Consider the following 53,914-nt stretch of genomic DNA (forward strand, 5'->3'; position numbering starts at 1 on the left):
CTGGTAAAGAGGAAGTGACAGCGGAGTTCGGTGGGGGCACAGAAGGAAAATCACATCTGGTGGAATATAGGATGGAAAAATTCCCACGTGACAACCTTTAACTCCTTAAAATGGCAGTGGTTCTCACCTAGGAGATATTGGACTGGCATGGCTTACATGGGTATTTGTTTTCCAAAGGGAGATGTTCTTAAAACTTAGAGAGTTGTCAGCAGTGCCGCTTTGTGAAGTTGGGATGAGCCTGTGACTCACCTTCTCTTAGACTGGCTTTTGAGATTGGCCTGGTTTAACTTGTTTAAAGAGTTTTATTTATTCTTCTCACAAAACAAGTCATCAGGGAAATTCGGGTGCTCTTTTCTCCTACAGTATCCATTCACTTACAAATTTTTCTAAGTTTCTGTTCTGCTAGGGCTTTTCCAGGCAAGCTAAAGAATTTGCAGAGCAGCAGTTTGGGTTCCCTTGCTCTTATGTGCAAGTGTAGCATAGCCTTTTTGTCCAGAGACTTGAGTTCTGCATGCGTCCGATGAGTTGCTGCCTGTGACATCATCAGGACTGTATGATGGAGGGAGCTAGGTCCCCCCAGTTTGTTTGGAGGGGGTACAAGATTGTCTCAAATAGAGTCCTGCCGTCATTACACCTTGTCTTGTTGCAGGTTGGCCTTCAGCAAGAATGGTGGTGTGGAAGAGGTGGAAGGGGAAAACCTTCACAGAAAAATTCTTCAGCTGTGTTGGCACTCTTAAAAAAATCTAACCTGCTTTTTTAGAGGGGTGGAACTAGTTTCTTGGGCTGCTAGGAAAGGCAGATGTCACTGCTAGGAACACAGCAGGACTTTGCGTGTCCCTTGGGTGGCTGGGGGGCTTTCCCAGTGTGGGAGACTGGGTGACTGCGAGCTGCCTGCTAAGCTGTAGCTGTGGTACCATCGGCCCCTCTGGAAATTTTCTTACAGCCTAGAGGTTGCACCTGATTTCTGTTGACAGGATTTTAGATATGGGCTGGATTAATTATAACAACTATATGCAATAACATTAAACTGCTTCTTTCAAATCATCATCTGGTTGTTTCTGTAGTGTTGTAATTACCCAGGCTAGAATTTAACGGTGTGTTGGGTTTTAGCCAATGTGCTTGCCAAGGTAACCCCATCACACACCTGAGGTTGGGTTTGTATGCTCACATGCACCATGGAAGGGGTCTGTTGACCTAGATGCTGCCAAAGAGCATTCCACGCGAGGCACCGCTCTTGTAAAACTGAACAGCTAATGCTTTCAAGCAGCTGGTTAAAGAAAAATATTGGTATTGCCTTTAAGGGCTTTGGATACAATTAGATGCTTGTTAATTAATTTTCTGCTGCACTTGCTTGTGCTCTTTCTGAAAGCATACTGGCTTTGGGCTAGACCTTTCTCTGCGCCTTCTTCAGGCTTATCTAACAAGGATCCTCTTGACTTTGGGAAGGGAGAAGAGTTGTTCAAGCTCTAGATCATTCTAGGCAGAAGAAGAGGTTGTGAACACTTCTAAGCTGGAGATTCAAGGAAGGTTACTGAACACCAGAGCAGTAAGGGCTGTTAGGATGGCAACCCCCTCTCCCTCCTTCAGGTGGAGCGTGTTCAGAAGGACACTGTCCCTTGATTCTGATATTGATCCTACAATACTAAGCATGTTTGTCTTGGGTCTGGAAAGATTGGCTATGACTGGTACAAAACCTGGCAGTGAAGATGACTGGAAGTGTCTATGGTTTTATTTGATTTTAGGAAGCAAGCTGGAAGTAGTACAAAAAGTTCTCAGGGTAAATGGTTGCTAATTATTTCTAACTTGACACTGTCGCTGTGAGCCCTGTACTGCTACTGTCTGCCTGACTGGAAGAAGCCAGTTTTCCACTGGCTGTGTTCGATGTTTGAATGTATGCACTGTGGTGTTAGCCTGACACACAGGCAGTTTCCTGGCTGCTCAGAGGTTACCCCTGAAAGGCTGGAAGGTGTGGTGAGGGAGTATTACCTGAGGCTACCCAACTGCTGGAGTCTCACGCAGCACCGGGGGCTGTCCATCACCTTTTGTGTTCTTTCCCTCCAAGTCACTGGTTTAAGTAGATCTTGACTTACTGTGAGTGTCTGGGGAAGCTGCTGCGGCTCTGGTCACTTGCCGTCCATGGTCAGCGTCTGTTTGAAGGATGCGGGTTTGCGTTCTGGAGCAAATACACCACCTGACAAGAAGGGCGTGTTGTGTGAGGAAATAAATGCAAAATACAGGTATTCTGACTGTAATTTAAGCAGTATGTCAGCCTGCCTGTGGAAAGGAACACGGTTACTCTACCAAGTCGTACCAAGTGCCAGCACCTTGTTGAGTCACAGCTGGTTGCAAATGCAGTGATGAATATTCAGTTCTCGTTTATTGACTTTTGATGTGGTTATTGCTGGGTCAGTCACGTGCTCTGTGGAGGACTGAGCATGTTGTTGTGGAATCCACCTTGGTCCCTGCGAGCCAGAGTCCCTAATGAGGCATCCACAGATCATCTAGCAGCTTTGTTGCAACTGTTATGCAGTTTTGTAGTTAAAAATCCTCTGAAAATACCCTGCTTATTCCTCCAAGGCTCTGAGTGTGGATCTTCTGCATTTCCCCTCCTGCATCTGGGGTGCTGAGGCCACTGAAATGCAGTAAGATGACACCCGATTCCCTTCTCTAATCCCTCTTCACTGGTACCTTTTAACCTTCCTTGCTTGCTTTATGGAGACTGTGCTGGCATTGCAGATGCCTGACCAGTTGGAAAGGGGTTGGAGAAGGGCTCAGTTTGTACAGAAGAATTGGCGCCCTCATGAAACGGGCTAAAAATGGGTAATTGCAAGGAACAGTCAAGATCTTCGCTGTGCATCTGTGCTTGAAGCAGTAAAATGATCCGTGTTTTTGCACGCAGTCTCATGATGCCCCTATTGCTTTAGCAACCAGTGAGCAATGCACCAGTGTTCTCTGCAGCTCCTTCGTCAGCTCATCTCTTGTTCCAGTGAGCTCATCTGCAGTGTGGAGCAGGGCAGGGAGCATGTGCCCTTGAGATGGCTTTTCTCCTTTGGAGTAGGCTCTTGAAAGAGAATTCCATGGACATTTTTGGGAGGAAAAAGAATGAACTGCTTTGTTGTTTGGGAATGATGCTTTAATCAAAGAAAGAGCAATTTTAAATAGGAGAAGGGTACCCAGAGTTATATCCAGTCAATCACCTTGTTCTCGGCTCATGAGCCACGTGTACTGTGACCATGTCAAGACAGAAATATGTTCCTGTATTTCACACCTAGCTTTCGTTCCTCACCATCTTCGCAAAGCATAGCAGAGCGGTTGTATCCATTACTCCTGCTGTAGTTTTGTAGGGATTTCAGCCCAACCCTGCTGGTGACAGCTACCACTACCTGCCATTGGCTGGAGCATTCCCTTCCTGCCTTCCCAGCTACTCAGGAGCACCAGACATGGGTCAAAAGCAGTTGCTTTTGCTACTTGTTTGTTGCTGAATTATTTTTAACCCAGCTCAGAGCCATGTTCCTGTTTGGTATGTGATTGCTTTTGTTGGCCCAACAGGAACGGACAATGAGGAAGGCAGGATGGCCTCATCCAGCCGCGGTGCTCGTTCAGGCTTAGGCTGTGTCTAGCACTGTGCTGTCAGTCCATCCCTTGGCATGCTGTGCTGGTGAGTGTCTGGCTGAATAATTAAAACGGATTCAATTTCTGTCACTTCACTGTTAATTCTAATAATGGTGAGAAGCCTAAATGGTCATCTGATTGCTTTCTGTTAATGAACGTTGTACGATACAGCCCTTGTTTTGATGGGGCTACAATTGTGCTGTCGACTGTGCTCCCGGCTGTTGGAGGGTGTTGTGTCCCCTGCCAGCGTGTCACTTGTGCATCACATCTGTGTGTTGAGTTTGCATGGTCATGGGATTAGGACACTGGGTTAGGGAGAAGTAATTATGACTGGAGCAGTCTGGTGCTTAATGCTGATGCATTTATGATAGTAAAACCCCACCACCGTATTGCAGTAAATGTTAAGTAGTTTGGTGTCATTTGATGCCGTGGAGAAGCCTTGAGTTCCAGTTTGGTTTTGCCTGGGACAAACTAATGAGTCAGACTTGGCCATTCTGGGTGTCCCAGTGGTGTTTTTCCAGCCACTGTAAAGTTTTCCACCACAACAATTTCTCTTACAACCACTGCTTGTACTTCACCTACTTTAGCAGTGTCACCCGCTCGTGTTCTCTTCTACCTAATGGTCTCCTATGTTTTGTGCTGATTTAGTCTGGGGAAGTAAAGTCAAAGCTGCAGTTTTTCTTTGCTCTGGCATTTTTCTCATATCCCCTCCTTAGTTATTTGTGTATGATTCTTTCCTTGTAAGTGTGTTGCTCGGTTTTCCTGGAGGATTTATCTTTGTAGCAGTTCTGTGGAGGGTTAATCCAAAGATTTTTTGCTTTTCTTTTTTTCCTGCCAAAGAGTGTGGTGCTTAGCATCCCCTTTGTGTCCATAGCTACAGAGCTTTGTGTAAAGCTGGCCTTGCAACACCTGCGTAAGGTAGGTCAAGGTTTTTTTATAGGCTGGGGGGACATGTGGGAAGAGGGTTCAAGAGGCATGGTAGTTTGGCTAAAATCCTAAAGCTGTCTTTGTAACGGAGTTGGAAATAGAACCTAGAGCTGCAGCAGGATTTTAATGCATAGAAAATATGTGCAAGAGCTCTAGAGACACTAAAAATCCTATCAGTCTTGTGCTAGATGTGCAGACATCACAGTGATTGGAAAAGAGCATACCTCATTTTTTCCTTCCTGAAGTTTCTTTGTCCTTTTAGTCCTTGGTGTGATATTTACAGAAGCGCTTTCCTAAAGCATTTTGTCTCCAAATTGGGCAAACTCCAAGTTGCTTGTGACAGTAGTTCAGAGGAATAATGCGTAACTTTGGTCTTACCTTCAGAACTCTGAACTTAATGTGGTGTTGCAGCAACTGGTTTCTGAAAGCTTGCAATAGAATATCTTTTTTTAGCTGCTAAAAACTGTGTTATAAATTTGTGAAGACAGTTTGCTGCCATCCTTGTTTGTTAGTTTTGCTGTTGAGACCTTGTGTACGTGATGGCTTTTGTATCTGTAGCAGCGCTGGCAGAGCCCTGGGGTGTTCTCCTCGCCAGTGTCTCTGAGCTCCCTAAAGTGATTTTCCTCTTGCTCTTTGTGACTGGCACTGCCTGTGTTTCTTGTTTGCTCATGAAGGAGGCACCTCTGGGGAAAAAAAAAAAAACTTCACGTTGCAGGAGGTGACTTAGCAGGAAGATAAAGGGAGCCTTCAGTCTGAACGTGGAATTGAAGCTGTGGTTTTCAGTTAGGTGCTGCTGTGTTGTGGGGGGTAGCGTGTATTTGTGAGAAATCCTAACAATTTGTTAGAGATCCCAGAAATAGTTCTTAGTGGAGCAAAGACAGTGTGGCTGGTGCCTTCAGCATGCTAGTTGTGCGTCTCTGTGTCATTCCAGTCGTACGAGAGAGACCTTTTCATCCCAGGGTGCTGGAGAGACTCTCTGGCGATGCTCCCCTAGACAGCTGGCTCCCTGCAGGCGTGGGGTTTCAGGAGTGGCGAGCAGTCCTTGCCTGTGGGACCTCTGCATCCTCTGCACGTGGGATGCAGAATTTCTTGCCCGAAAAAGCTCTGCTCTGAATTTGTGGAATACAGGTTTATGGAGGCGAGTCAAGCCCCAGGATGTCTTGTTCACGGGATGCGAGGGAGCTGTCGGACTCTGATCCCAGGAAATCAGCTGCTGCGGTACTGCGATGTCCTGCACAAGTGTTGTCTTCACAGATAAAATGCTCCAAAAGTCAATGCTACTTGACCCACAAAAAATGTGAAATCTATTCTTAAACCCCAGTGTTCATCATGCTTTTCTGAATGTTAGTATAAGCGTAAACCACCACAGTGTATCTCAGGTGGAGAGGCTGTGTCAAGCTAGCTGTGCTTGGAGATTATATGCAGATTAGCATTTTAATTTGTTGCTTCTGGGAGGGGTAGGACAAGGTTACTTGTTGTTTGGCACACCTACATTTTGTTAGGCTGATTCTGTAGGACAGATTGTAGGTAGATTCTGGACCTGTGCTGAAGCCGATTGTTGTATCTGGAAAGAAGGACGTGTTTCTATAATATAAACATCTGGATGCTTGTAAGCTGAGCTCAGCAATAGCTGAGCGCTACGATCGTCATTAAAGCACTACCATCTGTGCAGAGTAAGAAGAGCCTTTCTTGGAGCATAAAGGAAAAAAACCTTAATGGAAAAAACAGAGCCATTCATGAAAGCCCTTCCATTTCAGAGTAAATCATGCTTGCTCTTAGCTAGAGGAATTGCAAATCCTGCCATAATTCCTCCATAACCATTCAGTTGATTAGTTGCTGCTTCTGTAATAACTCGTTTTAAAACAAATTTTATGCTCTCTATGCATTGCACCGAGGGAAGTGAATGTACATTTGGCCCAGTCCTTTCATCACATGCATCAAAACCCCCCCACTCTGAAACTTCAAGGGAAATGGCTTGGGTGGAGCCTTTTACTTTAGTTCTCTCCTGATGCTTACTTCTCTGAAATTGTAACTGCGTGAAGTTCATAGTTGAGGGTGTTTTCCTGAAGTCTTTCTAGGAGGAAGCTACGTTTGTGGTGCTCTCATACATCTGAATTGATTCAGTTGACTTTGCAGTTAATCCAGTGCTCCAGAATCCCAGTGACCTTGCACATGCTTCGTCTCCTGAAATTTGCCCTGTGGTGTATCACCTTAAAGATGAATTAAACAGATCTGTGGTGAAGCATTCAGAGATGAAGTTCAGTTTAGTCAGTCCCAGGGTTTATCTCTTCCGGACATCCATGTTTCTGCATTTAGAACTGTCAATGTTATTTATTAAATTCAGCATCAAGGCATATAGTCTCTAGCACTCACAGTAGAGGCTTTGTGTGGTTCTCACCCTGGGATATGGGAGTGAAAGAGGGGAGGGAAGGCAGACTTTGCCCAACAGGAGCCCCTCTGGCTGTGCAGGGGAGGAAGCCTCATCCTTTTCTGAGCAGGTTGATGGTGTTTGTGGGACTGGACTTCACACCAAGAAGGTCTCCTCCTTCTCTTCCTCCAGAGGAAGAATTCATCAAAATTGAGAAATACTGGAAAGAGACAACTGTTACGGCTTCATGTCCCTTCTCTGGAAAACAAGTTAAAATGGAATTATCCCTACTGTAACGCTTTATTCTAGTTGGTTCCCCCCACGCGTTGGTACCGTGGCCATCAGTGGTACAGGGAAGGAGTGAACTAGCAAGTATTTTCTATGTCTTGTGCTCTTTTACACTTGTGAATTAAAAACTGCACAGACCAGCTCATTTAGAGGTTTTTTTTTTTTTAATTCCCTTGTGTTTTGTTTTTTTCTAGGAAACTACTTTGCAAGTCACTTCTTTATGGGAGGCGAGAAGTTTGACACCCCTCACCCTGAGGGCTACCTTTTTGGAGAGAACATGGATCTAAACTTCCTCGGGAATAGACCTGTTCAGGCAAGTTCATATATGCTGTCTATTTTACCCGTTTGTCTTCTGCCTGTTTTGGAAAAATCTTGTGTAGGGCTTGTAGAGGAGGATAGCACAGACCTAAAAGACCCTTGCTACTTGGCAAGTGTTATTCCAGTGTGAGGTGCAAGAGCGTTTCCCCACCCCACGTCCCAGCTTGCCAGCTGCCATAGCTGTTCAGATGCAAGCAGAGCTTTTCTAAGAAGCAGTATTCACCTTCTAGGCTTATTTTCACTTAGGGCAGAAGGCAGAAGTAGTGGGGGAAGAAGGTCAGGGACTCAGGAGCACAGATTTTGTGACTAATTCTGATTGCCTGCCTGAGCGAGTGTAAAACATGCTGCTGAGGGAAGAAGGCTGGGAAGCAGATCTGCTCTCAGAGCCTGAACTTTACAGGGCTCCTGGGCACGTTGGATGGATTCCAGCCAGTGTTTAACGCGTGCAGTTTTCTGCATAAATGAGTGGCCTGACTGGGTGTAGGGCAGTGTTAAGACAGATTTTGGTATTTGGTGATTGTTTGTTTGTTTGTTTGTTTGCTTTGTAACTTAGGTGGGCTGCTCAGGAAGTCTCTCCTTTAGTTTTCCCAGTTGGAACATGGAGGTATTTCTGGGCTCACAGGTGTCTTATGAAACACTGAAAAGCTACCTGCTCAAGTGATTGACTTGTTCTTTTGTTGTGGACAGAGAATAGCACTGTTGTGAGGGACAGAGGAATTTTATGCAAGTGTTACGTTTTGGATTTCTCTTGTATCTCAGAACGGCTTAAAAAGAACCAAAAGGTAACAGAGTAGGAGCCATTTGGAGATGTTTTTCGAGTGCTGGAGAGGAAAGGGAAAAGAGCTGCTTGCTTTGCCAGCTATTTTCCTAATTGTTTCTGCAGCTTCAAAACCTGAAAATGAAAAACTGATGTCATGGTTCTTGTCTTGGACTTGATGATTTGAAGGTCCTTTCCAACCTTAGTGATTCTGTGGTTCTGTCTTCAGAAAAGCTGTGACTATTAGTTAAATCGTGCTTGTAGTGCTTGGAGGCAGTTCAGTATTACTCCTGTTTTACAGAAGGAGAAAACTGAGGCAAGATGACCTGATGTTTGAATTGGACCAGTCACAAGCATGTTCTGCTTTCTGAGTTGTCCTTGGGCTGTGCCATTGGTCTCCTCAGCACCACAGTTAGTTAACAGGACTCTGCAGGGTAGGACAAGGGAGAATCCGGGAAGCCCTTGTTCAAGCAGAAAGTGCAGATGGGCAACAGAATTAGGAAGGAGGGACTTTATCTGGAAATTGTTCTGGATATAACAGTGCTACGCTGGCACGGGGATGCTCACCACGTACTCTCTGCCATGCCTGCATACGGGGCCCATGCAGGGAGTGCTTAAAAGCTGACTGCTTCTCGTTTGCTCTGTGACTAGCAGCTGCACAGCGCAGCAACAAAAGCAGAAGACGCAGCTGTTAGCTAAATATCCCATGTGCCTATGGCTGTAGGGACTAATCTTGCAGAGTTAAATTGCCTGCATGTCTCAGCCTGGGTTTCCTTGCACACATCCTGGCACTGAATTTCATCATGTCTTCAGAGGGGAGTGGGTGAGAATGTTATTAACACAGTGGGACGTTTGCCAGATAGGTTTAAGAGAGGGAGGCTGTCGTGGTATATAGTTTGCCTATGTAAAGTTAATGCCCTTTGGCAGCTCTGATTAGTCTTCAAGGAAAAAAACACTTGAACACAGAGCAGCGAAACTGCTTTCTGGATGTGGGCCAAGTTCTTGCTTTGGAGTGACTGAAGTCTTGACTGCTCTGTCTCGAGCAGTGCTACCAACCACAGTACCGAGCAGTCGGGGTGCAAGGCAAGTAGTTGCTGCTGTCCTGTGAATTCATGGATCTTCTGTGGTGTTTTTGTGTTGGTCAGGAAACAGCACATTTTCCTACAGGCTCTGGCTGTTGCCCCATCAATGCATTTCTGTGGCATGAGGGGACAACACTGAAGGGCTGTGTCCTGGAGCTGCCCTGAAGTTCGGTTGCAGCAGCATTTGGGTGCCTGTTTAGCAGACTCCTCGCTTCTAAGGAAACATGTATATTGGTGGTGCCTGGTACTTCTGCTCCATGTCAGTCAGCCTCTCTACACCACTGCAGGGCACCTAGTAGATGTGTGTTTGAAAGACCCCAACTCTGATGAGTCTGCGTGCTGGCACTGTTGCTGGATACGTTCAGAGTAACCATCTGGCTGAAAGCCTGTCCCATAGCTCTGGACCTCTGTGTCCTGCCGTTGCCCTGACTTGGAACATGGCTGTGTCGCCAGTCCAAGCACCTATCGAGCTTGGCAGTTGTGTGAGTGGAAGTTTCAACTTCAGACTTTGCCAAGCAGATGGGAGATCCTGCAGGCAGGTTTGCAGCTGTACAGGTTGCGGTCGCCACAGTGAGCGATTTTGTTTGCATTTCTTACTGGAGATTCTGTGACCAGTAACGAGAATTACAGTCTGAAGTATTGTCATCCTTTATTTAAAGGACAATCTGTGAGAGAAGGTCTCTTGACTGTAGAATAGAATGAGGCTCCCTATCCCTGTCTCTTTTCTTTTCCAGAACATTTGCCCCATTGTTTCAGAATAAAAAGTTTCCCTCAGTAATCAGGGCTTCAGCATGCTGATTAGCAGTCAAGTCACTGTTTGCATGTTGTAACACACATGAAAGAGCTGCATTTCTTCTGCTTAAGCTGGAGGTGGTTTCTTTAGTGGAAATAAAAGCTTGTGAGAGCAAGGCTTTCCAAACTGAGAATTCAGAGTTCAGCAAAAGAGCTTGTGAAAGTGCCCTTTCTTAAAATGCGTACTCCCAATATGAGCTATTGCTGGGCCAGAGCGGGATTTTCACCCTGAAACAAGCTTGATTAACCTGTCAATAGAATTCTCTATTACTGTTCCTTGTGGCTGTTGTACTGAGTATCCTTAAAGGCAGATGTTTCTTGGTTTAGGTAAATTGTATGCCAAGTACCATGCTGCTACCTTTTATAGTATAATAATAGGAGAATTATTTGCCTTTTTGTTCCAGTTTCCCTATGTAACTCCAGCTCCGCATGAGCCAGTGAAGACACTGAGAAGTTTGGTGAACATCCGCAAAGACTCTCTCCGACTTGTGAGGTATTGTTATTGCCTGACTCTTTCATTTTATTCAACCCTGCAATCTGTCATCCAGAGCCAAACTGTATTTGGTAAGGTTTTTGAGGAATAGCTGAATTCCAGATCCTTGTTGCTAGATATGTCCAGAGGTTTCTGTGTTCCCTTGTGATCGGAGCTTTCAGGTGGTTTATACACTCCTTATCCCTAGACTTGAGCGATCTGTGTTTCGAAACAGGACCAGCAACGTATCTGTCTCTACAGGACAGGCTAGAGTGGTAAACAAAACCATGGAATCATTAGCATGAATGGAAGATATTAGTCAGGTCAATAAACCCTACAGACAGATTCCTTTCTGCATTCTTGTGCAAGGAGAAGCCAGAAAGTAGCTGATGCCGGTGCAAGTCACTGGCCAGGAAGACTGATTGCTCTGGACTGAAACTTCCTCAGGTTTCTCCTGCTGCCAAGATAAAGTTTGGTCCTAGTGTTATGCATTCATTTGGGCTTGTGTCCCATGCATAGGGGAAGGAGGTCTGGATAATCATGGAGATCCGTAACCTTTCGCTGCTCTGCACCGAGATGTAAAAGGGCGCTAGTTGGATGAAACACGATGGCTAACACTTTGACCTGCGGCCGCCATCTTTCAAACAGGGGCCCAGTGTACAGTGCTTTGTTTTGGTGTGAGCAACTGGGCAGATGTCCAGGCAGAGCATTTCTCAAAGATACTTGAGTCGCTCTGAATTCTGCGTTTCGGGCGCAGGGCTGGAGTACTGGCAGGGGGCCAGCTTCAACTCTCGGCCAAGGTGGTTCTGAGAGTATGGCGTAACGTGAGTAATTTGAGTCATAACCACACATAAACCCTCAGTTTGTTTTTATGTGAAAGCTGAAGGTTGGGGTTTTTTGTTTTGTTTTTTGAAATGAGCAATACCTGTGGTTTCAAAGCTGACTGAACAGGAAAAGAGGGAAGAACTTCTGAAAAAGTAACCATTGGTAAACTGCTCTGAATGCTGACTGTTTTTTTCAGCTAAAGAGTGAAGTACTTCTCTAGGAAAAAGTCATGCATTCCTCCCACACTTGCTGTGGAAAGGGTATTTTGTTCTCCTCGCAGGCATCTGCGTAAACAGTGTAACATCTCTCGGAAGCCAAATGGGAAGTGGCTTTTTCACCGGGAGAGGCTTTGCTGTGAATGGAGGAGTTAGTGGGGTTTAGTATGTACAGTTCTGTCTTTCTGCTTTCTGTGGTTGCATGTCTTGTCCCCCCAACCAGAGTGGCAGCTCTGGACTATTTTAAATGTAGTGTCCATGCACGGTTTGCATCCGTCTAATTCCTGGTACTATCAGTTCTTTCTCTGCCTCATGAGCTCCCACAGGCTCTTGTGCTGCTGCTGCTGTGTTAGTCCTGACAACAACACTGCCAATGTTATTTAATTTTGTACTGATGTAGACCCAAAATGAGATTTTAATTGCCACTCCCCAAGGGCACGTTCTGTCTCGAGCTTTTCTACCATTCTGGACTAGAGGCTTTTCCTTTCTCTCTCTGTACACATAAAGATGCTTTGTGCACTCTCCAGTTTGGCTTATTCTCAGCCAGTGATTGAGGCTTGCACATTCTTTCCAGAACTAGTTACATTACATTTAATTTACCATGTCCTCCACCAAATAAACTGATACTGAGCTGAGTGTCTAGGTGTAAAGTAGGTTCTGATGGTAAAGCCCTCAAATGCTTTTTGTTTTCCTTTGTGTTTAGTTGAAAATTCATTTTTCACCTGTGAAGAAGGTGAATTGATCCATAATTTGGAGTGTAGGACTTTATGGAGGAATATGAGGAAATGTCCACTCTGGACTTCCTGCTGGGCTCTGACTAGACAAAATTCTGAGCTTTGCCAAATCCTGAATATTTACAGCCGCTTTGGAGAGAAGCAATAAACTTGTAGGTATTGATGTTGAAGTTCTGAGTCTTTGATACCTCGTGTGAGTGCTTGATTTCTAGCAGGAGATTTCCTCTCTTTCACAGGAGACTCTGTGAACCTCAGAGGAAGGTAGCATGAGTTTTGCTGTTAACCACTAACAGAAAAAGACGGCCTCATGTCTGTCTTGTATCTCTCTTTTGGCCCTGGATTGGAAGCTTTATTTCACAGCTGCAGTGGGCTGGTACTGGCTGTTTACTCTTACCTTGAAAGCACTTCCAGCTGCAGGTGGAAGATCAAGTCATGAGGCAATGTGTTTCAGTTGCATCCTGGGACATCTTCTTTGCTTCAGTGTGGGCTTTGGGCTTTGGATAGCATCATGGAACAAAACTTCTGAAGGAATCAGCAACTGTAGTGGTTTGTGAATGTGTCTGAAGCGGCAGCAGTTATCATGGAGAGTAGTGAGACCACCAAGCACTTTGGATAAGGGCCTGAGAGGGAGGTGGATGATAGGGACTGAGGAGAGACCAGTGAGTCGTCGTGAGAGAGAGAAGGGAAATCCCTTCTTTTCCCTCTCCAGCACAGCGGCGCTTGGAGGTGTTCATCCCGCGGTGGAGGTGGTGGTGGTGAGGGTGCTGAGACTGCCTGCTCTGCAGCTCTGGATAGCGTTAAACTGTGTACAGATCTCTGCAGAACCCCCAAACAGGAAAAGCCTCCATTTGATGATGATGTCCCCTCGTGAAAGTCAATGCTGATAGAGATGTCAGCTAGTTCTTACTTCATTTAATGCCTGCTCTAACACTGTTGTAATACATATCTCACAATGCTAAGTCAAGCAATTCTAAGTTGGTCAAACTTTTTAACCTCCTCAACGGGTGAAATTGGGTTCGACTCGACCTATTTCTAGAAAATTGTCATGGCTGCTGTTAATTATATTTTTTATCTTTTAGTTCTTTAACAGACAAACAAAAAGTTCCAGCATTTCCATTGCTTTATCCAGAAGTGATGTCAGACCAGGTGGCCTCAGCTCCCTTGGTCTTCCTGCTTTGCCTTTTTCATCATAACGCTGGATCAGCCATTTGTTCTCAAAGGTGGTCAGTCTCTTCTGCTCTATACACGTGATTGTGAAGGCTGTGTGATTAACTTGTGTGCATGACCGAAAGGCACACCTAGCAAAGTCACTGGTTTCTAAATTTGTGCATGCATCTGTGGCCACCTCACATCAACACTGTCTGTAGGGCTTGACTAAATGTGCACTGTAAACTTCAAGTGCAGGTGGAGACAGAAGAGCTCTTGGACCACCTGAACCACTCCTGAGCCACTTCCTTGTCTGCCATGTCTGTTGCAAAGAAAGAAGGAATGCAAAATGTGTGACTCTGTCTTGTTACTCCCCTGAAGTTACATCCCACCATTTCTGTACCTTAAGGTGGAACAGGAGATGCCTTTGCTTCTCAAAGTATGCACCGAAGTAGTGCATACTTCCTCACCTGAACTCCTTGCTATGTGGCAGACGATTTTCTTAACCTCCAGCACCAGGCATATCGCAAGAGGAAGATGCATACACAGCCTTGCTGTCACTGTCACCATTTAGGCACGTATACCTTGCCCCCTGCTCGAGTGATGCTGTTCCAGGCAGACGGGGCTCTGATTCTCCTGCTTCCCAGCAGATGCATACTCCAGAAACCTTCTCTCCAGGCCCTGCAGTTGGTAGTGGCTCCTCAGTGGTTTCCCAGGGCAACAGCTCTATTCTAGTCTAGGTTTAAACTTCTTGAAAGGATGGAAGCATATTCTGAGTGCTGACAGGGAGGTGCAGAGGTGAAGTTGGGAGCAGGAGGATGATCTGGGAACCCATGTGTTTTTCGTGACTTCACTGAGAAGACAAAACAGGCAATGGTTTTGCTAATGACATGTTGCTTTTGTGTGATCTGCCCCCATCCCCAGATCTCCCACCTTGTCACTTGGGGCTATTAGAGGTATCTAGATCTGTGTTGTCAATCTGCAACTCATGCATGTGCCAGGCACCTCTATTTTAATACCTACCTATATATGCAGTGAGTATAGGTCTATGAAGTAGTCTTCACTGGTGCTTGCCTGGCAAGGGTGCTGGCTCTCCCCCAACATATTTCTTCCGGAAGAAGTGGCAAGTGTATCTCAGCCTGGATCCTTTGCTGCCAACCTCTGATCAATGGAGGACAGCGTACCAAGAGGTAGTTTGCAGAAGCTTGTGATGCTGCTTTCTTGGGGACACACAACACTTGTGAGCGGATTGTTGCCATCTGTGTTCTTGGGTCAGTCCAGCACAAAATGTCGATGCTACCCCGTGTTTTCTAGGCAAACCTGCCCTGATGGCTAGAGTTGTTTCTTGTTTACAGCCTTCAAGTGCCATGATTTTATTCTTTGAATGCAAGTGTGTGAAAATACTATCTTGCTGTATTGTATCCAGGCTGTTGCAGATATTCAGACTCTCAGTTCTTGGGATTTGTCTTTTTATACTAGTATGTTGGGTGTATTCTAGCTTGATTTGCTGTTCTGACCTAGGTGAACCTCTGGCAAAAGTCTTTTTTTGAGCTTTCCAAGTCCTTCAGACAGGAATGCAAGTGTATGCTGTAGTGATTCGCTAGAGTTACATTAGTACGTGTGTTAGGTATGTGATTGTACTGCTCTTAAATTTTATTTTGCACCTTCTGTATTAAATTGCTGAAGCTGAACATTTCATTCTTGGTCAGTGTGGTGTTAAGTAGAATTCATGTTGGAACCCTCTTAATTAGGCAGCAGTTATTACATCTCAGTGAACTCAGTAAATAAGGATTCCCTTGACAATTTTTAGACTGAATTATGTAGATATGCCTAGCCCATTTCTGAATATTTTCAACAGTCCAGCGTATTCATCGAGGCTGTTTAATGAAGGGAGATGCTGACTGATACTGTGAAGTCAGACGCAGTGCCAAGCTTTTCCTGAATAGTTTAGCTGCTTGGCTTTGACCAGGCATTGTGGCAATTAAGGTAATACTGATTGACAAGTGAGGTTGGAGCTGGGTGGCAAATCAAGTAGCATTGTACACCTCTCAAAGGCAACCTGCTGCAGTCACCATTCCTACACGGTGGTACCTACAGTTGTAGGATTACAGTGGGATTTGAATTTATGTGTGAGAATCTGCTTTTGCCCTGCCAGTGAATCGCATCTATTCTGTCTGTCACTTTTTCACTTCAGGGCAGGGGAGATCTTCTCAAGGTCTGTTGTGTTGGCTGCTTGTTCCAGGATCTGCTGGTCTCCCTGGCCACTCCTGGCACACCATAACTCACTGCTTGTCCATGGCCATAGCTTGCTGCCCTGGAGCTTGCTTCATACCGCTTTCTTCACCGGATTTGTTACCCACCTTTTCCAGCAGTAGGGAAAAAAAATAGGGAAAGGGAGTAGTACTGGGCAGTGCTGATCACACAGTGGGATCCAGCTGTACAGTTGCCCATAGCCAAGTTATGACTCGCCTTTATGTTAATTGCAATAACTTCTAAACTCATTTTTGTATTGGTCTGTTCTGCAGTTGAATGTGTTAATTTTTGTTCATACAATGAATGTATGCAAGCTTCAGTCATTAGCAGCATTAAAGGTTTAGTTTATGATTTGTACATTTAAAGGTATTTGAAGTTCCTATGAAGTTCCTGAAGTTCTCTGTGATACTGGAGGTAGCTTTTGTTGAGCTTCAGGAGTTCTTTGTTACAGAAACCTTGTTTTTTGCCTGCCGTGCATCATTTCATTTGTAGAGTTAAAAGAATTAGCCTTTAGACTTCTCAGGCCCATGCAGGATTTCTTTAGCCCAAACACTGAGCCTAATGTGAAGATGTAAAAGGAAGGAGAATGTTTTTTATTGTATGGGTTTGACATTCAAGAGTTCACTTGCTTGCCTCATTCTTTGTCCTGACACCAGTGAGGGGCTGGGTGAGATCCCTCAGCCCATTGTTACGTAATTCACTTTAATAACTTCAGTCAAATCTTGGAAGAACCTTCCTCAGGGGAAAGAATGGAAATCCCCTGGGAAGCCCCAGGTGGAAGCCCATGGAGCCTTGACTGCCCAGAACACGTAGATTGGACTACTCTTGTCCTGATTTCCAGAGTCATCTTGATGATATCTCATAAATATATGTTCTAATCCTCCGGCATTGTCTTTCAGGTATAAAGATGATGTTGACAGCCCTACTGAGGAGAATGGGAAGCAGAAAGTCCTGTACAGCCTGGAGTTCACATTTGATGCAGATGCTCGTGTTGCCATCACAATCTACTGCCAGGCTACGGAAGAGTTTGTTGGTGGCATGGCAGTGTAAGTCCTGGGCTTGTGGGCGTGTGGAGAGGCACAGGAGCTCTCGGGTGATGAGCCTGTCAAACATCTCTTGTTAATCACCCCCAGGGGTGGTACTGCCATAGATGGTGGAGAGGGAAATCTCTTTTTCTGTTTTGTTATATATATTCTGATAGCTTTGAATATTACTTTCACTTCCCTCCCCCACGTAGCCAATATCCTCTCTTGTTCCTGTTTTGGTTTGGTTTTTGGGTGTGGGGAAACCATTCTGTGTGCAACAAAGGAGAGGAACTCACAGCTGAATGTTTTGTCAGCAAGATGGTCTATGAAATTTAAAAAAAACAAACCACCCTTCCCTTCAACGAGTACACGTGAGCTGCTGGTGTGTTATGGCAGGCTTCCGATGGCCATGGGACAAAGAATTCTTTTTGTTCTATGGGTAAGGAAGATTCAGGCTGCAGAAGCTCTTGGCTTCCTCTAGTAGAGGCTTTTGGCTGATCAACGGCCCTGTGCACGTAGTGCTGACGGCTTCTGCAGTGGTGCTCTGGATTTGGGGGTAAATTTACATTTTATTGAAGGGATCTGCAGAGGTTTCAGCAGGGAGAAATGTGTATGACAAACCACAAAAGGGCTTATGTGTTTTATGCAAAGTAAAAACATCCCACTAATGATCAATGAATAGTTTATTTTTAGAAATGAGACAAGCTCAATGCTCCCATCCAGATGTGCATTCCTCCAAACTGGAAGATATCCCAATCCAGAATTTTTATTTAGGCCCCTTCTCTTCTTCTGTTGAAGCCTATGGCTGCCTTCATTTTGGAGAGGTATTAAATTAGCTCCTTTTAACTGCTTGAAAAATATCTCTTGACAAACTCTGAAAACACCTTCTATTTAGATCCAGTTTTTCTGAGCAGAGCTGAATGCAGCAGGATGCCTTAGAAATCCTGATGAAGTTTCCATGTTCTGTCTCTTAGGTCCTTAGGCTTCCTGTGAATTTAGTGCTAGTGAAGGTGTTGGAATGGCAGCCTTGGAGATTGAAGTCCTCTTTTCCTAATACAGGTACAATGTGGAGAGGTGGCCAGTGTCCCTTGTGCTGCCCTGCAGTGTTCCTTGTTTTTTGACCTAAGAAGGAAACCGTCTATGGGCTAATGGGGAGAACTGAGGGCCTCTATGGCCAGGGTGGATGTATTTACATTGCCAGACTTCAGCCATGGCTTAAATCAGCAAATCTTCTTTCAAATCTTGATTTTAATCTTGTTTGGCATATTCACTTGTTGGTTTACCTTGAAGGAGCATTTGTTTGTCACTGGTCAGTAACAATGAAACATCTTAATTTACAACTCGGTGTAAGCTTCATATCAAACTTTGTGCTACATTTTACAAAGAGCTTAAGTCTGTAAAGAATATGCATATAGTTTAAAATGTATTTTTTCAGACTCCTAGTTTTACACCTTGTTATGTCAAAATGGCAAAAAAGAAAGTTATTCTAAAAAGAAAAGTTGGGTTCTTTTTTAAACCTGTGTCTTTGAACCAAGCTGTATTGGGATGGAAGCGCAACTGAATCACCTGAGACCAGCAGTGTAGCATTCTTGTTGGTTAAACTGCTCTATGTTGGACTCTTAAGAGACTGTCTTGTCAAGTTGTGCCTTGAATAATAATTGCTTAATGGAAGTATTATAGTTACCAAATATGACTAACTTGTTTCTGGACAGAGTGTGTTTTCAGTCTTCTGTAACTAGTAGCTCTCCTCTCAGGACTCTGTCGGTTGACTGGAGGAGGAAAACACAGTTTGTGGTTCATTTAAGAACATATTTTACTGAAATTTAGTGCCATGCACTAAGCCAGTGACTGTCACCAGTGCTGTTGTCTGTTCTTTAAAGCTTATGCAGCAAACATGAGCTACCTCATTGCTTTTTAAATTTAATTTGAACAATTCGTAGGTAGAGTTTCTGAAAGTTAACACAACTGCCAACTTCAAAGACATTTTTTTTTTTAAATATGAATTTTTTAATCCACCCTGTCCATGGTTCACTGAGAGACGGATCTCTGTTCAGATGGTGGAGGAGAAGCCTTTGTTCATGAACTCTCCCTGCCTCTGCACGAAACCAGGATCAGTAGTCAGCAGTCATTACCTCGCTAATGAAATGTAGCGGATGATACTGTGCTGCCCTGCTAGGGTGGCAGCAGTCCCCAGTGCACTAAACCTTTACGTCAAAAGTCAAAGCACTCAGATTCAGCTCTTGGTTCCACTGCTGGCCTTTTATTTAATAAATCATACTTTAATTTCTCCGTAGCATAGGAGCAATGAACTGTCTGTCTCTGCTCTGGAGCTCTTAGACAATTAATGTTATATGTGTGGGGTGTGGGGGCTGCACCAGAAGCCAGGGAACCTTTTGGAAGGCATGATCCTGATTTCATGCAGATGTATAGGTAATAAAGGCTGGGGGAAGTGAGATACAAATATAGACTTTATGAGCTGCTTTAATTCAACCCAGGCTATTTTTCCATGTGGAAGTGGCTCATGAAGCACGTCTTTGGGCTAGTGCAGCTGCCCAAAGTAGGCATCTCTGCTTCTCTGGATTTGCTGTCTGCTAGTAAAAACCTTTTGAAGCTCTGATTTCAGCTTTGCAAAGCAATTCTGAAAGGGCAGTGCTATAATTACTTTGATTTATTCTTTTCAAATTCTAGTGGAAAAAAAATATCTGGGCTGCATTCTTAGGGCTCTAAGCGGAGCGAGTGCATTTTTAGTGCACTAATAGGAATGCAGCTTCCCCCTGCCTGGGCTGGTAGTTTTTCCTTTTTCTCAACTTCTTTTGGTGCTAACAGCTACATTCAAGGAACAAGCATGTGCAAAAGTTGCACTGTGTATAAATTCAAAACTTTTTCTATTGCTGTGTCCAGCACTTGGTTGGGAAGAAGATGCTTTTTAAAACAAAACACTTTTTTTTTTTCCACTCTCCTAAATTGATGCTGAATCCTAAAATGGGAGAAACTTTCTGGACCCTTGTCAAAAGCAGAAATTTTCTCCTAGTCCCCAGCCTGCAGCATGGCTCTTTAGAAGCGCTAAACAAGTTATTCTTGCTTCTCTGCTGAAACAGCCGCTGATCCTGATAGTATCAGTGCTCCTGCTCATGTGAAACTCCTGCTAGGAATGTTCTTATGTTCATACAATTTGGGGTGAGAGGAGAGAGGGGACGGGAGGGGAGGGAAGGTGGTGCTCCCTGAGCAGAGGCATTGCTTGTTGTGGAACCTCTGCTCATCGGAGACCTGCAATGCTCTGTGTGGCATGGGCTGCCTTCAGGATTAGCTGGTCTCCATGACCGAAGGGAAGCCTTTCTCACTGCAAGCCAGGAAGCTTCCTCCTGGAGTTGTTTGGACTCTGTTTAAAAGCTGGTGGCTTTATCAGTATGTGCTGCCTGTCCTAACCTGTCTCAAAGGAGCATTCAGCAGACTTTCCCAGGTAATCGTGCTGGGAGATATGCTCAGCTATACCGTTTCCCAGACAAGATCTTGGGAACACGTAGCTCCCAACTCCTGCCTGCTTCTTGTCCTGAACTGTTGAACGCTGAGTTTCATGGGGAGGTGTATAGTCACCACTGTGGGACCGCAGTTGACCAGTAAAGTCTGGAGAAGGCGAACGTGTGGCTGTTGGTGATTGTAGAGGTGTCTTCACCTCTGCAGCCCCATGCCCAGGGGAAGGTACCCAGCATCTTCTGGTGCTAGTGCAGATATCTGTAGGAGCCTCTTGGATGAAATGGGAATTTAGTTTAAATTTAGAGGGGACTGCTGCTCTCACCTTCTGAATATCTTTTGCTCGGTTACTTTGTGGTGAGCCTAGAGACTCCTTAGAGTAAAACACATTAGTTCTCAGAGGACCAGCATTACCCCAAGGGTAACAGAGACCAGATCTGCCCATGTCCAGAATCTCTTTAATGGCATGGAATTAGCGGTGACCTGCCTCTGAACAGCTCAAGACCCCTGATATCCTCAGTTTTATTTATTTTTCTGGTTGTGTCCATTTTCTTTGGTTTTGGAAATCAGCAAACTGTTCTGCTGTGCTCCTGTTTTCCTGTGGCAGTTCCCCCAGCGAGCTTTAGCACAGCATCTTCCCTGAGGATCTGCTCTCCTCTTTGGTTAGTGGTGGATGTGCTCCTGGGGAGTTGGTCTGTGATCTGGCTGGCTTGGAGAGAGTGGTATTTCTCAGTTTGTCCTTTCCTTTGGCTTCAGTTTCCCAGCAGCTGGGTAGAAAACAGGGAATACCCTAGTTGGGGAACCATCATAATATCTTGACTGCTCACCCATGAGGACAAGCCTTGTATTTCTCAGTGTCACTGAGGCACAGCAGTACCTGTCAGCTTCAAAATGTCCTACAAACAAAGAGAAATTTGCTGTCAGAACCCGTGATGCTAACTGGGTTTTAAGACTAGCCATCCAGGGAGGCAGCTCCGTGCCTGCAGCAGAGGCAATAGGCACGTGCAGCAAGAAGGGGTTCGGTCATCTCGGCCAAAAGGCGAAGGGTGACCAGGATGGGCCCTGTCTAAATGGCCTGAGAATCTCTGCCTTAGCATATAGGAGGCACAAACATGCAGGTGTGCAAGCTGTACGTTGACTACTAGCTAGTGATTGCCCATAAGCATGTAATTTCCCCCCAGATAAATGAGAGGGTACTCTGCATTGCATTTCCATTCCAGGGCTGGCAGTACTTCTCAGCAGCTCCTAGCGAACAGTTGAAGGATACTCAGTTCATAGCCTGCCTTCTCCTGCAGTAACTGGTTCATGTGTTCATACCCTTAGATGTCTTTGGTTGAGGAGACAGGTATGTCTTTTGGAGGAGGTTGCAGAGATGTTCATACTCTTTGTGTGTGTACTCTACGAATGCATCCTTTCATTTTCTGGCAAAAGCCTTGATTTGCGCACTGTTAGCCTGTTCCTGGGAGCAGCCCCGGGACTTTTCCAGCTGTAGGTATCCTACTGACTAGCAGGAAGGATTGTGTAGTTAAAACATGACAGCAGCGGTTGTTTCCTCAGGGGAAGAAGTCAAACCAGCACTGTAGCTGGAAGCACTTGAAACACCCAGCTCTAAAGACATGAGCAATCCAGGCAGATCAGGAGCTGATGATAAATATGCTATGAGAGGTTTGAGTTTTGCAGCCCATTTGTATGAAAAAGATCTTCCTCTTTGGACAGAAATGGTTCTCTTCTGTATCCTAGTAATGTTGCCAAGCTCTGTTTTCTCGTTATAAAGAGAAAACACAATGAAAATAGGTCAGTCTAGCTCTGCAATCCTTGCCCTTTTTCAGGGCTGTGCTGTTTGTGTTGCTGATGCACAAATGGGCGTACTGGGTCTTTATTTTTATTTTTTTTAAATCTCATTTCCTTGTTTGTTTTGCAATGCCTGCTACACTCATCGCACACATCCCACCGCAGTCTTTTAAGCTGACGGTGGACGTGGCACTGCAGTGATTATATATTCTGTCTGCATGTGGAAGTTTGAATAGTTGGTTCACAAAATGAAATCCAACTGAAACGGGTAGCTCAGCACACGGCTGTTTTCACTAAAGCTTGCACAGGAGGGACAGAGGCACTCAGATATTCCTTTAGTTGTTTAATAGCCTCTGTCTATTCAGGGCCTTTGAAAGGTGCTCTTGCTGCTTTTGGCTGTGGACTGTGGTGATTAATATGAATTCTTTCTGCAGAGGGATTTCTTCTGTGTGAAGAAATCAGAGGCGAGTGCTGTTTTTTGCTAGGTGCAGGCCTGTAGAGCTGATGCCTGCTTTGATCCAGGCAGGCACCAGTCCCCAAGGGAACTCTGTAGTGTGCAAAGTTCACAGGCTGGAGAGCTAAATTCTATAGATTTCACCGAGGAGACAAACCCTCTGTCTTTAATAAGAGTTCTGGCCTTTGTGCCTCTCCGTGTAGCTGTTGCGTAAGCCGCCAGCTTTGAAGCCTGGTTGGAGTCGTGAGTGTGGTGCTCTCACCAGTAAGTTCAGCAGCTGAAGGCAGACCTCTGCAGATGCTGGAGTGGGCGGCAGGGTTTCAGCTGTGCGGTAAGGTGTTTTCCTCCTGGCCTGGAGTGGAAACTCAGCCCTGGGAGGAAGCAGGAAGGGAGGAGAAGACTGGCGGGGACTGTAGTGCACCAACTTAGCACCCGGTTAACCTCCAAACTCTGTGTGGGAGCCTCTCTGGGCTGGATCTTGCCTAACTCTGACTGAGACCCAGGGCTAGGGCCTTCTTATATTTTGGTAGTGTTTCTTTTATCAATAAAAATGACTTTGAGTTGAGACACTTTTCAAGTTCCCTCCTCCCTGAAAGCTGACCTGTGAGATCCTGGCCCAAAATGAAAGGGGAGTGTGCAGGTGGGAGAAAGAAGGGGGCCAGCATGCTTGCTCCACATCAACTCCTGGCCCCTTTGAACACCAGCTGAGCATGACTGGCTCCCTCCTCATCACCTTAAGAGGGCATGGAGCCTGCCAGGCAATTGCAGCCACAACATTGGAAGAATTGCTTCCTGAGTACACTCTAAAGCCCTCATGTAACTCTGCCTTCAGTAACTCTGCCGTCTCCTTGGTTCACTGCAAATTGCCACACAATGTGCGTAGCTGTTACTAAAGAAAGAGGACTCTTATTTTGTCCACAGGCTCTTCAAAGCACAGACCGTCTCTCAGCCGTTACTAGTCAAAAATGGTACCTTGGGGCAGCATTGCTACGTGCATCCTGCTTTTCTCTGAGGAGTGGGGTCTGGACAGTGCTCCGTAATTCTGAGGCAAGCTGGCTAGGATCCTTGCTTGGCCCTTCTCAGTCAGGGGTCTCAGCGTGCTTGCGGTAACAGGAACCCTCTTTTGACTGTCTGAGGCAGCCCCAGTGCCAGGAGCTGAGCGTGAGGAGCACAGCAGTGATGAAGTCTGCACGAGTGGGGACTGGCGCCCTGCTGAGAACTTCCCCAGGTGCTGATCAGGGATGAGCGAGGGGGGGAAACACCCCCACGCATTTGTGTTGCATCTCCAGTGAGCATATAGCAACAGAAGTTTAACTCTGCATAGCCAGAGGTTCCGCAACACCAGCAGGCCACTGGTGACTTGGGAGCTACTTAAGGTCTACAGGTGCCTGGCAGCAAGCCTGGACTGCGTACGGGGAGAAGCCTGTGTGAGCCACAGGCTGAGTCGCTCCATGCAGGTAGCAAGTACTTCTCAGCTGATGGTGGAGGAGTGAGACTGGGGAATCATTTTACTTTGTTTCCTGTTCTCTCCAAAATTGCTGTGGTGTAGTCACAGGGCTTCTCATCTGCCGGTTCTCCAGTACACAGCTGGTTTTGGGGCGTGGAAGGGTTTGACATGGAGGAGGAAGGAGTCAGTGCGGAATGTAAGCTTCACTTTGTTGGGAGTAAAGGTGTGTCAGAGACCTAACAGGAGGAGATGGGCGACATGAATCCTGAGGACAGTGCTGAGGGCTGCTGCTGCAGTCAGCAGTTTGCTATCTCACGTTGCTGGTGATTCTTATACTGTCAGGGGTACCCGAGCAAACAAACAGGTTTAAAAAATGTGACTGAGGACATCTGTTTGGTCCTGACCTAATAGGACAGACCCCACTTCTCCATTGTCCTGAGCTGCCAGTGCCACAAGGTGGTTTTGTTAGACCTCCCATCTGGATGGAGACCTGGCGCGGCGAAGGTTTGGAAATGGCAGCCCAAACAGTCAGATTTCAGCCTTTATGCAGGGCGAGGCAGCATGTTGCTTCTCTGCTATCCTTTATCCCTAATACATGCTCTCTTTTTCTGTAACACATCTCCACAGTTCTACAGAGCTTCTCCACTACTGTTTGCTGTAAGCCCACAGCAGTATGGGCAGGGAATAGAAGACTTATGAATACAGCAGATGCCAACCAAAAGGGCCGCGGATGGGTAGAGGCCACTTAGACACTAATACGCAGGACTCTTGCTTTGTAACAGCTTGCCAAATTGTCCTCCCGTGCAGCACGAGGAGTGTGTACTTGTGCGGCGGATCCTGTGCATCGCCATAGAAAGATGATTGATCTCTGTGACAATCCGGGGGCACCAGCACTTCCAGGGAATTCACCAGGCTGTTGGCCCGCTGGTGCTCGGCAGCCTCGGCACTGGTTGCTGACGAGGTCTCCAGCATTGTCTGAGCGTTCAGATCCAAGTCTGACGCGTTTTGGCAATGGGCGTTAGGCAGTCACACAGCCTGAGGCATAAAGCTCACTTGGTTCACTTGGGGAAGCCTCCTTAGTATTTATGTCATACTCTTCAGCGCAGAAAATCTATGTACCTCGTTTATTTCTTTTCTCAAGCTCAGTGAGAGGAGCAAGTCTATGTGAGTATTCTACCCTATCTTCCTTGGAACAGTGTTGTTTTCCTGTTGTAGACTGGTTTGGGCTTCTGGCGCTGTAAGTGCAGGTCCTCTGGCCTTCCTGGCACTCATCGTCAGCATGTTTACACCCCTTTCCCAGCGCTGCTGTGGTGCATGTCATCCAGGCAGCCTCTGACCTCCGCTCTCTCCTCTGCACTTTGTTTTCCAGTAGGTTCCTGACTTGCTGTCACCTTAGATAAGTCCCTCTTCCATCCCCTGCTTCCCCAGCTGCAGAGGGAGAATTGTGCCTCTCTGCAGAGCTGGGAAGCTTTGGGAGCACCACAAAGGGGCTAGATACAGGCTTGCTCTATTCATTGTGCTTGACAACTCAGTAAATAAAACTTCACTCGATTGCTCGCTCTGTAATTCATGTATAAAAGACCTGTCATCCTGATCTCTCCTACACCATGCTTTAAATGCAAAGGGTGGAGTTAGACCTTCTAGTAAAGCAACACAGTTTCAGTGCAGTACAGAATGGCCTTTGAGGGTAAGGTATTGTCATAAATAACATAATGCCCCTGCCTTGGCAGGAAGACCGGAGTGCATGTGGTGAACCTCGCCTTTGGCACAGCCTTCCAGAATTTAACATGGATCTTGTGACACTTGATAAGCCTTCTGGATCTTCAGAGGGTGTAGAAACTACACTAGTTTTCCAGTGTAAGGCAGCAGTTCATGCCAGTTGGGAGCCTGGTTTGTCCTTCTTGGGTTTGAGGGGAATTGATAAATACTCATCATCCTCTGGTATCCAGGTTCTTATACCTTCAGCTGCAAAATGCATCCTAGTCATCGTGCTTGAAGGTTCTGTGTTATTGTGCTGGCTGGCCTGAACCCTGGAGGGCAGCCCACTGTCTCTGTGGGCTCTTGCACTCTGGCAGCAGGTAGCTACCAGAGCTATAGCTCTTGAGTGTAAAGTTTCCACAGCGTCGGTTAAAGCTGAGGTTTAAGATTCAGGCATGTCCTCTCTAATTGCCTCTGCCATCCTCCAGCCCAGTCTTCACATCTCTGGTGTGATGCTCAGTTCTGCAGTTCTTGGTTGACTCTGCACCTTGGGCTTTTCCCATGGTTTTTGTTTCACCACCTCTGAAGAGAGCTGCCCAGCCCTCTTGCTCCTTGCTTACAGAAACCAGAAGGCATTACCTTGGATGTAGAAAAGCTTGGTGTTGCCATCCCTTTCTGGTGTGCTGCACTTCTCCACAAAATGTGGTTAGGCCAAAGGAACTTGGAGCTTTCCAACCTTTGCTTACGTACCTGGTGATTTGTAAGCTGTGTCTGTGTTTCAGAACAGCTGAATGTCCTCAAAAGTATAGAATCCTGTTTGTCAAGCAAGGATTCTCTTTTCTTTGTCTCTGTGCGCACAGTTAACTGTTTTGCTTGACAGGCCTCTGTACTGAATCGGCCATATCAAATGCCTCAATCTCCTCTGGTGGTGTCTCCTTCGCAGGGCTGGCAGTAGCACTGCCCTTGTTATTCTTTGAGAAATGGGAGCAGCAAAATCTGAGGACCTGTTTGTCAGGGGATCCTGTGTGATACCTCAAGTTGAATGAAGGAAAAACTCAGCCTAGAGTTTCTGGTGCTTATGTGACACCTGTCCCTGGAGCCTGTCCCGAGCTGTCTGGTCTCATTCCAGAGATGTTCATCCCAACCTTGCAGTGCTGGTGTTTCAGTGCTGGGCCTCAAGATAGTGGAAGGATTGTGACTCTTCTCTAGGTGTCCGGCGTGGAGGACTGGTTGGTGTCTCTCTGCTGGTGTTTGGAGCCCTGCAGCACCTCCGGGGAAGCACATGAGGAATAGAGGAGTGAATTGGAATGGCTCTTGCTTACCAGGATGATGACAAGCCAAGCAGCATTTCTCACTGCAGAGCTGTACCACTGAGGCACAGGCAAACTTTCAATGCCATGTTGGGTTGTGTGTTGCCACTGTTAGATCATTGCTGCTTCTCCCTGGGTTTCCTGCAGAAAATAAGATTGTGTGCTAGGCTGAAAGCCAGCGTTGCCTAGGCCCTAGATTTAGTGAGCTAGCCTTTGCCAGGCTGCCGCACCCCACTGTACTCCTCTGACACCCAGTGTTTCCAGACAGGTCAGTATGGATCCAATCAGACCTTGCCTGTCTGCGCTGCTTTCCCTTCCCTGTGCTCACCTTCTTGCTTTGACCTTTCCCTTCCCTCTTTGTATCTCCACTGAATGGCTGCCAGCCCCTGCCAGCTCTGCCTCTTAGAGCTGCCACTTGTGATTCCTGAAAGGCGGACAGGCGTGAATGAATGAGAGCCTAGCAGAGAGCAATCATTTGTTACAGCAAGTTTTCTTTTTCCCCCCTTTCTTCAGATACAGCACAAAGAATCCCTCTCTGCAGTCGGAGACAGTTCATTACAAGAGAGGGGTAAGCCAGCAATTCTCCCTGCCTTCCTTCAAGATTGATTTCTCAGACTGGAAGGATGATGAGGTAAGTCTCTTCTCAGTGTCCCCTTCTTTCCACAACCCTGTTGTCCCAGAAGCACTGGACTCCATTTAGTGCCATGAAGTTATGGCTGGAAAACACCCTCTGCCAGCTGCCATGGCACGTTTTGTGGGTATGAGACGAATGGGGCCCTGGGAGGAGCAGGTATGAACACCGTATGGGAACTTGGCAGGTAGATCAGGCAAACAGGGGAGAAACCCAAAGAAGCGACTTTCGGTATCGCTGATCAGCTGGCATTCCAACATCTGGTGTAGGAGGGAGACTGCAGAGACTGGCACAGGAGCTCTTTCTGGAGGAACCCACCACTCCTCAGCCTTCCTCTCCCTGCCAACGACAGAGCTTGTGGGAACAAATGTCTATCTTTTGATCTCTCTGTTTCAGTGGTTCTTTGATTTTTGTTTATTTTGGCTTGTCCTCTACAACAGTGGTCTCCAAAGTGGGGTGCATGCAAGACAATTCATTGGGGTGCGGGAAGAACTTCAGTAGTCCATGTATATATCTTATAAATAATAAATGTACATATATTGGGAGTACATGCTCAAAATTTTTTACTGATGGGATGAATAGTCAAAATAGTTTGGAGACCACTGCTCTAGAAAAGTCCAGATCTGTTTAAGGGCCACATCCTGCATTACTAACTGTAGCAGTACGGTGTTGTGGGGGGATACTCTCCCTTCTGGGGCAGCTTCACGCTGGTGCATTAATACTGAATAAGGGAATGCCTTCCCCCTTTTATTTTAACCCATAACTGCAAGCAGACAAGGACTTGGTTTTAATTAAGATCTGTGGCTTTTACTACATAACAAGATCTGTGGAGTCCTATTAATTTCGGTATCTTTGCAAAATTCCAACCCAGGCAGAACTCTCTGCTGCTTGAGCCTGTGAGCTTTGGCCCAAGGGCTTCCCTTGCACGTGACACAGGGGAGAGGGGCCTTGGTCTTTCCCCTGCTCTGTGCAGAATTGCCGTTAAGAGATTTCTGATGCAGAGGAGTTGGTCTGCAGCCACTGCTAATATATTTGTTCCTATGAACCCCTTTTCCAGGTCAACACTGATACAGTGTTAATGTCCTGACCCAAGCCTCTATAATATGTGAACCCTGGTAGAAAACGCTGCCTATTTTAAAAAAACTAAAAAAAAAAAAAAAAAGGAAAAAAAGAAAAAAAAAAGGGAAAATAATCTTTCATGTATTTTGAAAAGATTGAATAGCTATTGTCTGGAAGTTACAGTTATAACTACAATCAGTCCCGTGCCTTTACAAATGCCATGGCGGTTACCAAAGAGCCTGCAGAGTCTGGTCTCCTGATGTCTTGGCTTCTCTGCCAGTATATGATTTCACAAGTTCAGCCTACAAAAGCCTGGAAGAGCTGCTTTTCAATCCCTTCTGTCATCTGAGAGAGCTGGAAAGTAGGAGCTCAGATCCCTTTCTTCTTAAAGAATTGAGAAGCTTAATTTTCACTTTTGTTCCTGCCAGTAAGGTTTTAACTCGAGTACTAAAGTTCTGTCCCTTTGACAGCTTAAAGGGAGAGATGCTGCGGAAAAGTAAGCTTCTAGCTCCCTTTGACTCTGCTGCATCCTCTGTCTCCTCTTTTTTCATTGGTGTTACTGGGCGCTCTGGCTGTGGAGAAAATGTGGAACAAGCACTGTGATTCAGAAGGGTTTTTTCTCCCATTTCAGCTCTGTGGACATATCAGTCTTTGTCCTCTCAAGTCCAGTAAAATGCATATGGCTAAATCTTCTTAACTGGCCACTGAAATGCAGCACTTTTATCAGAGACAGCTGGCAGAGTGTTATCACTCAGCTGTGTACAATTGCATGCTTCAGATTGCTTTCCAGCTTTGTTATTGGCGTTGTCCAAAACCCCCAGATTTACTTCATATTTTTGCTCAGTGTAATACTTGCATATGATGTAGTTCTTGGCTGGCCAACAGAAGGGAATGTTATGTTGCGTTGTTATGTGGAAAGCTTTATAAAAGTTTACTTTGTCTTCGTAATATACTGGTTTGCTTGCAAGTTATAGTGCATGGCTTGTGTTGAGACAGTTGTTTTCAGGTCCCTAAAAATGAATGTGAAACAGACCCTTAAAGAGGCCTTTTGTTTGAGAACGCAAAAGTTTGTATCATAAAGCAACCACAATTCTGTGATGTGACTTTCCCTTCAAATGGACAAACAGTAACTGTTGTCGTACAGTAATAAATCAGAGCCGGAAGCAAAGCAAAACCATAAGCTTCTTTCAGCAGTTTTAATCAATTGTCCTCGATGAATTTTCCCTCTGTGGCATGCCATAATGGTTCAAAAATGCAAGCCGGAAAATAGTGGCTCAATAAGTCTCTTCTATAACAAATATTGAGAGGTTAAATGAGATTTTTGTGTTCATTCTGTTACTCTGCTGTTTTGGAAAGAGAATAGATTCTGGTAGTTTAAAGGAGGAATGAAATGTAAAACCATCATACAGAGGATGAAAATCAACCTCCCTCAGGTTTGAAGACTAGCTAGGTCAAATCATAAGGTCTTCCAGCACAGGCTTTCTGTTTGGAATCAGGCATGCACATTTGAACGGAGCGGGGGGGTGTGCAAATCTTTGTTACACAGCTACAAGTTGCTTCTAGAAAGCGCTGCAGAAACTGAGTGGCCCCAAAGGCATGCAACTTGCACGAGCAGCATGCAGCTATGAAGAGAAGAGCAGCAGACTTGCAATTCCCTCTTCCCCCTGCACCTCCTGTGGAAAGCTGGTGAGCCGTTGCAGTCTGAAGCACGTGCCTGCAGCTCTTGGCAGAGGCACAGCCGTGTGGCTAATGCGTTGCGGCACATTTGGCTGGTGGCTGCCAGGGTATGTCGTCTCCCAGTGTACAGTTATAATTCATTTCAAGATGAACATTTAGGTTGCAATTCATTTGAGGAGCAACCATTTTCAACTTAAGGCTCAGGGTGAGGGTCACCTTCCCTCCAGTCTGGGTGTTTTGTTTTGCCATTTGTGCCAATGTCAATGGCTATCTTGATAGTTTATGTTTTGAGGGACTGGCCGGAGTAAAATGACACTGCAAATGATGTTGGGGCTGTGGGAAAGTGAGGGAAACCCTGAAGCACTATCTGAACGGTGCTGCGGCACTTCCAAGTGGGTCTCAGTTTTCACTGGAAAACAAAACTACCTGGAGCACCATGATGAAATGACACTTTTTTCACTCCTGGCAACAGATGAGACCAAAAAACTCAAGTCAGTAATTAACAAAAAACCCAACAGAAATCCAGTCTCTGAGCCACTTCCATTCTAGGCATAGGACAGTGTTTGTAAGGTTGCATTTTTCTTGTGTTTGTAAGACGACATGGAGCATTTGAAGTGCTTTAATGAAGTGCAGGGCAAAGGAAGAAACTGAGTCTGTTTTCCTTGCACCGAAGTGAATTCTTAAATTTTCACTCTTGCCAATTAGAAGGTCAAGGATCTGAATTTCATAACATGCCAAGAGATGGAAATCAGGCTGGTGTCTTCAAGAACTTCATACAACAGTCAGGATTTCCTTTGTGGTGTGGGGAGTGTAATACATACTGCTGTGCTATAACCAGTATATTCTACCATATGCAAGCAAAACTATGGCACTAGATTTATTTTGAGAAACTTGTCCTACTACAAATCACTCGTGAGACTTTTAGGATATATGAATTAGTGAGAATTAAATACCATATAAAATTCGAATGGAGACCCTTTGCTTTGCGAGCCACAGCTGGTGTTAAGTGCCATGTCAATGTATATATGTTGTAGTTATGCCGTTTGAATCACTTCGAAAGTTGGTTTTAAATCCTCCTGCTCTGTCATGTCCTTTTGAGACCAGGGACTGGGGGCCCATCAGAAGGGGCCTTCATTCCTCTGATGCTATCTCGAGCGGTGTCTTCAGGCAAGCTTGGTGTGAATTGTCTAACCTCATCTCGTTTCTTTCCCTCAGCTGAACTTTGACTTGGATCGTGGCGTGTTCCCTGTGGTCATCCGAGCGGTGGTGGATGAAGGGGATGGTAAGCATGGTGGTGTGCTCCCTTGGTCTTCTTCTAGCTCCCTTTGAGGTTATGTGACTCCTTCAGGGCAGGCCTCCTCCTGCAACGATGGAAACATCTTACTTGTTTTAGAGGCCTGGGGAACTTTCCAGAATAAAAATATTTCTGGAGTTCACCTTAACTTTCCTGTATTAAAAGGGCCCAGCTAACCATGGGTTCTTACATAAAAACATGCTTTTAAAAATAGTGTCCATTTTTTACGGGAAAAATGGCCAGGTATTTAGTGTTGGAATAGTGTTTAGGAGAGCTCCTGGCTCTACCACCAATGCCAGGCACAAATTGGAGCAACTTACTTCCTTTTTGGGTTTTGCATTTGCAGTTTATAGGGCAAGGAGGGAGTTCATCTTTTCCCCCTCTTTGAGGGGTATATTGTCTTCATAAAAGCTATAGCTAGCTGTAGGGTGGGCCTTCCCCCAGGAATGGTCAGAGAAAAAGAAATGGCTTTAAAACACTCAGGCCACTGTTCAACCAAATACAGCTTCATTCAGCAGTTTAAAATTCTCCTGTTTTTTCTGAAGGGTGTTGAATGGTTACGAGATAAGAGCGTAACCTTTGATGAGAAATAATATTGATTATTTTTAAAGCACGTTGCCATTTTGGAGAGGGAAGTCCAGTAAGCGTTTAGATTGTTACTCGCCTTGAACTGTATTTTCCTTAGGGGGTGTGGGCTTTTGGGCTCTGTGTGTTTGCACTCATTCTGAGAGCCAGCAATGAAAAGAGCACAAGGAAGTCACACTTTCTCTAGCATTGGGGGCTGTTGTGGTCAGCAGCACCAGCATTTCACTTCTGCATTTTGTAACGGTTTGTACAAAATTTAAGAATAATTAGAAAGGAAAACAAAATCCATTGTTGATTGCATTGTTTAGTGCAGTCACTTGCTCAGTTTCTTATGTTGTAGATGTGAAAGTGCCCAGAAAATCATTGCATTATTTTACAGTCCTCCAAGCCAAATGAAATAGAACTGGATGAATCAATTTAAAGTGTGACTAACAAAGCACAGTGCAACATAAAGGAAATTAGTTTGAGAGTGCATCTATTTTTAGTGGTTTCAGGCACTGTTAGTAAAATTGATATATATGTATATTTCTTGACCATAAATATAAAACACTTTCCTCTGTTTATGGAGATTTTGGCAAGCTAATTTGTACTTTCTAATGTTGGGCATGCCTAGAAGGACCAAAAACGGAACAGGAGGCAGCATGGGAAGCATACATTTATGCACATACCATGCCCAGTCTTAGCCAATAGTGTACTGTCATCTATTTTAATAACCTGGCAAGGCAATTGCTTTTAAATCCTCTCCTGGAAAGAATATCAGCACAAAAATATGTGACACTTGAGCAAGATTTGAGGAAATTGTTGTGTATTTTGGTTCTTTTTTAACTGATGGGACTGGAAGGAGCTGGGCTTGTGTGTTCAGAGCACCTGGAAAATTACAGCTGGCCTGTAACTGCTTGTGTTAAATAAAATTGAATGGCAAATTAAACTAGCAGTCAGTGAGATGTTGGTTTGGACTGAATTCTGCCAGGAGATGTTTGCGTGCCGTAAGAATGTGAGCTTGCACTGTTAGCCCTCTCCCGTTCCTGCCAGCGGGATTGCTCTCAGGGAAGGGTACAGAAACCCTTTGGGGAGGGAAGGTGCTGCACAGAACGGGTCGCACAGCTCCAGTCACACATGCTGCTTGGATGCCATGGAGGAGATGAAAGGAAGTGATGCCTGTGATCTCTTACCTGGCTATTCAGACTGTGGGGAGGGACCGGAATTTCATTTACTGAGTGAGCTAGAACAGCCTTGTTCTTGGCTGGCAGCTGGGGGAGGCAAGCCAGATGAATTGCCAGTTTTAGCCCTCTTTTCTGCATGCCATTATGTTCCTGATTGGTCATGGCAATTTGGGTGCAAACTCAGTTACCCAGCAAATCTGCAGGCGTGGACTCTCTCCTCCCACGTACTGCTGTTTCGAAACATGATCTTTGTGCCGTAGTCTAGTGAATGGTTCCTTGTGTTGTCTCTGCTGTTCTGGGCGCCCAAAGGAAGCTGTTGAGCTCCCCTCCCTTTTAGACAACACAGGAGGTGCTTCCTTCAGCTGTTAACTTTCTGGCACAGAGCTGGTAATAGTGTCTGCCAGCTCTTCTGCATGTGCTGAGCGTGGCCCGGGTACACGTCGGTCCAGGCAGGGTGAGGTGGTTACATGCCTTCCCTTCCCTCGGTGACTCCACCATGACCTCTATCTCCCATTTCCATAGGATGAGTCAACATAATGAAGCAAATGGGTCCAACCAGTTGGAGCTGAACAGAACCTTAGAGTCTTCAGCCAGAGAGACTGAGATTGTACCTCGGCTTCCTCTATTCTGTATTTGCTGAGGGAGCCGTGAATGCGGTATAGAAACGCAGACAGCCCCTTCTCAGTGCTGTTGGATTAAGAGGGAAGCCTCAAGTTTGGAAGAGGGGAGATGTGATGTTTGTCTTTGGGGAAAAAAATCAGAGAACTGGACAGAGGTGTTTCAGTGACCAAAATTGGTATGAGAAATAAATGTTTTATAAGCATATTGGATTAGAGTGAAATAAAGTGATAAGTGCCAGGGCTGGAAGTGCTGCCACTTCTTGTTAAACCAGATGGATTTATTAATCTCTGTGATTAAATCAGGTAATTAGAAACAGGAATTTGAGGGAAGAGCAGAATCCCACTGAGCGCTTTGTTTTACTTTCCCTTTCCAACCTCTGAAAACAAAGTGGGGTGGTTTGGAGCACCCAAGGTAACAAAGGCATGCCTGCATAGAGCCCACCACAGAGCCCAGCAGGGTTTTGTTCTTGCTCTGCAGGGGTGTGAGATGAACCAACCTGATGACAAGATAAGAAAAATTTTAAATTGCAAGAGGAGATGAAAATAGAACAGATGGCAATTTAGAAATTGTGAATGGACTAAAATTCAGCTTGGGGTGGTATTTATGCTTGTGCTGTTTTCAAAGTTTAACCAGGACTGCTCTTTCTCTTTTTGCAGTGGTGGTTGAGGTGACAGGTCATGCCCATGTTCTTCTGGCTGCATTTGAAAAGGTAAATGAGTTCTTTTCTTCCTTTGTCCCTGTCCTTGCATATGTAAAGGTTTCCATGGCTCATTAGTTTGTATCTAACTTTGCACAGCGGAGTGCCAGCCCCTGACTGGGGTTCCTGGGTGCTATTGTCATACAAATAATTGCTTGCAGCAGCTCCTGTGCAGTCTGTAATTATCATTTGTACCTGAGCTGGTCACTCAGCTAATTGCAGCTGCTGTTTCCTGTGTGTGGGGAGAGGGTGTGCCTCAGTGGCTGTGGTGTTTGGGGCTGGAAGGTGTTGACCATGGCTGCTACCGTGCAGTTTTCCCAGGCCTTGTGATCTCTTCACAGAACTGGATCTGCCATGTCCAGACCCTGTTGCACCATTGTTTGGCCTTAGTTTACATGTAGGACCAAGCCCTTTTAAAGAATTAGGATACATCCTGCATAAAGACTTGGAGCTCCACTACTTTTCAGTGGCATGTTTGATATAGCTGACCTCTGCCTACATCGGTGAGGTTAAGCCAAGCTGTACGCACAAGCCTTTATAACAAAATATCTTCCCATGGTAATTGGACCCTGAAAACAGTTGCAAGAGCCATAACTGCACCATCTTGGGTCTGGTTGTGGTAATACTGCAGACACATATCCTGGACAAGTGATACTTGTAGTGGCATGCTAAGATGAGGCAAGAGATGCTGGAGCAGAGCTGGGCATGTGGAGGGGAGCAGCATCAATGCTGTGCTGTTAGAAATCCTCGCTTCCAAGCTGGCATGTGGACTGACTTCTGTTTCTCAATCTGCTCTGTTCCTGCCATATCCCTCAGCAAGTTGCCAGGTCTTATTCTGTTCCTCCTAGGTGGATTATGCAGATGGTGACAAGCTGAGTAGAGGGCATGGGAAGCACAGTCAATCCTAAGGAAGCCCTGTGGCTGGAAGGTGCTCTGAGTGTTCTGGGTTGCTTTTTTGTTGGACTTAGTATGTGAAGAAAATCAGTTTTACTGTGTTAGAAAGGCTGCTCTGAGCACTGTCTCTGTAGGTAGTTCTGCTCCTGGCAATTAGAGATCTGTCAGAAATGAGATGGGCAGCTGCAGCACACCTGGGACTAGGGCAGGGATGTTATTCTTCTAGTTTTCTCTTCCAGCTGATCTGGAAAAACAAAACACACTGGAATCCCTCAGTTGTTCAGCAGTGTCTGGGAGAGGACAGTGTGGGCAGTGGGTCCTTGGGGAAGGCTGTAGTGTTTGGAGCCCATCTGTCATTTTGGTGGGAAAGTACTGTATTTGGAGATCCCCTAGCCTTGCAAAATGATTGTTCAGACATTTCTGAGGAGCGAAAAATAGATGAGAGCACCGGCTTCCTGCATGTTACAGCCTGACTTTGAAGTATTCTGTGCATGTTTGCCTTCCTCATCTGCAAGACTTACCTGTGTTCTCCTGGCTATTGCCTTCATTGCTTTTTGGTTGTAGCTAGGTTCAGATTAGGCTTTGGATCTGATGATGTATGATTTTTACTTACAGAGGAGTGTGTCTAGTCTCTGGTTTCCAAGTATCCCTGTGGCCAGGGAGTAGAGCTCTTGCTTGGACCTGGATTTGTCCCAGCTTCCCATTCTAGCATCCCGTGGACAGCATTTGGTAATAGCATCTTACAGAAAGTAGGAAAATACACGCATATTGGGAGTATATTAGCATGAGGGCAGAAGTGAGCTCTGGAGATTTCTCTCTGGCTTGAATTGCTGCAGTGTTGGAAGCAGGTTTTCAAGGATTACAGGTAAATTCTACTTACTGTGCAGAACCTTTGAGCACTCTAGATGCACAAAGGTGATGGCAAAAGCCTCCGTACGGTTCAGGGAGCTGAGCGAGGTGTGCAGCAAAACTGGGGACCAACTAAAGCTGGTCAGGCCATTCCATCAATGCTGGATTATGTCCCGTGTCCAGGTCTCAGCTCAAGAATTGAAAGTGCTTCCTTTCTTTTTCTAGTCTGTGTGTGCTGTGAGAGGGAGATGCTGTCTGGTGGCGCCAGTTCTTACTTCTCATCTTCCACTGAATGCTTAAAACAAGATCAAAATCTTTCTTTTAATAAAAAGTCACAGGGCAAAGTGCTTGTTGAGTTCTTTCTCCTCCCTGTTTGATTAAAATATATTCCCCATCCTTAGAATAATTGCAGCTTTTGAAGTGTAGGTCCATAAATCCAGAGAGGGTCCTTGCTAATAAGCGCTGATGATGATCACCAGAGTATGCTCAGAGGACAGACAGACCAGCAGGCCTTGGTAACTTGCTATTTATATGTATCTTTAAGATTGGAATAGTAACCATGATGCTATGTGTAGTCGGGCCTTGCAGCTCTTCCAAAGGCAGAAACTTGGCACTTTGTGTTTGCCTGGAAAACAGGACTGTTTTGTCTTTTGGTGCAATGCTGTCATCCCTTCCTTCTGAAACTCCTTCAGCAAACAGATGCATGTCTGGAACTTTTCACAGCAGCAGGGCCTGCTGGAGTTTCCCCCTAAGTCTCCTTTCCTGCTCTCTAGACTGTAGCAGAAGAGTGGTTTCTTTCAGCTTAGTTGGCCCTTGCGGATGATGGAGAAAACAGAAATAGCATGCTCTTCCTGTCACTAGTTCTGACACCAGGTGTATACAGAATTGTTCTAACTGTGCCTGCTGCCACTCAGCAAATGAAGGGCTTGAGGTGGTCACCGCAGCTCTGAAGATGGCAATGTGGGGCACGTGCGGCTTGTTTCTGACTCCATCCAGTGGACAAACCTTGTTCTCAGCCTCATGCCAGCCCTCTGCTCTCTCGGGGCTCTGGCCTCAAGAGTGGCTCTGTAACTGGATGTTATTTCGGGTAGTAACAAATATCCCCTGCCAAGTCTTGCTGGACTTGCTGGAGAAGTGTTTACACCCAGTTGGACTACTTGCAGCCTGAAAGCATCCAGCGTGCCAATGGATTTTTCTGTATGCTCTGTCCCAGTTCAGCCAGGTTTAACTTGAGCCAGGTTCAACTAGCTCTGCACTGGAGCAGGCAAGGAGCACTCCGATACCCTGTTCCACTAACTCTGCTAGGAGTGATTGCGATTCAGACTGTCTCTGTTACACATATGCCACCCTCCCCTTAGCTCACAGACACCAACTCTGATCATGAGTCTGTTTTAATTTGTACACTACAGCTATTTAATGCACTTCCTTTTTTTCCTGCTAGCACGTTGATGGCAGTTTTTCCGTGAAGCCGTTAAAACAGAAGCAGATCGTAAGTACTTGTTTCCTGTCTACTGCTTGATTAAAGACATTTGCTGCTGTCCCACGGGTGCCTGACTGTACCCAGTGGGGAACTTCAGGGTTAGTTCAGTGAGAGCCTGAGATCTCATCTCGTTAGCTCAGATATCACAAGCAAAGGCAGTGTGCTGCTGGCAGCCCTTAACGTTGGGTTGGTTGTTGCACAGCCAGATGTGTGTTGGGGGAACAAATACAGCATGGGACTGGCTGTCCACTGCGAGGCAGGTACTGTCTATAGATTCAGTCTTCCCTATATGTTCCTGCTTTCCTGGTGTTTGGTGCTTGAATACAAAACTGGCCAAGCACAGTACTGATGCTTCCATGTCTGTATAGATGGAAGTAAATTAGGTTTGCATTAGTGAGCTTAAGTGCTGTATGCGTTAAGTAGTGCGAAGCGTATCTGTTCATTGACACTGGCTGATTTCCTTAGGTTCTGTGTCTTGTGGTGTGGAAGGATATCTTTGCAGGTTCCCAGTGTCCTACCTGGAGGCTGAAAACCGTTAGCTTTCCATGTGTGTGTGTGTTAAGATACTAGGGGATCTTATGCATGTCTTCTCCCTACACAAAGCTTCCTTATTGTGCCCAAGGTATCTTCAGAGTAGTCCCAGGGACTGAGACCTTCTGGCTCATCTTGCCTGTCCCCTACGAGTATCCCGGTACTTGAGCAGTCACAGACATGGTCTTGCTTTGAAGCTGTTATTTATATACCACACTGCACGTGTTATGAGGGGAAGGGAAAAAGGGAGACTGGCAAACAGGGAAACATCAGGGATCTGTAGCCCTTTTTTAGCCCATCCCAGTGTTGGTGATGCACAGAAGCTGTGTAGTGCCTCATCAAGATTGAAATTGCACTGAGTCTTGCATAGAGAGAAATATATAAGCAACTGCAAACTGCTAAGATTGCCAAGAATTTCAGCTTCTGAAAGGAAATCTGGTAAGTAATTCTGCTGCAAGGATCAGCTTGAAATGTCTTGGAGAAAGAGATGAGATTTTGGCGGTCCATCCTTTCACCTTTAGATGTGTGCTGTGTTTCTGCTTTAAACGTGTTTGACTTCATCCACTTGTGATGGATGGCCAGGGTTTTCCGATCTGAATTAAAAAGCCTTTTACTATCAAGAAGGTCATTAGATGCCTTGATTAGACACTTTTTGCTCTTAGATGTTCCTTCCAGTCCCCAGGTCAGAAAAGAGCCACTAAACAGTACCAGTTAATCATATGTCAAAACTGGGTTTGGTAGTTCACTCTGCCTCACCAGTGCTGTGCAGACACTCACAGCCCATCCTTCAGACTCGCTCGTGCCCAGTGGCAGCAACATTAGCCCTCGCAGCCAGAGCTTTATCCCAGTGTTAGTGGTGCGTTACTTGCCGCTTCAGCCTGACATCTGTTCTGAGCCCTGTGTGTCCCAGACTGACCCGTGCTCCCCTCCCTTCCTTGGTGCTTAACTTGGCTGTGTTGCAGCATGATCTCCTGGCTAGTTGACGGCTCTGGGTCCCACAAGTATTTTTAATAGAGACAGAGAGAGACTGTTCCGGAAACGCGTCTGTCGCGTGTGCGAAGGCAGGTTTGTAGTGGGAACATCCGGAAAAGCCATGCCTCTGAAGGGAGAGCTTGTGCGCTGTGCTGGAAGAGGCTGCCTGAGCGCTGAGGGAACAGAGCAGTGTGATGCCAGCGGTGTCTCTTTCTCACATATTCTTCTGATCAGAGAAGAGCATTTGTGAGCTGATGAAAAGCTGCTCATTTATCTTACTTGTGGGTTATTTGGGGGAATTCTTAAAATTTTTTCTTTTTTTTTTTTAAAAGCAACGCTTACATGGTTGTGAGCACTCTGATTCGGTGTTTGGTTACCGTGCACACTAACACACTGTGTGTACCATTCTCCATTTAGCACTCCGGACTCCCTAAATGGAGGGCTGCCTTGCTGGAAGTGCTCTCTAGAGATGTTCCCACCCTGCCACAGTATGGTTAGCTGACTCCTGCAGTGAAACAGTGTGTGCTTGTCTATCTTTACTGGCAGAGCATGTAACCTTCCCACTCAGTGTTTGGTTGTGGGTACTTTTTTTTTTTATTGGCAGTTTGTAAGATGTAATGTATGTTCTCTCCCATGGCTTTTAAAATAGAAGGAAGCTCTTGCCAGAAGAACACACAGTACCACTGAAACTGAGGTAGCATCTGCGCCCATTAGAGCTTAGCAGAGGTATAGAGTACATGTCTGAAGTAAACCATCTGTATAACGTTGTACATTCTTCCCCATCACTGCTTTTCTTTTGCCTTCCCCTCCTTGCCAGTGCCAGGATTCCCAGGTACCTTTTGTGTGCATCGATCTCTAAAGCTTTTTGAGAGCAGGAAGCAGCAGCTAATGAGCTTAACTGCTTTGCTCTCTCAGCTGAGATCAAGTATGTATGTATGTTTGTACCAACCTGTATTGTATTTACCAACCTGTTTAAAGAAATTCAACATGGAGTTGATGGACCAGCAGAAAAACGTGACCTGGACTTGGCTGGTGGTTCCTGTGTGCATCAGCTGAGGCTGGATATAGCAACAGAAGCCTTGGGAAGGATGACGTGGTGCGGGATGGGTTGGAGAAGCGTGAAGGTGAAGGGCCGCATTGTGTACAGTCACCTACTCCTTATTTATCCCTACTCTTTTAAAACCTAGAGATCTTTCTAGTAGGGGCCATGTTGCACTGCTCACCCTTTTCCTACTGGGATGTGAGCTTCTCATGATTTTTAGAGCCAAGCAGTTAAAAAGAACACAGACTCCTCCAGAGGCTTTGGTCTCTTCCTTCCTGACCTCTTTCTTGCTTTGAGCTGACCACTTCTGCACTCACTGATGCTCATCACGATCCTCCGAGGAGTCAGGATGCTATAACAAGATTGTCTTTGAAATGTCGAGTTACGAAAGGACGTCTCCCACATAATTGTTCCCAAACTTCCTGGGTGAGTTGTGAGCCACTGCAGAGGATTTTGCGCAGCAGTCCAACGGCTGACCTCACTGCCTTGAAATGCAGGCCTAGAACAGATTGTCTGTAAGCTGCACGCTGGGTTAAACAGGGCGGCTCTGGAATTAGTTTGCTAAAGCTGCTGCGTCCCAGCTCAGAGCATTTCTAAACCGGCAAACAGGCTGGATATAACTAGCTCTTGCCCTCATCTTAGCGTGTGACGTCTTCTGCAGCACTGAAATGCCATGGCAAAGCCATTGCTCTTCTGAGCACCTGGCTTGACAAAAGGAGAGGAGAGAGGCCAATTACACGTGGAAGTGCCAAAAGCCCTGGGATTGAGGAGTTGTTGAAGCACAGGGTTCCTCGTGGCTTGGCTTTGCTGCATGGTGTCAACTGGACAGTTACTGGAGATCGCAGGAAAGCGATTCCTTCCCTGTTTGCGAGATGTGTCAATTTGATACCTTGCAGCCCCTTCACCATTTTACCTGTTGGGGGGTTTTGTGTGGAGGAGCATGCCCAGCTCTGGGGAAGCTCCTCTGGGAAGCAGAGGGGGGCGACTGGTAGCTCTGTGTATCCCTGTGGAGACTGCTCCTCTCAGCTGTAAGAGTCTCGTGCTGTACTTGCTGACTAAGCTAGGGAAGAGGGGACAACACCCCGCAGTGCAGAGGGGGCTTGCCCCACTGGGCCTTGAACCATCAGCCTTTCTTGCCTCACTGCTTTAGTTCAGCTGCTTGGGGGAGTTTGCAGGCAGCTGCCAGCGTTTGCATAAAGACATGGCTCCAAGGAGTATGTCCCAGGTTTGGGGCTCTGAGCAACTTCCAGTGTGCCTAGAGCACTTTCTGCCACCACACACCCCAATTTAGAGATGCCACCAAGGGCCTGGAGGTGGTAATAAATGACACTGCAGTAATGTTGTCCCTCGTGTGCTTCTCATGCTGAGGGACATGGTTTGTCTGTCTTCAGTAGCTCGACCTTATGCTCCCAGGTGATGAGCAGGGAAGTGATGTGCAGCCATTGATGATGTGCCAGTAACGAGCTGTTGGCACAGAACCTCTCCTGAGGTTACAAAGAAGGGTGGAAGTTCATCTTGGTTAAAGTTAAGCAGTGCTTCACAGAAGGAAAGGGCTATGGAAGGCCGATTGCCCCTGGGTTATGGGTGCGTGTTCCCTCTTGATCTCTGGGACAAGCAGAGTACTTGTTTGTCACTATCAAAATCATCTAACAAAAGCGGCCAGTTAGGCTTCCTGCTCAGACCAGATGGAATGGGCACCACTTTCTGAGAGAAGACAGACTCATTCTCCCAGCTATCCTTTGCAATATTTGTTTTTGTTAATTTTTTCATGTGGCTCTAGGGCAGCTGACTGCCTTGGGTGTAACATGGACATTTTGACACAGGGAGGGAGGGGAGGTGATCACGAAGCAGCAATGACAGAGCAGCTGGTACTCCAACTGTTGTCTTCTTCCCTAGGTTGACCGGGTGAGCTATCTGCTTCAGGAGATCTACGGCATCGAGAACAAAAACAACCAAGAGACCAAGGTAAAGGTGCTCAGAAAGCTTCTCCCTGAGCTGTCGGTCTCCAGCCCGCACCTTCTGCTTTTGAGCATAACCATGGGGCTTGACAGGGCAACGTGGAGATGCTTCCCAGAATGACTGTCGAGTCTGTGTCATTCCTGCAGGCACTGAAGAAGCCCAGGGGTGTCAGATCCTCACTGTTGTAAGGCCCAAACAGTCAGTGGAGGTGTGCTGAGATAATTTTAGACAGTGTGAGACTCTGGAGACAAGTGTTCCCTGGGGCTGGGATTGCTGGGACAGAAGGGCATCAGTGTTTCCTGGGTGTTTCAGAGCGCTGATTTTTAGGGCTTGTAGAGACAGCCGTGCGCCAGTGTCACTGCCTCTCTGCAGTCAAGGGCTTGCCAGCGTCCAGAGAGCAGCCTGCATTCCCCAGCAGGAGAGAGCAAGCATCACTAAGGGATGTATATGCAAATGCCATAACCAGAAACATCTTGGAGCGTGAGCTTCTGCTGAATCCCGGCTTGCTGCACAGCCCCAGGCAGATGATGCGACTGCTTTATGCTCGCTTAGCCTTATGTAGAGCTGCCCTGTGCTGCCACCTGGGCTGCAGAGTGTACCAAGTGCTGGATCTCTCGGGATCAGACCGCTCTGGTGTTTGTAGTGTGTGATTTGCAAACAGAGGAGTAGCCACAGAGCAAGACAGGCAGGATTTCCTCTCCAAGCGATGCAGTGTCCTGCCCAAAGCATCCTGTGATCTCTATCTGCCTGGGCCAACAGGTAGCACCTGAAGAGGCAGGGGGGAGAAGTCTTTTCAAAGATTTTTCTTGCACAGTATCTATTTAAGAGGCTTCAAGGCTTCTGTTTGGGTCCTCCAGGGTCTTGTGATGATTCTCGTGATCCAGCTTTCACACATTTGTGGCCCATCAGGCAAATGGCCTGGGGCCATTTTTGTTCTTTCTAATATACTTAGCAAACCATGTGAATGGGAAAGCAAAAAGCCTGCCCCCCCCTGCCCCTCCAAATAGATGAAGAATGGATGTGATGGGGCAGACAGGCTTGCAGCCTTTTGCTGGCGTAGTCAGCAGGCTGGGTGTGGATGTGGCGGCAGCAGATGCTGTATATTGCTGTTTACACCAAGGTTGCCTGTGGTCTGGCATGTGTTAGCCCTGGTGACCAAAGAGGCCTCATGAAGTGGGACCAGGTGAAGGTGGAGGGTGGCCCGTGCTGGGTCATCAGTTTGGTGGACTCTGGCATAACTTCTGTGGCATCGGTGGGGAGACTGAGGTTTTCAGGTGTCAGTGAAGAGAGCTCTTGTGGTTGAAGAGTGGGTTTCTCCTCCCAGCAACAGCTTGCTTGGTGGCTGTAGACCAATTTGTGGGTCTCTGAGTGACTGAAAGACTAGTGTCATCAACGTTCATGTTGACTAGGTTCATGCTGACTTTTTTACCAGGGTAGCTGTGAGCAGGTGAGCATCCCAGGCTGGTTCTCCTGAAGCTGCATCGAAGCTTGTGCCAGCACAGGAGACTGGTGAAGATGCTGTGGCAGAAGAACCACTCACTCCATCATTTGTCCAGAGGACCTATGGAAACAGGGCTAGACATGGCTGGAGTGCCTCCTTCTGTCCAGCCTGGTGGCAGCCTGACCTGCTGCCTGCCACAGTCAGCAAGCAGCTCCTTTTGGGGCTGCTCTCTCTCTGTAGACATGGGGCAGAAAGGCTGGACTGCCAAAGACCCCACTTCCCTGCTGACCCTGGGAGCCATCAGGCTGGCAGGCAGAAGCTTATTCTTGGCCCTCATCCGAGGGGACCTCTACCCCAAAGCTGCCCTCTGCACACAGCCTGGCTCTGGGGAAGGACAGCTGTGCCGTGGATTCACAGCACAGCGCTCTGGTTTCTGGACTTCAGTGAGCTCAGAGCAGGGCCCCAAGAGGAAGGAGTGTCCGTAGCAGGGTTGTGTGGGCTGGAGCTTGCTCTCCTTAAGAAACCCCTGCTGAGAGCTACGGAAAGAGGATGCCAGCCCTCTCACAGATTTTTGGGTGGGAAATTTCCCCAGGCTTCAGAGTCCCTTGACAGTTCGGCGTGACCCTTTCCATTCACATCCAAACGTCTTGCCTCTCATTGCAGCCTTCAGATGACGAGAACAGCGACAACAGCAACGAGTGTGTGGTTTGCCTGTCTGACCTCCGCGACACCCTCATTCTGCCCTGCAGACACCTCTGTCTGTGCAATTCCTGCGCTGACACCCTGCGCTACCAGGCCAACAACTGCCCTATCTGCAGGCTGCGTGAGTATGTGCCCAGGAAACAAGGGCATCTTTCTGCCTCCTGGGCTCCTGTTAATTCAGTACAGGCTGTGAGAGGGAGCATGTATTTTATATACCCCACCCCAGCACCAAACATGCTGCTGCTCTCACTGGCATCTGAAGATTCCTGGCACCTAAAATAACTGTCCTCAAACAGGGAAGGAGGAGAGCACACAGGAGAATGGCCCTTTGTCCAGTGCCTCCCTGGCCACTTGCCCTCTCCCTGGGTTGGATCTGAAGGTGCAGGTGCTCAGAGCCGTGCCATGTAGGCAGTTCTTGTGTTTTGGTGAAGATGAGGGAAAATCCCCAAAGGATTTTGGGGATGTAGAAGCTTTATCCTGAGTTTATCTGACTGAGACAGCAGCCAGCCCCACCGGAGGGCTGTCCAAGTATTTTGCTTCCCCCCCTCCGCCCCGGACAACTGTACTTTGACTTCACCAGGGAAGCAGAGATAACAGTCAATTTGGAGTCCTTTGCTTTGCCAGGAGAGTTAGGAGGATCTGCTTAACCCCTGCATTGCTCAGCTCTGAAAAAATGGAAAAAATTAATTACCCATTCTGACACTCAGGCAGCGCTTGCTGAATTCCATGTCTCTTCTCAAAAGCACAGAGGCATAGGAGCCTCTTGAGAAAATGTTTCTGTTTTTGCTGGGATAGACAGATCATGTGGTTTACCCTGTGCTTGGTCTCTGAGGTATTTGATTGTTTCTAATTGATACTTCTCAGGAAAATTAAAAAGAGCCTAAGACAGATGTTTGGCCTGTGAAATTAAGTCTAAACAGTTCAAACTTGGCAAAAACGCAGTAACCAAAAGCAAGATCTTATCAGAGGAAGTGCCAGACAGCTTTGACTAAGTAGCACAACTTAAAACGCAGGAAAAGCATTGTCTCATCTGCACGCTGCAGCAGCGTAGGTTGTATTTGTTTGGAAAGTGCCCCCATGTCAGACTTCCTGGGAATCTGCTTCTGGGGAGTGCAGAGGCAGCGAGGATAGGTTTGCACCTCTGTCCTCTGGCTCTAGGCTGATCTTGCAAGCAGCTGGGCACAAGAAGAAATGCCTGGGCTTTTCCTTATGTATGAGCAAGTTGTTACAGCTGCATCAGAACAGATGTCTGGCTCATTCTTATGCGCCCTTGGCACAGAGGAACTAACAATATTAAAGATCTACAGATAGAAAATGGGACTGTGGGCAGGGAGTGGAGATCAAAGCTCTTGTGGTAGGAGGACCAAGGGATTGCTGTGCTGGAGACGGGAGTTCAGCCACTAACCCTCTGGCTGGGTTTGCAGTTGTTGCAGAGCCTCTCACCACCATAGTGCTGACCAGTGAGTGAGCAGCCGATGGCAGGAGCGATGCTTCCGGCGCCAGCTGGACCTCGGGCCTGAGACTTGTGGGGTCTGGATGAACCCAAAGTGGTTTTACATGAGCCTTCCCCCCTGCCCCATCCCATAGCTTGCACTGCCCAAGGCCAAGCTCATGTTTTTCTTACTGTGTTACCAATATCAGGCCCGAAGCACCTCTGTACGTGACTGTACCAGGGCAGGCAGCGCCTGTTCTCCGCAAGGGCTCCACGTACCCAGACTTTATTGGCCAGCAGATCTCTCCCCAGTATAGACCGATCAACTAGAAGCCAGACCATAGCGTTTGGCTTTGTTGTGTGCCATGGTCCTGCTCCCCATGCACATGGGGAGCTCCCTCGTGTCGGCGGCATGTCTGCAGTGAACCGAGTTGCTCCGGCAAGCATCTGGCAGGGCCTGGTCCTGTTTGGCCGTGCGATCACCTGCCTGCTGTTCTCTCCTAGCCTTCCGTGCGCTGCTGCAGATCCGGGCTGTGAGGAAGAAGCCAGGGGCTCTGTCGCCAGTGTCGTTCAGCCCTGTCTTGGCACAGAGTGTTGACCATGATGAGCACTCTGTAAGTACTTCGCAACCCCATGTACAAAGCCTGGGCACTGATGTCAGCCTGAGCGGGCAGCTTGTGCGTGCACGAATTGCTCGGCCTGATAGCTGGTGTCCTTGGGAACCTCAGGGGGTGTGCTCAGGCCTTGAAGTGAGGTCTTTTTTTTTTCGAGGTCTTCCTGAGCAGTGCAGCCTCTCTTCTCAACCCTGCCAGACAGCCAGGATCTCTCCTCTTGTGGATTAATAATATTACTGGTTTTAGCCAAGTGCCCTCCTGTATTTTGGAGGACACAAATTCACAGAAACCTCAGTCTGAGAAGGTTTCTCTGGGCCTGTCCCAGGAGAAAAGTGGCAGACTCTGGGCATGACAGGGTGGGAGCTGGGAAAATGGAGGGGGGCTACAGTTTGACATGCACGCGCATCCATGTGCCAGCACGCTCTGATGAAATGCCCTTGGCATCGGGGTTCCCAGCATGACAGCAGAAAGGTCTCTTTGTGCCAACTTTGTGCCTGAGTGATCAGGGTCTCAGCAGGCAGCTGAGGGAGTGTGGGATGGAAAGTGTGGCACTGGTGGCCTTGGGGCCCAGTCACACGTCCCCGCTGCGGTGAGGGCAGCAGCTCATTGCCTGAGCAGTGCTGTTGCACAGCTGGCTCTGGTGAGACACATGAGATCAGAGTGAGGAGAGAGAGATCATCTTACAGGCTTTCATGGGAGCAGAAAGATACTGTCACAGAAAAAGCCTGGTTTTACTCATCTGTCCTCTGCAGCATTGTAGCCCTGCTGCCTTCAACTGGGGCTAAGAAATAGGGCAGGGGAGAAACCCCAAGTGTTGTTGTGAAGCAGAGCATGGTGTGTAGAGGAAGCAGGTGCTGTCACTTGGAGCGAGGTGAGGAGATGCTGTGTGTCTCTTTGTGTCACTAACCTGAAGAAAAAACTTCTTTAAAACGTGGTTTTCTCTTAACAGTGTCCCTTTAAACCCCTTAAAGTGAGCACTGTCTCCCTGCCCAGCAGGAAACCTAGAAGGGAAACAGTAAGTGGACTTGGTTGTGTTTGCTCCTACGGCAGTTCTTTGCCAGCGGTGTCACTAGCACAGGGAAGTGTTACACACGCGAGGGCTTGCTAACACGCTGGGTTTGTCTTGTGCCCCTGCACAGGCTGCGACACTCCACGTACTGCCTCCACGTTAGCGGTGAGACGCTCACACCCTGCACGGACGATCACTAACCTCCCTGGTTTGCGTGCGGAGGAATAGGCAAGATGGAAGCAGCTTGCCACAGGGGTCTTGACACCGACTCTCGGGGACTGTCCCCAGGTCCTGAGCCTGGCTGCTTTATAGTTCCTGGCCAATATGTTTTTGTAGCTTTGTAGGACTGTGGGCAAGCTGCTGTCCCCTTGGCTCACCCAAAAGCTTCCTTGCACTTGTCTCATCCCCTTGTCAGTTTGGTGTGGGCACATCTGGTTGTGGTTTCCACCCGGGTGCTGGGATGTAGAGGTAGACAAATAGGCACCGCTGGACCAGGTCTTGCATTCAGGAACACTGGCTGCAGAGGGCTGTTTTGCTTTTACAGAAACAGGAAGGATGGAGCTTGTTTTGTTGGGGACTCTCCGAGTTGGTGTGAGAGTGTGTAACTGGAATGCTGTGCTGGGGACAGCATGAATGGCAATTGTGAGGCACCAGGAGCTGGGAAGAGGAAAGGTGAGGGAGGACCTCAGGCCAGGAAGGGTCTATTTGTGCCACCTTTGTGTACTTCCATCAAATGCAGCGGCAGCTGTCATTGGGATCAAGGAGGCTGCAGTTTTCTTTTGCTCAAGCTAGCCTAGATGCCGAGCCTTATGAGGAATGTGGCTTGCTGTGCTTGTCAGGTCTGGAGAAAACCTGAGGCTGGGTTCAGGTAATGAGGCTGTTGCAAGCTTGGTATGGCTCTGGCTCTCTGCAAGCCTCCTGCAGTGACTAGCAGTACTCCTCCTGCAGCAGTGGGCTCTAGGGGAGGTGTAGCGCTAACTGTCCCAGGAGAAGACCAGTGTCTCTTAGGGTTGTTTGAAAGCTCAGTAACTTGCAGTGAGGGTGTTGTAGCCATTGGCTGGGAAATCCTCCTCCAGCCTCTGAGGTGTGCTGCAGAACCTGAGCTTTCACCACAGCGAACGAAAATGTCTTTGAACTCTCAGTATTTGGTCTACACAGCCAGGAGAAAATGTCCCAAACACGAGCCAGGGGTTTTTGTCTCCCTGACTTTTCTGTCCACAAAATAGCACCTCCGAGCTGCTGTCTGGAAATGAAATGTTTTTGTGGAGATAGCTTTTGGCCCCACCACCTACAGGTGGCAGCAACTGTGAACCGATTCCTCGTTCGGCTGACTTGATTATCTTGCAATCTCCAGCTGTGGTCTTCAGTGCAAGCTCATAACCATCACGAGACCGATACTTAGGGGATGTGGGTTGATGCTTGACCCCAGGGTGCCACTTGTTCTTTCCTCTCCTGTCAGATCTCGCTCCTTCTGTGACCACAAGTGAGTCAGTTCAGCAATCAGCTCAGACCAGATTAATGGCTGTGTTGGAACAGGTTGCTGGGTAGGCTCATCTGCAGCTGTGTGATTGGGAGATAAGGCACAGAGAAACTACAGGAGTTCATGGCCAGGCTCAGCAACAGCACACCATCTTAGGTACGACAGAACCACCTCCCTGAGGACACAGGGCTGAAACAGCTCCCTTTAATGTAAGCTTGGACTGCTGCAGTCTTCCTTTGTTTGCACGAGGCTGGGCTGAGCTGCCTGTGGCCTACTGGGTTGCAGCATAAACCTCATTTGTCTCCAAGTCCACAGGAGCTTTATGATCAGGAGGATTTTTGGAGTTAAACCAGTGTTGGTTTAATGGCTTTGAAGGGTCTGTTTGACTGGCAGCTTAGTGAGTTACAGAAGGAATGGGAATTGGTGCAGTTTTACCCTTCTCCCTACAGTGTCAGTGGTTCTGTGATCCCTTTCCTACCTTTTAGCAGAGGCGACTGCAGAGAGCCAGCGTTAGCAGCTGAGAGGACCGAGACCGTGGCAGAAGTGGAAGTGGTGTAGGCTCCAAGGACCAGCTCTCAGCTGGTGCACACGTACTCCTCTCCTTCAACTCTCTTTGTGACAGGTGGTGGTGGTGCTGTGAAACAGCTGTGTCTGTACCAGGGCTGGAAGTACAAGTGGGGTGCTTGCTGAGCTGGAAAGGTCTCTGAACCATTGAGGAACTTTTAGGAGGAAAAAGTCCAAACATATTTTGTAGCAGCTTTGTTAGGAACCTGCTTTCTTACCCTCCTTGCCCAGCCACCTTCCGGCTTGCTGAGATGCCCAGTCTCTCAAGCGTTGCTCTGGAAACTTGCCTGGAGCATCATCAGCGTTACAGCCCAAAGGGGAGCGTGTGGCTGTTGCAGGGGAAGGAGGCTGAGGCTTTCTGGAGAGGTGGTTGTGGGGATGGACTGCCTGGGAGCTCAGTATGGGAGGTGCAGGGCTGGGTTGCACCTGTGGGGCCTCCCCTTTCTAGGGGGGCTTCCAGCCTGGTGAGGGTTTCTTAATGTGCCCCTCTTCTTTCTCGCCCACAGAGCTCTGACAACATCCCTCCAGGCTACGAGCCCATTTCCTTGCTGGAAGCCCTGAACGGCCTTCGCTCTGTTTCCCCCTCCATCCCATCAGCTCCTCTGTACGATGAAATCAGCTACTCTGGTGTGGTGGATGGGATGCCTCCGGCGAGCCGACCGCTTGTTGGGATGGACAGAGCCGTGGAGAGCAGCCACCAAAAGGGCAAGCGGAGCAAGTCTCCAGATAGGTCAGCATGGGGACGGAGGGGTCCGCTCCTCTTGCAAGCCCCGAGGGCTTGTGGCCACACTCACTGGTAGCGAGGAGAGGGCTCTGGCTGGTCCAGTCACTAGTAGCACTGCTAACTCAGAATTTTAGGAGGCCAGCAGGTACTCAGTGAGGGAACTGGGGCATCACCACTGTGTTCTGCCTGAGGTTACCAGCATACGTCTCCTAAGGGCTGGTTTTGTCACCAAAAGAAAGAGGATTTTTGACCAGGAGAAATTGATCCAGGCTTTGGAAGGAAGTGTCTCCTTTCCAATGCAGTTAGTCCCTCAATTTGCATTTGACATCCAAACCTTGTTGGATTTCAGCTTTCCATGGAGTTCCCCAGAAGCAAAACAATGGGGAGAGAAGTGACCCAAATTTCAGAGCACAAAATGCTGAATCAGATCCTTCTGTTGTTGTCTGAAGCATCCTCTGTTGGCCTTGTGATGGAGGATGTAGCTGTGGATGCCATGGAGTGGACAGCCCACTGCAGGTGCCCTTCACGTGTCCCTTGCAGGGCCGTACAGATGGCCTCTGTCCTCCATTCCAAATTTCCCCTTGGGAAGGGAGCCCCTGAAGGTGTGAGGAGCAGTGTGGGACCTGGGCCTCTTGCTTTCCATGCAAAGGCAGATTTGTCTGACTTGTGTTACTGTGCCGGAGCTCTGCACTGCTTGGCTCTGTCCCAGAAACTCTGCTGCTGCTGTTCTCCGTGTAGCTGATACTGGAGGGCCCTGGCGCATTTCGCTCGATAGTTTGAGCTCCTCCTCGTGCCTGTTGGCTTATGCTGCTGGTGGAGGGGCAGGGCAGGGGTGGTGACAACTTAAGCTGCTGCCACCAGCAGCACTGCAGCTCCTTGCAAATGGGATTTCTCCCGCCGCAGCACACTACGGTCTCCCTCGTCCCCGATCCACGAGGAGGATGAAGAGAAGCTCTCCGAGGACTCTGACTCACAGCCAGCACTGAGCGGGGGTGAGCTGGTCCTGAGAGAGACCAGCTCTCCAGAAGTAAGTCTGTGCTCTGCCGGGGAGCTGCTTTGAGCCAGAGCTCTTCTGGGGAGGCTACTTCTGGGACACGGGAGGTGCCTCGTGAAGGGCCATTGCTTCCTTAGTGACAGGGCAAAGATGAGCTTCTTAGCACAAGTAGCCCAGAGCCAACAGCCTCGGCTGCCTTTATTTACCCGTAGGGCTCCACGGGGAAGCACGTAGTCGCTCCCCGTGCCCCTAACATTACTTTGGGAGCTAGGTGGGTTGGAAGTCCACTTGGCTGCAGCCACGTCAGAACTGACCTTCCCGCAGCTTCCTGGGCGAGCCCAGCAGTGTTTGGGGCAGGGGTGGAAGCTGGGCCTTGCTGGGCTTGCAGCATCTGCTGCTATTGCCTGTAAACCCTCTCCAGGGGCCAGGACTGATACGTGGCCCCTTGGTCCCTCTGGGAAACAAGTCCTGGGCCCAAGCGCAGCTCTCTGGAGAACACCAGAGCAGGAGACAAGCACAGCAAGGGCCTCCAGCCCACAGAAGTAACCTGTGTGGTTCCTCTTTACAGAGCGTGGCAGGGGAAGAGATCGAGGAGGCCTCGTCCCTGCAGCAGGGTGAGTGTGCACTCAGCCAGACCTCGTCTTGCTGTCCAGCTCTGCTGTGGGGGGACAAGGACAGTTGGGGAATGAACATACAAGTTCAGAAACATCCAGCCCCTGAAGTCTGTCTCTGAGCAGCTGTGCTTTATACTAGAGAAAGGTGCCAGGGTCTCTTCTGGGAAGTGGGGAAGCAAAAATCAACAAATCTGTCCATGCCATGGGCTGTCTCCTCACACAACTGGGGGGAGAGATGGCTGCGTGCACCAGTGTGGTCCTGGTGAGACCATGGCCACGGTACTGGGCATGCAGGATGTGCCTCATGTCTGTGGGATGGGTCTCTGGTGCTCAGTCAGCATCTGAAGGGCATGAGGTGAGAGAGGAGTGCTGGGTGTGTTTTGGGGCATGAGCCTGTGTTCGAAGAGGTGGCCCTTCGGCACTGTGACCTGGACCAGTCTGACCTGAGACTTCCGTGGGGCTGGGGGGGCCTTGGGAGCTTCCTCACGTGGAAGATCTCAGCCCGTTCTCCTGGCCACATGCCCCTGCAGAGCTGGTCTGGGGACTGAGGGGCTGCGCTCTCGGCTGGTTCTAGGTAGCCACCCACCCTCCGTCGAAGACGTCCTGCAGGACGGCAGCTGCGGTGAGCACCGGAGCCTGACGCAGTCAGAGAGTGACCCTCCGGTAGACGTCTACCTGCCAGGTAATGGCCGCGCCGTTGGGGTCAGAGGCACGCTGCTGCCCTGCCACGCTCATGGCTCCAGTTTGAGGCACCGAGGGGTGCAGAGGGTTTGTGGACTGTGTGCCTGACCGTGGGTGGCGTACCCAGCCGGGGCGGCGTGCTGCAGCCTTGGGATGGGACAGGAACGCGCCCGCCCACAGCACAGGCTCCCGCTTCCTCCCAGGCAGAGCGAGCTGTGGGCGAGGGGGGCTAACACAGAGGTAGCTTGCCTCCCCCTTCTCTCTCCTCCTCCCTCACCCTTTTGTCTCTGTCCTTCCCCTCCTTTCTCCTCTCTGGGCTGCGTCCACTCGATGGCAACAGTTTATGTGATGGTGGCCTCCCGTGCCTGCCCCTTAACCGTGCTCCTGCTTTCGGCCAAGGGAGGGGAACCATCTGGGCCAGCTTCTGGGAGACCGGGCCAGTGTGGGGGGCAGTGGGCACCCCCTCGGCCGTGGGGTGGTGTCATGGCGGGGAGGGCTTTGCTGGCCTCACCCCGACTGTTGTTGCAGCCTGTTCTGAGTTACCTCTCTAATGTCTCCTTCCCTCTCTGTCTGCCTTTCTCCCTCCTGTCTTGGGCAGCACTGGGTCCCGATTCCTGCTCTATTGGTATAGAGGAGTAAGCTGGTACGTCTTCGTGTTCTTCTTCGTTCATCGCTGTTGTGTGGGGCAGCAGGACCCCTCCTGGGAATGCCGGCAGCCAGGCGAGAGCGGGGATGGGACCGATTCTGACCATTGGGGCAGGGAAGGAAGGGGCAGCAAACCAACCAGCCTGCACTGCTGGCCCTGTCCTGGCTCCACTCCCATTCCTGGCACCAGCATCCCTGCACCCACAGGGGGTCTCTGCTGTCCCCCCAATGCCAGGACCCCAGGCAGGGCAGCAGAAACCCCATGCCTCCTCACTGGCTCCTGCTGGGCTCCTGGGTGAGGGCTCCGCTGCCTGGTGGGCACCACAACCATCTGCTGGCTTCTCCCATGCTGGTGGCAGATAGTGTGTCCCCTCAGTGTCCTGTGTCCCACCCCGGGTGCTTGCTGATCCTGCATCTTGGCAGGAGCTCATGGCCTCCAGCCCTGTCTGCTGTGGTCACTGCAGGGTAGGAGGGGGTCTGACCCCAGGGCTGGCATTACTGGGGCTGAACCCCCTTCTTTTTCACTCAGGCTCATCTGACTTCACCAAGACGCTCCCTGGCCGCGGCACCGGCAG

The 53,914-nt window shown here is 47.8% G+C and overlaps 1 protein-coding gene across 1 annotated transcript; it reads left to right on the plus strand.

Moving 5' to 3' along the window:
- Positions 1-7,395: 7,395 nt before the first annotated feature.
- Positions 7,396-53,333, plus strand: MGRN1 (mahogunin ring finger 1, E3 ubiquitin protein ligase). Its single transcript, XM_010287694.1, has 16 exons — positions 7,396-7,508; positions 10,549-10,637; positions 16,689-16,835; positions 27,499-27,616; positions 31,568-31,634; positions 34,672-34,724; positions 37,897-37,944; positions 42,377-42,445; positions 44,544-44,703; positions 46,519-46,628; positions 47,578-47,643; positions 50,188-50,411; positions 51,309-51,432; positions 51,968-52,013; positions 52,588-52,695; positions 53,293-53,333. The coding sequence occupies exons 1-16, from the start codon at positions 7,416-7,418 to the stop codon at positions 53,331-53,333; spliced, it is 1,563 nt and encodes a 520-aa protein (XP_010285996.1). The 5' UTR covers positions 7,396-7,415.
- Positions 53,334-53,914: the final 581 nt, after the last annotated feature.

This window comes from Phaethon lepturus, unplaced genomic scaffold, assembly GCF_000687285.1.
Source record: "Phaethon lepturus isolate BGI_N335 unplaced genomic scaffold, ASM68728v1 scaffold15285, whole genome shotgun sequence".
Classification (NCBI taxonomy): domain Eukaryota; kingdom Metazoa; phylum Chordata; class Aves; order Phaethontiformes; family Phaethontidae; genus Phaethon; species Phaethon lepturus.

Bases quoted from the DNA above. Each gene is read 5' to 3' on its own strand.
- MGRN1 (XM_010287694.1), top strand. From the start codon at position 7,416: ATGGGAGGCGAGAAGTTTGACACCCCTCACCCTGAGGGCTACCTTTTT. The intron at 31,635-34,671 runs GTAAGCATGGTG...CTCTTTTTGCAG, and splicing joins GGTGGTGGATGAAGGGGATG to TGGTGGTTGAGGTGACAGGT. The intron at 52,696-53,292 runs GTAATGGCCGCG...TGTCTTGGGCAG, and splicing joins GGTAGACGTCTACCTGCCAG to CACTGGGTCCCGATTCCTGC.